The sequence below is a fragment of the Cajanus cajan genome, chromosome 9, assembly GCF_000230855.2.
Source record: "Cajanus cajan strain Asha chromosome 9, NIPB_CcT2T_4, whole genome shotgun sequence".
NCBI lineage: Eukaryota > Viridiplantae > Streptophyta > Magnoliopsida > Fabales > Fabaceae > Cajanus > Cajanus cajan.
The window spans coordinates 46,890,206-46,960,754 of NC_138525.1; the positions used below are offsets into that span (position 1 = coordinate 46,890,206).

The window sequence follows — 70,549 nt, forward strand, 5'->3', positions numbered from 1 at the left end:
GTCTGTCCCTACTTCTTCCATATTTTTTGGTTGTTCTTATAATTGCTCAAATCAAAGTGTGGCCTAAGTTTGACCTAGCCTATCTTCCTAGAAGCTAGTTCTACAAGGGTCATCAAAAGAAGCCTAAGGAAAGGAGGAGAAAGGAAGCTAGAGGTGGCTTTCGGATTTGGCTACTTAAACACAAATACTAAACACTCTTGGCTGGAAATTTGTGATGGCTGGACTGGACCAAACCGTGAAGATTGGTGCAGATTCAAATTGAATTGTATTTGTAATTGTTTAAAAAATATATATATATAAGTTTTAGTGACGGATTTTAGTGACTAATTTTCCTTACTAGTTTGAAAATTTGTTTTCAAATTTAGTCACTAATCCATCACTAATTCTTGGTGGCTGTTTTCATACATTACTTTAAGCCACTTGTTCTTTGCTTTTTGGTTTGATTCATACTTTGTATTTGGGCCATTTCAAGGAGTGTCTTGGAAGTGTCTTTGGTACACAACCATCTCTCCTTAGGTTTACCATTTTTCGTTAGTACTTGGTGGGAGTGGTCCTTGATTGATCTTTGGTATCTTTCAAGCTCTCACCCTAGGACACGTTTAGGTAGTTTTAATTTTTGCTTAATACTTGTCTTTACTTGCTTTCATACGACTAGTATATCATAGTTCATAAAACATCAAAAATAATTTTCATTGAAAAGAATTTGGTAGAGATTAACTACAAAGGGGATTAGTAATTTTTACTTGAAGAGTCTTGGTTTTTAAGTGGCTCCTAGTAGCTCACCTCCCTCCAAAGATGACTTCGAAAAGAAAAATACTTTTCCTTCCAAAAATCTAGACAAGGGTAAAGAAAAAGAAAAAGACAAAAAAATCAACACCTCACACACTAGCACTAAGTCTAGTGATATTAAGTGCTTTAAGTGTCTTGGGAGAGGCCACATTGCTTCTCAATGCCCTAACAAAAAAGTGATGATTTTAAGGGGGCAAGACATTTATAGTAGCCATGATGAAGCTACTACTTCTTCATCTTCAAGTGAGGATGAAGAAGAAGCAAGTGAGGGAGAGTCATGTGAGGTCACTTACCCTTATAATGGGGAACTTCTTATGATGAGAAGGGTCCTCAATAATCAACCTAGTGATACACAATCCCAAAGAGAGAACATCTTTCATACAAGATGTAACATTTCAAACAAAGCTTGTTCTCTCATAGTGGATAGTGGATCTTGGTGCAATTGTTGTAGCACTAGGATGGTTGAGAAGTTGGGTTTGACTACCACACCCCACCCAAAACCTTATCAACTTCATTGGCTTAATGATGATGGGGATATGGTGGTCAACCAACAAGTGGAAGTAGAGTTTTCTATAGGGAACTATCAAGATAAAGTTAAATGTGATGTAGTTCCTATGGAGGCTTGTCATATTTTATTAGGTAGGCCATGGCAATTTGATAAACAAACTCATCATGATGGCCTAACTAATAAAATAACTTTCACACATAAGGGTAAAAAGTTTGTGCTTCATCCTTTATCACCTTCACAAGTGATAGAAGATTAAGTACAAATGAAGGCCAAACGTGAGCAAGAAAAAGGAAAACAAAAAAAACTTGAAAAAAAAAAATTCTAAACACTGATGATAAAGAGGATTCTAGAGAGATTAATGTTCCCTCTCTAGAGATAGTTCAAGAAGAGAGTTTTCAATCAAAACCTTTACACAAAACTTCTCTCTTTATTGAACCATCTTCTCATATCCTCATGTGTAGAGGAACATTAACTTGCACTGCCACATCTCCTTTGGAAACTTCTCTACCTTTTGAGGTAAAAAATCTTTTAGAGGAATTTGATGATATATTTCCTAGGGAAGGCCCAATTGGACTTCCTCCTTTTAGGGGAATAGAGCATCAAATAGATCTTGTGCCTGGGGCTAGTCTTCCAAATAGGCCAGCCTATAGGACTAACCCACAAGAAACCAAAGAGATAGAGAAGCAAGTACAAGAGTTGTTGGAGAAGGGTTGGATTCAAAAGAGTCTAAGCCCTTGTGCTGTACCAGTCATCTTGGTGCCAAAAAAAATGGAAAATGGAGGATGTGTTGTGACTGTAGAGCCATCAATAACATCACCATAAAATATAGGCACCCAATTCCTAGGCTTGATGACATGCTTGATGAATTACATGGGTCATCCATATTTTCCAAAGTAGATCTTAAGAGTGGATATCACCAAATTCGAATCAAGGAAGGTGATGAGTGGAAAACCGCTTTTAAGACTAAGTTTGGACTATATGAATGGTTAGTAATGCCTTTTGGGCTTACTAATGCACCTAGCACTTTCATGAGGCTGATGAATCATGCCCTTAGGGATTGCATTGGTAGGTTTGTAGTTGTTTATTTTGATGATATTTTAATCTATAGCAAAAGTCTAAGTGATCATGTGGATCACCTAAGACAAGTCTTTCTTGTCCTTAGGGACAATCAATTGTTTTCCAATGTGGAAAAGTGCACTTTTTGTGTGGATAATGTTATTTTTTTAGGATTTGTGGTAAGCAAAAATGGGGTTCATGTGGACCCCGAGAAAATCAAAGCCATCCAAGAATGGCCTATTCCTACTAATGTTAGTGAAGTTAGGAGCTTCCATGGTTTGGCAAGCTTTTATAGACGTTTTGTTCCTAACTTCTCTACATTAGCTTCACCTCTCAATGAGTTGGTGAAGAAGGATGTGGCCTTTGAATGGAAGGAAAAACATAATTTAGCCTTTCAAGAACTAAAGCATAAACTCACTCAAGCACCTGTTCTAGCTTTACCTGATTTTTCTAAAACCTTTGAGCTAGAATGTGATGCTTCAGGACTTGGCATAGGAGCTGTGTTGTTACAAGGTGGCCACCCAATAGCTTATTTCAGTGAAAAACTTCATGGGGCTGCCTTGAACTACCCTACCTATGACAAGGAGTTATATGCCTTAGTTCGTGCCCTTAAAACTTGGGAACATTATCTTGTGACCAAGGAATTTGTCATCCATAGTGATCATGAATCACTTAAATATTTGAAGGGTCAACATAAATTAAATAAAAGGCATTCAAAATGGGTTGAGTACCTAGAGCAATTTCCTTATGTCATCAAATATAAAAAGGGCTCTACCAATGTAGTAGCTGATGCTTTGTCAAGAAGACATGTTTTATTGAATACCCTAGGTTCTTAAATATTAGGGTTTGATGACATCAAGGAGTTGTATGAGAAAGACCTTGATTTTGCTAACTTTGATCCTTTATGTATTCAAAAACCTTATCAAGGGTACTATATTTCTGAGGGGTATCTTTTTAAAGAAAACAAACTTTGTATACCTCAAGGATCTATTAGGAAACTCTTGGTTAAGGAGAGCCATGAGGGTGGGCTCATGGGGCATTTTGGAATTGAGAAAACTCTTTCACTTTTGAGAGAGAAATTCTTTTGGCCTCATATGAAGAGAGATGTCCAAAGGTTTTGTAGTAGTTGTATTGCTTGTTTACAAGCAAAGTCTACCACTAAACCTCATGGGCTATACACCCCCTTACCCATATCCTCTTCTCCTTGGGTAGACATTTCCATGGATTTTATCCTTGGATTGCCTAGAACCCAAAGAGGAAAGGATTCCATATTTGTGGTAGTGGACCGTTTTAGCAAAATGGTACACTTTATTCCATGCCACAAAGTGGATGATGCAAGTTACATTGCTAAATTATTCTTTCAGGAGATTGTGAGACTACATGGGTTACCTAAAACTATAGTTTCTGATAGAGATGTTAAGTTCTTAAGCCATTTTTGGAAAACTCTTTGGGCAAGGCTAGGAACTAAACTTCTATTTTCTACCACATGTCACCCCTAAACTGATGGGCAAACTGAGGTAGTAAATAGGTCTCTAGGGACTATGTTGAGGGCAATCCTCAAAGGCAATAAGAAGTCATGGGATGACTATCTCCCTCATGTGAAGTTTGCCTATAATAGGTGGTTCACAAGACCACTAACATGTCTCCTTTTGAGATTGTTTATGGCTTTAATCCTCTTACTCCCTTGGATTTATTACCTCTCCCTGATGTTGCTTCCTTTATTCATAAAGAAGGCACTTCAAGGGCTGAGTTTGTTAAGAAGTTACATGAGAGGGTTAGAGACCATATTCAATCCCAAACAGCAAAATACCAAAAATATAATAATAAGGGTAGGAAAGAAGTTATCATCAAGGAAGGTGACTGGGTTTGGCTACACCTTAGGAAGGATAGGTTTCCTTCCAAAAGAAAGTCAAAGCTTAGTCCCAGAGGGGATGGTCCTTTTCAAATCCTTAAGAAAATCAATAATAATGCCTATATCCTTGATCTCCCTTCTGAGTATGGTGTTAGTTCTAGTTTCAATGTTTCTGATCTATCTCTTTTTACAGGACTAGCTACTCAAGAGGAGGATGCTTTGGATTTGAGGACAAATCCTCTTTAAGAGGGAGGGGATGATGGAGGAAGCCCATGGGCTAAGGGCCCAACCACTAGGGCTATGGCAAGGATGATGCATGAAGAGTGGGCCCAAGCCCAAGGAAAGCCCATCACTTTATTTTGTTGGGCTTTGTCTCAAGCCCATTAGATTAGGGTTAGTGTAGGATTGGGCCTTAGTGCCTTGTATTTCTTTTGGGCCTTGTATTTCCGGCCATGTAGCATAGGAATTTCATTTCATGGTCATTAGAATTTAGGGTTAATTAAGGTTGCATGTGAATTATCATTAGCATGTAATTAACTTGGCATTTGAGAGGCATTTCGGCCATGTGCACACATGCACATGGTGTGACTTAAATGCAACTCAAATGAGAAGCTAAATTACATGCCAAATGAGTGCACATGGAGGGGGTGGCCGGTTGGCACCAAAATTTGAATTTTAGAATTCAAATTTTGGCGCCTAGAGTTAAGTTAACCATACCATGGTTCTACTTAACTCTAGGTAAACCCAACTTAAACCCTTAACCTAATTTCTCCTATAAATCTTCCTATGGCCGAGTATTGTACGACTTTTTGGATTAATTGAATGAGTTTTCAATACTTGAAACCTCTCCCTCCGAAAGTCACTTTGGCTACCTTCTCTACCCTCCTTGAGTGCTTCTCTTTGTAGAGCTAGGTTGCCTTACTTCTTTGGAATTTAGCTTGTGAGCAAGCTACGGCCACCTTGAGTCTTCTTGGAGATTCCATCCTTGACGCTCCTTCCAAGGATCCGTGGAGACTTGAAGTTTCTTCCTATGTGCATCCAAGTGGAAGCACATCAAAGGTTCTTCAAGGGTAACGTTTTTGGTCTCTCATAAGTTCGGTCATGTGTAATGTGTCTTCTTGTTTGTCTTAAAATTTGTGCTTGATATACACATTCTCTTGGTCTATATGTCTTGTGTTGATCATTGATTCATTCTCTAAATTTTCTTATGAATCATCCTTGTGCCTAGGATTCCTTGTGTAGGATTCACCCATTTTTGGTTTAAGTGTGGGTGGCTGGAAAATTTTGGTGCATGCTAAGAAAATGATGATCATATAATTTTCTTTTTTTTTATCTATTAAGTTTTGTCATAAGAGTATGATTCTTCCTAATTTTTCTTGAAAGAAAATGTCAAGTACACATGCCTAAACACTTTCATGATCAAAATATGATATGCATCCCTTATTTGTTAAAATGGCCGTGGGGTTTAGAGTGCTTTAGAGATTCAATCATGCATGCTAATTAGTCCTAGCATGTTCCTTGATAATTAACCATTCATATGTGATTTATATCCTTGCACATATTGCTAAATTCGGCCATCTTGCTTTCCTTTACTATTTGCACTTAATATGAACATGTTTTGCTTGATAATTTGAGGTTGAAAAGTGTTTATATGTGCTTATTTTACTGCTGGATTTTATTGCACATAAAGATTAATGAAACATAAATTATTAGCTCATTAAGCCATCACTAGTTGCTAAAAGGATACTCCAAATTTTTGCTAATCAAAATCAACAAACACAAGTGTAAAACCCAAGCAAGAAAGTAACATTAATTCAAAAAAAAAAAAAAAAGAAATGGCTGGACCTTGACATTAAAAACCGTGCCAAAAACAAGTTTAAAAGAAAAAAAAGTTCAAACAAACAAAAGGGAACCTTTGCTAGACTTGTGGACTTTTGGGACTAATTTTCCTACCTTAGCACTTGGAGTCATTCTTTGAACTTTTGGACCTTGGACCTTGTTTTAATGACTTAATGGAACTTTAAAATTTAAACATGTTAAGTGCAAAATTTTATCAAACACTTTTCATTCTATTCTAGTGCCATTCTAAGAATTTACTCTTTCGTGTGCTTGCCTTTTATTAATGTGCCTTAATTTCAGTTTTTGAGTTTTCTTTCTACTCTTAAGTTTGTCTCATAAATTCCATTTGAGTTTAGCCTTTTCTTAATTGTGCCTTTTTAGTTTTTCTTTCTTGGCCTCTTGTACTCTTGGGTTGTGTTTTCTTCTTGACCTAGGTGAGGAAAACTTCTAAAACACCACACACTTTCTTGGTGGATTGAGTGGAGGGGTTGTCCGATTAGAGTTCAAGGAACTTTGGAGGATCACACCAAATCAAAGAGTGCAAACACCTTTGAAAGGCTAACATTGGGTGCTCATTGTGAAGGGGTGGAGAATTGAAGACTTGAAGGCTTCCTTTTTACTTATTTCTTTCTTGTTAAATTTTTGGCCTTTTTTTTTTGGCCTTGGTTTCATTCATTTTTGGTTTGTAATTGGCCATTTTAAACCTCTTCAATTTGGTGGTAATTTCTTGTAGTTTGAAGGTGATTTGAAAACCTTCACCTAGGACTTCGACTAGTATATGTTTTAAGTGCTTTCCTTTTGCATGATTTAAAGCTTTTAGTAGTATATTTGTTTAGGTCTTTTACTTCAATTTTTTTTTGTTTTAGAAGGCTTCAATTTGCCTACTAGGGGGCCGTGCACACACACACCTAACTTTAGTACAAAAAATTGTTTTGTAAGAAAAGTGTGAAAGGGCTTAGTGATTCCTACTTGATAAGGCTTGGTTTTTAAGTGATTCCTTGTAGTCCACCTCCCTTTGATAGTTCAATTTGTACACTTAGGCCTTTTCATACCAATTTTACACCTTTAAAAACTCTTTGTGAAAACCTTTTATCACTCACTCTTTGTGAAAACCTTTTCAAACCACTTTGAAAACAAATTTGTGAAAACCTTTTCTTGATCAAAGATGAGTGATCATTCTAGTGTACATGGTCATAACTCATATAGTACTAGGTCTAGTGTTAGGGATGAACTTAGGCAACTAAAAGAGTACCTAAGAAAAAAAAAAGGAAAATATAAAAAGAGAGGAAGAATTGAGAAGAAAAGAAAGAGAAAATGAAAAAAATAATGAAGAGATAAAAAGGTTGCTTGCTAGGCTAGTTGTGGGAGGAGAGGCTAGTGGTTCAAAACCAAGAGTCACTTCTCCTCAATCTTCAAGAGGAAAGGGGCATATGATACATTCAAGTGTTCATGAGGAGGAAGGGCATCATACCCAACCTCCAAGTGATATCCTTTATAGTAGTCATCACAATGATGATTACTATCAAAGACCCCCAAGGCAACATAGACATAGGGAGTCTTCCAATAGGGAACCCCACATCACTCTTCCCCCATTCCATGGCAAAGACAATGTTGAAACTTATTTGGATTGGGAAATGAAAGTAGAACAATTATTTTCTTGCCATGGAGTGAGTGAAGAGAGAAAGGTTTCTTTGGAAACCCTTAGCTTCCAAGGGCATGCCATGTATTGGTGGACCTCCTTAGAAAAAGAAAGGAGAATAAACCATGAGCCCCCAATCCAATATTGGAATGAGCTCCGTAGTTCCTTGAGAAGGAGGCATATTCCTCCATACTATGACCGAGAGCTTATAGATAAGCTTCAAAGATTGAAACAAGGGTCCTCTAGTGTGGAAGAATATAGGCAATCTATGGAGTTACTAATGATGAGGGTTGGGATTAGGGAGGAAGAGAGGACCGCAATCTCAAGATTTCAAAGTGGTTTAAACCTTGAAATAAGAGACAAAGTTGAACTTTTACCTTATAGAGATTTAAATGAACTTGTTCAACTTTGTTCAAGGGTGGAGCATCAACTTAAATGAAAAACTTTTCGAAAAGACTCCACTCCATCTTATTCCAAGAGTTTCAAGAAGGAGGGCCACTCTTCCCTACCTTATCCCAAAGACGAAAAAGAAAAAAAAGAAGAAAAAGAAAATTCATCTTTTAAAGCACCTTCCAAAGAGTCTAAGTCAAGTGAAATCAAGTGCTTTAAGTGTCTTGGAAGAGGACATATTGCTTCTCAATGTCCTACAAAGAAAACCATGGTTTTAAAGGCCCAAGATCACTATAGTAGCCTTGATGAAGCTACTTCATCTTCCTCTAGTAGTGAAGAAGAAGCCATAGAATCCGAGGAAGAGATTTTACCTTGTGAAGGAGACTTACTTTTGGTAAGAAGGCTTCTTAACAATCACTCTAGTGACATTGAACAATCTCAAAGAGAGAACTTGTTTCAAACAAAATGCAAGATTTTAGAAAATACTTGTTCTCTCATTGTAGATAGTAGATCAACTTCCAATTGTTGTAGCACTAGATTGATTGATAAGTTAGCTTTGACTACAAAACCTCATCCTAAACCTTATAGAATGCAATGGATCAATGAGGAGAGAGGTATTGTAGTTAACCAACAAGCAAGCATACCAATCACCATTGGCAATTATAAAGAAGAAGTTTTGTGTGACATAGTGCCATTGGAGGTTAGTCATGTCTTGCTTGGGAGGCCATGGCAATTTGACAAACAAGCAATCCATGATGGCCTCACAAACAAAATCAGTTTCCAACACTTAGGTAAGAAGTTTGTGTGGTGTCCTCTATCACCCTCTCAAGTGAATGAGGACCAACTCAAACTAAAAGCTAAGAAATATGAAGAAGAGAAAAGCAAAAATAAAAAGAAAAAGAAAAGAAAAGAAAAGAATTTTCCCTTTGAAGAGAAAGAAGGGCTAGGTTCAAGAGAACCTTAACCCTTGTGCCATCCTAAATCTTTTGGTGCTAAAGAAAGATGGCAATGGAGGATGAGCACCTTTTTTTTTAAAGCCATCATTGAATAAAAGGCACCCAATCCCTAAAATAGATGATTTGGTGAATGAATTGCATGGGGTCAATAATTTTTTTAAATAGTGACGCCTCTTTGGCTCTCTCCTTTCCCTAGCACTTTCATTCAACAAATTATGTACTTAAGGATTGCATAGCTAAGTTTTAGTATTTTACTTCCCTAATTCTGGTTTCACATCTTTTTGAAGGATCAATGGAATGGAAGAGCTTAAAGATTTGAAGTCAAATCCTTCTCAAGAAGGAGGGGATGATGGAGGACCATCCTTGGTACTTAATGTGAGACCCATCACATGGTTCATGGCTAGGAGATTGGAGAGATACCATGTATGGATCCATCTCCTAGGCCCAATTTGAGTAGTATAGAATTTTATTACTTTATTCCAATTTTACCCTTGTACTTTGGGGTGTCTTAGTCATAGGATTTATTTTCTTTTGTATTTCCCATTTTACCCTTGTATTATGGGGTGCTTTAGATCATAGGTTTTTAATTTTGGGCTAAGGTATTTAATTAGGGAGCTAGACGCATTTTTGGTGGTGTTTGGACATGTTTTTGGACTTAGAAAAGCTTAGGCCCAAGTGGAGGGCAAAGGTTGCATGGTCTTATCATGCACCTAGATGTAGCCTAACTAAACACAAAGATTCCATCCTTGGACACCAAGTTGCATCTAGGGTTAATTTGGGTTTCATTTAGGGTGCATTTGGCACCCTAAATGCAACCCTAGATGCCTCATACTCCTATAAATACCCTAGGCACCACACCTTGTAAATACTTTGGAAACTGAATATAAAGAGAGCATTTTGCCTTTATATCATCCTTAGTCACCTTGGCTATTTTCGGCCACCTCCCATCCTATCTCCACCTTGAGAGCTAAACCCTAGAAGTGGCCTTCATCTACCTTGAAGTGAGCCAAACCCTAGAGTGCCTTCTCAAACCTTTCATCAAACACTTCACCCACACTCTCCATTTTCGTCCATTCTACCATATTCCTCCTCTAAACAAAATGCCTCCCTTGAAGGACTTGATCCAAGGAGTCAAGGTGTCTTCACATTGATCAACCAAACCATCAATGCTAGTAAGGATGCCATCACAACCCAACACTCGTTTACCCCAAAGAGTAAAGATACCAGTAAACACCATCTACCCGAAGAAAACCACGTGGAGACATCTAATGTCAAAACAAGAGAGAAGACCAGGATCTCCACCTCACTACCACAAGAGAAGCAATTAGAGCAAATGGCATGGAGCATTTACTCAAAGACTAAAGATCAGGTGTACAGTTTGTCAGGCCAGTTACCCAATAGAGTACACAACCAACACTTAATTGCTCTAAAGAGCATGGATACAAGCAAATCCACCTATCCAAAGGAAGCAACGTAGAAGCGCTAGCATAAAGAGATGAAGAGAAGACTCGGACAAAATGTCTACGTCTTTACTTGCCTTTGGAATAGCAACACATAACTATTCCAAAGGACAAGTAAAGAGGGACATCTGTAGACACCTAATTTTTTCCGGGGCATACAAATAAGAAATGGACTTTCGTTATCAAAGAAAAGGAGCTCCCAAGTATGGAAACAACAAGACATGACATCAGGAGGCCTAAAGCCCAACAAAAGTTAATTTAGTAGCCCAGAACGGGCTAATCCCAAGCCAGATGGCCCGTTCCCAAACTAAAACGAGTTGTTCCCAAGCTGGAATGGCCTGTTCTCACACTAGAACGAGTCGTTCCATACGACTAAAAAGATGTCTAAAACCTTAGTCTGGAACGGGCCATTCTAGCCCAGGTAGTTATGTGTAAAACTCAACTCTGGAACGAGCCGTTCTGATTTAAGAACGGGCTGTTCCATATACGAAATTAACACATAACGAAGGGGTCCAGAACGGGTCGTCCCAGATCTGGAATGGATGTTCTGGCCACTTCTGATGTCTATAAATAGTAGACTTAGGCACTGTTATCGGGGCAAAAAAAAAAAGAAAATTTCATCCAAAACTCTTTAGAGCTCGAAAATTCTCTCTCTCTCTCCCCCTCCTATTGTATTTCTTGAAATTTGTGAGGCATTTGTGTAGTGTGAAAGGTAGCCAAAAAGAACATAATAGATCTCCATATTTGAAGATTCAGTAAAGCTTATTTAAAAGGTATTTCAGTTAATTCTCTTCTCTTTTCTCTATTCCCTCATTTTAAATATTTTTATAATAAAAGCAACCATGCAGACATTTTAAGATCAACCGTGTAATTGAAATTTCAAGCATGTTAATAACCATTAATAAATGGATTAAATATTTAACTTATTAATTCTTACTGTTCTAACTTCATCATAAGGGTACCCATTAAGGGCGTTGTAGGGGTGCTTAATACCTTCCCTACATGTAACCGACCCTTGAACCAAATTCTGGTTATTAAGGCCATTATTGGACTTTTAAAAACCTTTTATTTTTCCAGTGTTTTGAGTAAAACATTGGTGGTAACTCCATGAACCTATTTTCTAAACCATTAATTAGGGATTAGTCTGGTCTCCGGGCATTCCTTAATTGATAAGATTTTCAAAAGGATGTCTAAACCATAGGTCGCAAGATCAAAAATTTTTGGGTTGCGACATGGGCCAACTAGGCCAGCCCACTCTCTTAACCCAGTGCACTTGATTAGTCATTATTTTCCCTTATTTTCTTACCTTTCTGTACTTATTTTAATCTCTAATTTGTGCTTAATTGTTGATATTCTGCACTGTTTTCTATTTGGGCTTTAATTGGACTGGTAATTCATATTTTAACTAATTTTAATTTTCTGAATCTAATTATTCCAATTTTTATTTTCAGGGCACTTTAATAATTATCTGGGCTTGGAATTAATTTCTGGACTTTAAGAGGAGCTGCCACGTCAGCACCACATCAGCGCCACATCAACATTTTGTTTTATTTTATTTTTTGTTTATTTTTTATTTTCGGGTCAAACGTGACTTGGGGGCTCATGTTGACTCTTCTAGGGTTTTTTAGGGTCTTAGGGCAGCCACTAAGAAAAGCATCTGATGTGACCACGTTACCTGGTTTCCTTCTCTTTGGTTTCTTACATTTTTCTCTCTTCTATCTGCAGTTTATGTTTTTTTTCTCCTCTCCTCTTATATGCATTTTACATTTTGTATCTGAACCCTTGCATTGAGAATACAGATTATCCATTTCGTTTTCCTCTCCTTTCCTTGCATTTTTGTTTCTGTATCTGCTTTTGTTTTAATGGAAGGCTAAAACCCCTGGGTTGGGCCCTTGGCAGATTGTAACCCTCTGATGGAGGTTCTCTGTGCGTTGTATTTCTGCTCCGCTTGATTCTCCCTTGTGAGGTCTCTGTTCTGAGGCGTTCAACATCTGAGTCATGCTTAATGACTTTGGGTTGTTTGCGTTCAGTATCTCAGGTTGCTTAATCCTGAGGAAGGAGGTGACAAGGTTCACGTTTTCTTAATTCGTGTAGTGAGGTCTCAGGTTAATCTTTGCTTAGTTGGTTAATCTGGACTGAACAAGGATTAAGTTCAGACAGATTATCTGTCGTGAACCGAGGATATCAGAGGTGCATTATGTTCAAGGATCTGACCTATTTTAATTTCTACAATTAATTCATATCTCTGCTCTATGTTTTATTTAATTTCGATAATTTGCTCAAAACCCCCCAACCACGTGTTCGATCCTTTGACAGAAAGAATTGGTCCTTGGGAGACAACCTAGGAGTCACTTCCTAGTAATGCACTTTAATTGCAATTATTTGACCGAGTACGACTTTGATCAAATTTGGCGCCGTTGTCGGGGACCATCGGTTTCTGTAAAAGGCTGTGTGGCTATGTGTTATTTGTTTTTCTTGTGTTCTATTGTGTGTTTTCTGTTTTAGAGTCTTTGTTAATTTTTGTGTGTTTTGAGTATATCAATTTCAGTGTATTAGTTGATGCTTGCATTTTCGTGTCATACTGCATGTTATGTTGTGTAATTGTGTTTGTTATTAGTCCCTTCAGGTCTAGCAAGTTTTTCAGTTGAAGAATTCATGTTATTGAGTCTGATGCAATTAGAGAACCAATGCAACAGTAAACCAATGCAACAGTAACTCGAGTTTGTTTTTTTTGGTGCATTTGCTGTCATATGTTTGTCATAACTAATCTTTATTGCATTCCATAGCTCATTGACCAATTATATTGATATCATTTGGTGTGATAAATCATTATTGTGTTGTGTTGAGTTTCAATTCTTGCAAGGTCCATAAGTGTAGAATCAGAAAAATCAGCTGAAAAGAATTTCTGGTGCATTTTTTGGTGCGTTTTGTTGCGTTTTTGGTGCATATTTTTGGTGCGTGTTTGGTGCATGCTCTGTTTCGGTGTAGGCATACTCTATTTTGGCTGTATACTACTCCTCTGTTCGGGTGCCAAAAATGTGGGAAAGTGGTGTGGAAGTGTTACAAATGTGGTGCAAAATCTGGTGCAATTTTGGTGCGTGTGAGTAGTGCTGAATAGTAGCTCAATTTTCCAATTAATTGTGATTTTTGTTTTTGATAGCTACACTTGTTATTTTTGCCTCAAATTTTGTGTGGTAACCTCTTTCAACCTATATTTTGTGTAAAAAATAGCTAGGGCACCCAGTTTGGTCAAGATTTGGAGATACAAAATTTTTGAAAATAGTTTTCAGCAAAACTTCAAAGGGCCATAACTTTGGCTCTGGTTATTGGAATTAGGCAAACTTTTTTTCATTTTGTGTAGAAAAAAAGATCTATCGAACCCAAAATGCTAGGCTGTCTGGCCCCAGCTAGATTTTCAAAAAAAGGCCGTTTACTATTTTTTTTTCTTCTAATTTTGAAGTTTTATTTCCCTATTTTTCCAAACTTTTTTTAGGTTGTTCATATAGCTAGGCTTTGAATTTTTCTCTCAAATTTTTTGTGGTAGTTTCTAATGATTTTAGGATGATATTGGTGCATTAGTTTTGATGTTTTCTGAGTTTTCGTGGAAATTCCCATTTTAAACCCTATTGTTCACGTGTCTTGATGCATATGTTTCATGTAGCGCATGACTAGGAGCAACCCTGATTTTTTGCACCACTTTGATCCTGAGATTGATAGGACATTCCATAGACTAATTAGAGAGCATATGATTCCATCTTTAGATAGTGATAGCCATAGTGATAGTCATAGTGTAACTGTTGCATCTGAGCTTGATTCAACTCAAATAGAAAACATGGGTGAACAACCTTATAATGGACCTCGTGAGAGGACTCTTAGGGAGATGGCTGCACCTGATTTCACATATGAGAGTCCATGCATTCAATATCCTGAAGAGGATGTTCCTTTTGTGCTTAAAACTGGACTAATCCATTTTTTGCCCAAGTTTCATGGTCATACAGGTGAGGATCCACATAAACATCTGAAGGAGTTCCATATTGTTTGTTCTACCATGAAGCCTCCTAATGTTCAAGAGGACCACATTTACCTGAAGGCATTTCCACACTCATTGGAGGGACTTGCTAAAGATTGGCTATATTATTTGGCTTCCAGGTCCATCACTAGCTGGGATGATCTGAAAAGAATGTTTCTGAAGAAATTCTTCCCTGCCTCGAAGACCACTGCAATCAGAAAAGATATATCAGGGATCAGGCAACTTGGTGGAGAGAGCTTGTATAAGTACTGGGAGAGATTCAAGAAATTATGTGCAAGTTGTCCTCACCACCAGATTTCTGAGTAATTGTTGCTACAATATTTCTATGAGGGGCTGAATAACATGGAGAGGAGTATGATAGATGCTGCAAGTGGTGGAGCACTTGGTGACATGACCCCAGCTGAAGCCATGCACTTGATAGAAAAAATGGCCTCCAACTATTAACAATTTAGTACCAGAAACGACATTGCAATTGTCATCAAAGGAGTTCATGATGTGGCCACTGATGCAGATAAAAAGCTGGAGAGTTAACTTGATGCATTGGTCAACCTGGTGACTCAACTTGCTGCAAATAAAAAATATGCATCTGTAGCAAGGGTCTGCAACCTTTGTTCTTCAATTGATCATCATATAAATGTTTGCCCTTCTCAGCAACAGTCAGGAGTAAATGAGCATCCAGAGGCACATGCTGTAAATATTTATAACAGACCTCATGTCCAACAACAACAACAACAACAGCAGAGTTATGACCTCTCCAGTAATAGCTACAATTCAGGTTGGAGATATCATCCCAATCTCAAATGGTCTAACTAGCAGCAGTAGCAACAACATCCATCCCCTCCCTTCCAGAACAATGCTGGTCCTAGCAAATATGTGCCTCCCCCTATCCAACCGCAGCAGTAGAGACAACATGAAGCTCCTGCACCACCAGCTCCTCAAGCTTCTACATCTGAACCTTCATTGGAGGAGTTAGTGAGGCAGATGACTCTTCAAAATATGCAATTCCAGCAAGAGACCAGAGTTTCCATTCAGAGCTTCACCAATCAGATGGGGCAGATGGCTACTCAACTCAATCAGGCGCAGTCTTAAAATTCAGATAAGTTGTCTTCATAGACTGTGCAAAATCTAAAAAATATGAGTGCCATCATATTGAAGTCGGGGAAACAGATTGGCATACCCACTGCAATACCTTCCCCTCCATCTGCACCTGTGCCAGTACCAATTCCAGCATCTGCACCTGAGCAAAATGATGAACCAATTGGTGCCCGAAGTTTTCATGCACGTGGTCCTTATTCCAGCACTAATTCTAATTTGCAGCAGCCTCCTATCCCTCTTCCATTTCCACCAAAATTAATTCCAAGAAAAAAGATGGAAGAGGTGGATAAGGAATATTGGAGACCTTCAGGAAAGTAGAGGTGAACATACCTCTACTTGATGCCATAAAGCAAATCTCGAGATATGCAAAATTCTTGAAGGAGTTGTGCACTCATAAGAGGAAAATGAAGTGAAATGAGAAAATCAGCATGGGCAGAAATGTGTCTGCTTTGATAGGTAAATCTGTTCCGCACATTCCTGAAAAATATAAGGACCCAGGTACTTTCTGCATACCTTGTATTATTGGGAATAGAAAATTTGAAATTGCCATGCTTAATTTAGGTGCTTCTATAAATGTCATGCCTCTGTCCATTTTTAAATATCTGTCTCTTGGTCCTATGCAACCTACAGGTGTGGTGATACAGTTGGCAAATAGAAGTGTTGCCCACCCTACAGGTTTCATTGAGGATGTCTTAGTTCGAGTTGGTGTACTGATTTTTCCTGCTGATTTCTATGTGCTTGATATGAGGAGGGATTCTCCCATGGTTCCGCCCCAATCATTTTGGGTAGACCAATTTTTAAAACAGCCTGAACTAAGATTGATGTGTATGCTGGTACATTGTCCATGGAATTTGGTGATAGTATTGTCCATTTTAATATTCTTGATGCCAGGAGACATCCATCTGAAGACCATTCTATTTTTCGTGCTGAGATACTTGATGATGTTGTTGATGAGTATGCTTCTGATTTTCATTCTTTGCATGACAAGAAACATTATTTTCTATCTGATCTATATACTTCTCTTGCATGCACTGAATCTGATTATGTTTCTGAGTTTGATTTTGAATCTATTTCTGTATCCGATTTTGATTCCTGTTCCAAAAATAAATGTGATTTTGTATCTAATTTTGTATCTGATGTTTTGGGTGCTATACCTCTGGATATTATTTCTTTAGAGTCAGAATGCACTAACCATGTTTCAGGAAGTACACATGAACCTGACTTGCAGATTGAGGTACATGCTGTGGAACCCTTAGTTCCTTCTACTGTTTAGCCAAAACCCATTCCAGAATTAAAGCCTCTGCCAGAAAACCTCAAGTATGCTTACTTGGAGGATGATGAGAAGTTTCTAGTGATCATTTCCACTTCCCTTGATGTCGTTCAAGAGGAGAAATTGTTGCACGTTCTGAAAAAGCATAAGAAAGTCATTGGTTGGACCCTGGCAGACATTCCTGGTATCAGCCCATCCACATGCATGCACATGATATTATTGGAGGATGGATCTAAACCAGTTAGACAGACCCAGAGGCGACTCAACCCTATCATTTTGGATGCAGTGAAGAAGGAGGTGACCAAGCTTCTTCAAGCTGAGATCATTTATCCTATATCAAATAGTCAGTGGGTGAGTCCAGTCCAGGTGGTCCCCTAGAAGACAGGCCTCACTATTGTGAAAAATGAGAGGGATGAGCTCATTCCCACTAGAGTGAAAAATAGTTGGAGGGTTTGCATTGACTACCGAAGCCTGAATCAAGCAACCAGGAAAGATCATTTTCTACTACCTTTCATTGCCTAGATGCTTGAGCATCTGGCAGGTAAATCTCACTACTGCTTGTTGAGCTTAGGAGAGCTTGAATCTTAAGGGAGTTTTGATGATCACAACAAGTATACAGCAAAAACTTGGAGCACAAAAACAAAGTTAAAGAAGAGTCAAGAAAATGCTATGAAATAGAGCTATGTAATAGAACTTAGGAAATAAATTGTTTTGAATGTGTTTTTACATTGTGTGTGCTAAGTATGCTTTGTGCATAAGCAAATCTTATCTAAACCAAGTAAAGAATATATGATGATGAGTTAAAACATTGAAAAGTTATTTTGAGACTTAAAATGAAGTTTTAAGTACTAACTCAAAATAATCGATTATTGTTAAATATAATCGATTATTTCAGCAAATAGGCTGAGTTGCATGCCTTGCTGTAATAATCGATTATTTGCCAAAATAATCGATTATCCCAGGAACAACTCTCTGGAATAATCGATTATCCAGCTAAATAATCGATTATATTGTTCTTGGTTGATTTCCATAAAATCTGAAGAACAAAATAATCGATTATTCTTTAAAATAATCGATTATCTGTATCTGAAACTTTTATAAATAGTTTGAACTTTGAGAAACTTCAGACATGAGTTAGAACTGATAATCAATTTGTGAAAAACGTTTTTGTGAGTCTTTGTGATATCTTGGAGAGTTTTCTTTGTGAAATCCAAGAGAGAAAACGTTTGTGAAAAGCTTTGTTAGAAGATCATCATCATCATATTCTTGAAAGGGGAAGATAAAGATTTGTTCAAGAATTCCAGGTGAATTCGTTCCTTTTATTATGTGTGAATCTTTGTGGAAAATCTTGAGAAGGGTTTCTCAAGTGGTAAGGTTTCTTGTAGTGGGTTCTACAAGGGGTGCTTTCTTGGGGTCAAGAAAGTGGTTATCTTTTAGTATTGAAGTATATGCATGTGTGTGTGCTTGTAAACCTTCTTGCTTAAAGATGGTGGAACAAATCTTAATTAGGTGGTGATTAAGGACTGGATGTAGGTCACAAGTGGAGTGGCTGAACCAGTATAAAAGACTTGTGTAATCTTCTTCTACCTTATCTTTTACTTTGTGTAATTTCTTGGTTAAACTTTAAAGAAGATAAAACTTGATTAACAAGTGTATGTGAATCTTGATGGTTTAAATCTGTAATTGAACATTATTGTTGAACCTCATTATGTTGTAATCAAGTGAGCATATTGCATTCATATTTTCATAACAAGTCTTTAGAAGAGCTTCATTTGGAAATTCTGTCATAGAAAAGTTTTGATTGAAATTAAGATCCAAAATACTCTGATAAATTTTTAAAGGGTCATTGAATCCAATTCACCCCCCTCTTGGATTGTGCCATTATTTTCTAACAATTGGTATCTAAAGTAAGGTTCTTGAGAGTTATTCAAGATTTCAAAAATGGCCAACAACAATTTACCCTATGTAGACCCCTAAAATTGTCCGGGTCGGAAATAAGACTCAAAGACTCTCGAAGACCGAAGGAAAGTCAGCCGGAAGGACTCCTGGAAGACCCTAGGATGATTCTTTGTAGGTCTAGAAGTCTTAGAGTAGCTTAGAATAAGGGTGTGCGAGGATTGGAGCTCAATACACCCTCCTAGAGGTTCAGTACGGCCGTACTGAGCCATTTGAACTGCAATACGGCCGTAGTGAACTCAATACGGCCGTACTGAAGTTTTTGAACTTCAGTACGGCCGTACCAAATTCAATACAGCCGTACTGTAGTTCAAAAAAACTCAGTACGGGCCGTAGTGAAATCAATACGGCCGTACTGAAGTTTTTGAACTTCAGTACGGCCGTACCAAATTCAATACGGCCGTACTGTAGTTCAAAAACCCAGTACGGGCCGTATTGACCTCCCAGGCCGTATTGCGCCTCAATCCTATAAATAGGACGTCATTTGCACATCCTCCCACACTTTTTCCACACGTTTGGACCCTCTTGCTGAGGATTCTTGGGTTTTTGAGCTATTCTCTGCCCTAGGAACCTCTCTGAGAGCCAACCCGACTAAGTTCTTGAGTCATGAGCCTTGAAGCTTGAGACTCGAACAAGTCGAAGGGAAATCTCTTTGATTTCCATAGTTAATATTTGTTCTAGGGAAAGGAGCGAGCGAGCGTGTAGTGGGAGGGAGCGCCAAAAAGCCTCCTAACTCTTTTTGAATATATAAAAGCACGCTTCAAAGGTTTCTTTCCAAGTCCTTTCTTTTACCGCTTTCATTTATCGCTTTTTGATTGTTGCATTGCACGCTTTCAACATGTAGATAGTTTACTTATAATCGTTCTAATAAATAGGGGTAGTTTAGTAATTTTACGCTATTATTCATGAAATAATCCGTCATAGGGAACCCGAAAGGGGCGTTGTGGGGTGCTAACACCTTCCTCGCACGTAACCGACTCCCTTACCCAACTCTGGTTGTAATGGCCGAAGTTGATTTATGAAAATCAATTGCCTTATATCTTTTTCCAATGTTTTGAGTAAAACATTGGTGGCGACTCCAAGAACCCTTCTTTTTGTGAAAACCACTAATCCATGGAGGGTCCCGCTTGGGATTAACATGGATTGGTGAATCATTTAAACAAAATTGTTAGCTCGATGAGGTCTCAGTTTGAGAATAAGTCGTTCTAACAATCCATCATTTTTCAAACTTAAAAAGAGTCCAACCATCGTCGCGAATGCCAAGGTCCGTTTCGGCGGGTGGCGACACCCTATGGTGAGGGTGTGTCTATTCATAGACCTCCTGTTTTCAATGGTGAAAACTATGTCTATTGGAAAATTAGGATGAGAATTTTCATTGAAGCTATTGATATTGCTGTATGGGATGCTATAGAAAATGGACCCTATATCCCTATGAAAAAAGATGATGATGGTGAGCTTAAGGAAAAACATTGGAGTGAATGGAGTGATGAGGAAAAGAAAAGAGCCCAACATGATAAGAGAGCCAAAAACATTATAACATCTGCATTGTCTATTGATGAATTTTTTAGAATTTCACAATGCATGTCTGCTAAAGAAATGTGGGATACCTTGCAAGTCACTCATGAAGGAACAAGTGATGTAAAGAGATCAAGAAAGCATACTCTCATAAGAGAATATGAGTTGTTTAGAATGAAAAATGGTGAATCTATTTCTGATTTTCAAAGGAGATTTACACACTTGATAAATCACCTTGTTGACCTTGGCAGGAAATTTGAGAAGGAAGAGCTGAATTTAAAAGTGCTGCAATGCTTGGACAGATCATGGCAAGCAAAGGTGACAGCCATTGAAGAATCAAAGGATTTGACCTCCTTGACATTGGCTACTCTCTTTGGGAAGTTGAGGGAGCATGAGCAAAAGCTGCACATATTTGATGAACATGAGAAGCAAGATAAGAAAGGCAAGGGAGTGTCATTAAAAGCCTTGAAATCTGCCAAAGGAAAGGAGGTGAATGAAGAAACAAGCACCGATGAGTCCGAAACTGAGAACTTCAACTTGCTGGTGAAGAAGTTCAGAAAGTTCATGAGAAGAAAGAAAAATTCCCCCTATAAATTCAATAAAAAGACAAACAAGAAAGAGGAAGGAAGCACATCCTCCTTTAATTGCTTTGAATGTGGAAAACCGGGACACATGAAAGCTGAGTGTCCAAATATCTTGAAGAAGCAACAAGAGGAGAAGAAGTTTAAGAAAAAGGGAAAAGGAAAAAGAGCCTATATTGCTTGGGAAGACAATGACTCAAGCACAACAAGTGAAGAATCTGAAAGTGAGGAGAACAACCCGTGTTTGATGGCTGGAACTGACTGTCGCCACCCGCCGAAACGGACCTTGGCATTCGCGACGATGGTTGGACTCTTTTTATAAGGTTTGAAAAATGATGGATTGTTAGAACGACTTATTCTCAAACTGAGACCTCATCGAACTAACAATTTTATTAAATGATTCACCAATCCATGTTAATCCCAAGCGGGACCCTCCATGGATTAGTGGTTTTCGCAAAAAGAAGGGTTCTTGGAGTCGCCACCAATGTTTTACTCAAAACATTGGAAAAAGGGATAAGGCAATTGATTTTCGCAAATCAACCTTGGCCATTACAACCAGAGTTGGGTAAGGGAGTCGGTTACGTGCGGGGAAGGTGTTAGCACCCCACAACGCCCCTTTCGGGTTCCCTATGACGGATTATTTCATGAATAACAGTGTAAAATTACTAAATTACCCCTATTTATTAGAAACGACTATAAACGAGATATCTACATGATGAAAAATGGCAATGCAACAATCAGAAAGCAATAAAAGGAAGGATTTGAAAAAGAAACCTTTGAAGCGTGCTTTTATATATTCAAACAGACGTTAGGAGGCTTTTTGGCGCTCCTTCCCACTACACGCTCGCTCGTTCCTTCCCTAAAGATTAATTTTTACTATGGAAATCAAAAAGATTTCCCTTCGACTAGTTCGAATCCTCAAGCTAAATGCTCAGAACTCAAGAACTTTGTCGGATCGGCTCTCGGAGAGACTTCTAGGGCAGAACACTGCTCAAAAACCCCAGAATACTCAGCAAGAGGGTCCAAAAGTATGGAAAAAGTCTCCAAATTTCTGGAATGACGTCCAAATGACGTCCTATATATAGGAGTGAGGCGCAGTACGGCCTCTGACATCAATACGGCCCGTACTGATGTTTTGAACTACAGTACGGCCGTATTGAATTCAGTACGGCCGTACTGAAGTTCAAAAACTTCAGTACGGCCGTATTGGTTTCAGTACGGCCGTATTGTAGTTCAAATTGTTCAGTACGGCCGTACTGAACTTCTAGGAGGCCGTGTTGAGCTCCAATCCTCCCACATCCTTATTTTAAGCTACTCTAAGACTTCTAAACCTATGAAGAATCATCCTAGGGTCTTCCAAGGTCTTCCAGGAGTCCTTTCGGCTGACTTTCCTTCGGTCTTCGAGAGTCTTCAAGTCTTATTACCGACCCGGACAATTTTAGGGGTCTACAGCTGCCCCCCCTTTACTTAGTCAAACGGCTTTTTGGTGTACCGGTTGACAAGTAAAGGAGTTGACCCAATTGTCCGGGGAATAAGCCATCCTTCCGACTTGTAGTGTCTTCCGGTGGAAAATTGTTGAGTAGCCTCTCCAGGTTGAGTATTAGTCGTCGCCTCTCCAGGCTCGTGCATACCTCGGTGTTTCTGACAACCTCGGTAGCTGAGTACCGCCTCTCCAGGCTCTGCCTCCATGTTTCTGACGACGTTAGTAGTTGCACACCTCCGTGTTTCTGACGACGTTGGTGGCTGAGTACCACCTCTCCAGGCTCTGCCTCTGTGTTTCTGACAACATTGGCAGTTGCATACCTCCGTTGTTTCTGACGACGGGGTAGCTGAGTACCGCCTCTCCAGGCTCTGTCTCAGTGTTTCTGACAACCTTGACAGTTGCATACCTCCGTTGTTTCTGACGACGGGGTAGCTGAGTACCGCCTCTCCAGGCTCTGCCTCGGTGTTTCTGACAACCTTGGCAGCTGAGTTTGCCCTCTTCAGGGTCTGCGGTTTGCCCTCCCCAGGGTTGCATACCTCCGTGTTTCTGACGACGGGGTAGCTGAGTACCGCCTCTCAAGGCTCTGTCTCGGTGTTTCTGACAACCTTGACAGCTGAGTTTGCCCTCTCCAGGGTCTGCGGTTTGCTCTCCCCAGGGTTGCATACCTCCGTGCTTCTGGTCACTTTGGTAGCGTGAGTTTGCCCTCTCCAGGGTCTGCGGTTTGCCCTCCCCAGGGTCTGCCTCCGTGTTTCTGACGACGTTGGCAGTGTGAGTTTGCCCTCTCCAGGGATTTGTGATGATTTTGTCTCCACAGTCCACGATGCTGCTTCGATGATTGTTTTTTATTTTTGTGCCACTGAGGGCTGGATAACGCAGGGATCCGTCTAGGGGATGTACAGTTACTCATAGGTTCTTGTGTCCCAACTTTCCATTGCGTAGTTGGTGCCCACTGGGGAATTTTTGATTCCTTGGGGGTGCAGACACAAAGATGCTCTTTCTGATGTGAGCTGTGCCTTATGGTTGGCTTACGTCCTTTCGACGGTGGTGGAGTATCCCGGTTATCCTTATTCGGGTGACTCTTTTTTTATTTTCTGGTTTTGTTGCCTCTGCGTAGGCTGTTATCCGCTGGGGGATTCTATTGTGATGATTTTGTCTCCACAGTCCACGATGCTGCTTCGACGGTTGTTTTTGATTTTGATGCCGCTGAGGGCTGGATAACGCAGGGATCCGTCTAGGGGATGTGCAGTTACTCATAGGTTCTTGTGTCCCAACTCTCTATTGCGTAGTTGGTGCCCACTGGGGAAATTCTGATTCCTTGGGGATGCAGACACAAAGATGCTCTTTCTGAGGTGAGCGATGCCTTATGATTGGCTGACGTCCTTTCGACGTTGGTGGAGTATCCCGGTTATCCTTATTCGGGTGACTCTTTTTGATTTTCTTGTTTTATTGCCTCTGCGTAGGCTGTTATCCGCTGGGGGATTCTGTTGTGATGATCTTGATTGGCCTCTTCTGTTAGGCGGATTATCTTGACGTTCGGTGATTGGCTGAATGCCGAATTCCGCTTGGGGAATGATTATTGATCTTTTTTGGATTTTCTCTTTTTGAAGGAGTGCCTCTGAGTAGGCGAATTATCTTGATGTTTGGTGTTCGGCTGAGTGCCGGATTCCGCTTGGGGAATGGTTATTGATCTTTTCGGATTTTCTTTTTTTTGAAGGAGTGCCTCTGAGTAGGCGAATTATCTTGATGTTTGGTGTTCGGCTGAGTGCCGGATTCCGCTTGGGGAATGGTTGTTGATGTTTTTGATTTTTTTCTTTTTTTTGAAGGAGTGCCTCTGAGTAGGCGAATGGGGATTGAAGATCTTATGTATCCCAGAGTATTATTTAGAAAGCCTCTTCAGGCTTAGCTTCACTCATCGCTCGAGTTGGAAAGCTATCTTCCACTGAGGAAGTCTGAGTCCTTTGACTTGGATATTTCGTTTGGATGATCATTGCTTCCATTGGGGGATCTTACTGATCTTGCTTTGATAGCTCTTACTGGGGATTTGGTCCAAGAGTGTGAGCTGAGAAGTCTCTGGGGAGTATTATTTCAGCAAGCCTCTCCAAGCTCAGTTATTCTGTACGATTTATTGATTTTCTGTTCAGCCCAAGAGTGCAAGCTGAGGTGTTTCTTGGGGAGTATTATTTCGGCAAGCTTCTCCAGGCTCAGTTATTCTGTACGATTGGGGAGTATTATTTCGGCAAGCCTCTTCAGGCTCAGTTATTCTGTATGATGAGGGAGTATTATTTCGACAAGCCTCTCCAGGCTCAGTTATTCTGTATGATGAAGGAGTATTATTTCGGCAAGCCTCTCCAGGCTCAGTTATTCTGTACGATGGGGGAGTATTATTTTGGCAAGCCTCTCCAGGCTCAGTTATTCTGTATGATGAGGGAGTATTATTTCGGCAAGCCTCTCCAGGCTCAGTTATTCTGTATGATGCGGTTGATTTTCTGAATCTTTTCCTTTTTTGTCGTTTTTTGGCTTTTTCTGTTGACTGCTGTCATACACAAGCAATTTTTTTTCTATTTTTCTATTTTATGCGATTGCCTCATGATAAGGTCTTTAAATGTGCAACTAAAGGCCAATACGGCTGTATCCATTTTAGTACGCCTGTATTGAGTTAAAAATTTGTTCATAACCCTAATTTTAGTACGGGCGTACTGAACATGGTACGGGCGCATTGTTTTTTCTGAAGTTTGATTTTTTTTTATTTTTGGTTTTTTCAATAAACAGAGAATAAGTGATCTTCCAGTACACCTATCATCTGTATGCATGTATGCGGTATGATGCACCTAATTCTATTTGATTTATTTTTTCAAAAGAATTAACCGATGCGTTTCTTTGCTTGGATTTTTCCATTCCTCTAGACGGGCTGTGCGCTGCCGATTTCTGTAACCGAGGAATGATGCGTGTTATATCGAGATTGGTGTCATCAACCAAGTGATCCTTCCCTTCCTTTAGAAGACATGTCAACCCTCCTATTGACCACTATATCTCCATGTTTCCACTAGATTATTCTAAAATCGTTTGGGACAAGAGAAAAGAAAGGAAAGATATTCTTTTTGTTCAAAAGTTTGTGTTTTAGAGGGGATTATTATTATTTTGAAAATGGTTTTTGTAAGAATGGCTGGCCAAGGTAGGCTCATGTGTTTAGGCTTGTTTGATTAAACACTTATGAAGTTAAGAAAGTCTTGTTATTTGACGTTGTGATTTGACAACTTAGATAGCTTTCCTTGAACCTTTCTTTTTGAATTCGGTTCATGGTACCATCATGGGTTTCTTTTGCTTTTTTGATTGTCCTTATTTTTGCCTAAAACACCCCTTTGTGGCGTCTTAGCGGACCTTTGTTTTTGTTTATTTTTGCAACCCTAATTTTTGCCTAGGTCACCCTTTTGTGGGATTCCTAGCGGGTTCTTTGCTCTTATTTTTGCGCAGCCCCCCTTTTGGGTTTCCTGCCGAGCTTTTTGTTTTTATGATTTTTGTTTTTAAAGGATTTCTTTTTTATCCATGATGGCACTTGTCGAGGCCAAGGAATGGTGCTCCAAGTTGTCATACACACTTCCACATAAAAATGATGCGGGTTTATTGTTATTAAGACAATTTTAACCTCATTCATGCTTATTCAAACAGGGTTAAAATAATGTGGTCTAGAAATTTATTGCAAGCAAGAAAAGAAGCAATAAGAAATAATAAAGAATGATTTTATTATAATTCTAGCGGAAACATGTGCCCTATCGAGGCTCGGGGGTCGGGCTGTCCCCGAGGAGTAATCTCTAACAGTCATCAGGTCTATACATCCCTATCGGAAGGAGAAGAGCACTTGATGATGACGACCGGCCTTGACGCTTGTGAACCGGCTTTCCTAAAGATCTGGCTTAAAGAATGTCGAGAAGGATCTTGGTTCCTCTTCGTCCTTTGATCTTTATTAGGGTTGTATCCTAACCCTTGTTTCCCCGGATTATCCTTAATAATGGGTAGCTCGGGAATTCCTTGGGAATCCTTGCCAAGTCCTTGTCCGGGCAAGTATCCATTCTTGGTGAGCATATGGGCTACCTTCTTCATTTCTCGGGGAAACGTTTCAACATTGGCAATCTCCAATGCTTGGAAGGCGATTTCTAGAGCTTCCTCTGCTGCATCCACATAAGGTATGGCAGATGGCTTGCTGATGAGTATGTCATCTTCAGCTTGTACAGTCACCAGCTTGTCACCCACTATGAATTTGACTTTCTGGTGGAGCGTAGAGGGAACAACTTTCGCATCATGAATCCAAGGTCGGCCGAGGAGACAGCTGTATGCGGGAGTAATATCCATCACTTGAAATTCGACATTGAAGATGGTGGGTCCAATTTGGATTGGAAGATTGATTTCTCCCACCACTTCTCTTTTAGAACCGTTGAAAGCTCGGACGATCATATTGCTCGGGCGCATTTGGATTCCCTTGATTGCCATTTGATCAAACGTTCTTTTTGGCATCACATTCAAGGAAGATCCGTTATCCACCAAGACTTTAGCGATGTGGTATTCCTTGCACTTTACAGAGATGTGCAAGGGCTTATTGTGGTTTGGTCCCTCAGCGGGGATTTCTTCATCGGTGAAAGTGAGGTGATCATTAGCCGTGATGTGACTAACAATCCCCTCAAATTTGTCTTGGGAGATAGTGTGCGACACGTATGCCTCGTTCAAGACTTTCAACAGAGCTTGCCGATGCGGTTCGGAGCATAGGATCAACGACAACAGAGTAATCTTTGCTGGCGTCTTATGAAGTTGATCCATGATGGAGTACTCGCTCTGTCGGATATACTTTAACAGCTCATCAGTCTCCTCCTCGGATTCTTTATTTTCCTCGGTTTTTTCTTTTTCTTTTTCTTTTCCTTTATTCTTGGGAGCTTTATCATGAAGATCTTCGGGAGTGTAGATCCTGCCACTCCTAGTCATGCCCCCAAGTCCAGCGATGTTAGAGATATCGCTGTCGGCAGAAGAATGGATGTCGTATATCCATGGCACAGCCTTATTTGATTCGTAGGGAAAAGGCCTTGGAGTAGTGATCCTTAACGGTGTTGGACCTTCCCCTTTGTTTGTCTTGATTACCAACAACGGAGTTGATGTGCGCTCACTTGGCGCGGTTGTTGGCTTACACTTAATAACAAATGGCGTGCGATCCATTCTGAACATACGCATCGATTAATCCTTTCTTTTTATTAATGTTTATTAATGAATTACTAGGAGGGATGTATGAAATGCAAACCTAGATCCCTCCATGATCTTTGATAAGAATGCATGATATGAGATGATGACATTGAATATGCATGCATTGTGTTTATTCAACTAAGCATTATCATGTTTTCGGGATGCTCCTAAGATGATGCATGATATTGCTTGGTTTGGATAAATATTTTTTTTTTTGGACATTTTTTTTTTGTATTTTTTGGGTGAAAAGGGAAACTACCTATATGAATGTGATGAAGGTAGATGTTAACACCATGTAATGGAAGATTCTTATTCCTATTTATTCTTATTTTAAAAAGGAATGTTGTATGTTTAAAGAATGCAATGTATGCTCAAACAATGTCACATAAACAATGCACAAACAATTCACTCATCCACGAACAGTCACGAGCGAATCACGAGGTAGGGGTATCCTGCAGAAAAGTGCATATTCAAGGAGGTTCTAACTGTTCTCACTGGTCTGAGGCCCCCAAGGTGCCCCCATTATAGGGACCCAATTCCTCTCGTCGTAAGTCGATGGAAAGTTCCAACGCACTGTCGGACTTGAGTTCATGGTTTTCACCTTGAGTGATGCTTTCCGACAACGGTCTACGGGCACTTATAGACCCATTCGACAACCGGTCGTACTAACATCCACTCCCTATGGCTTTCCACTCATGCCCCCGGGTATAGAGGGAACTGTTGTGTGCAAAGGTTTGTGTGCAGTTTTTATTTCAAACAATTGCAAAAATTTAAACATACAACAGTTATTAAAGCCAGCTAGATAAAACATATTATCATACAAGCGAGGGGTAATGAAGTAATTTTAAACTATTATTTTAGAAATAATCCATCACTAAATGGGACTGACTCTCGAGGCTTCCCCAGTGGAGTCGCCATCTGTCGCCACCCGCCGAAACGGACCTTGGCATTCGCGACGATGGTTGGACTCTTTTTATAAGGTTTGAAAAATGATGGATTGTTAGAACGACTTATTCTCAAACTGAGACCTCATCGAACTAACAATTTTATTAAATGATTCACCAATCCATGTTAATCCCAAGCGGGACCCTCCATGGATTAGTGGTTTTCGCAAAAAGAAGGGTTCTTGGAGTCGCCACCAATGTTTTACTCAAAACATTGGAAAAAGGGATAAGGCAATTGATTTTCGCAAATCAACCTTGGCCATTACAACCAGAGTTGGGTAAGGGAGTCGGTTACGTGCGGGGAAGGTGTTAGCACCCCACAACGCCCCTTTCGGGTTCCCTATGACGAATTATTTCATGAATAACAGTGTAAAATTACTAAATTGCCCCTATTTATTAGAAATGACTATAAACGAGATATCTACATGATGAAAAATGGCAATGCAACAATCAGAAAGCAATAAAAGGAAGGATTTGAAAAAGAAACTTTTGAAGCGTGCTTTTATATATTCAAACAGACGTTAGGAGGCTTTTTGGCGCTCCTTCCCACTACACGCTCGCTCGTTCCTTCCCTAAAGATTAATTTTTACTATGGAAATCAAAAAGATTTCCCTTCGACTAGTTCGAATCCTCAAGCTAAATGCTCAGAACTCAAGAACTTTGTCGGATCGGCTCTCGGAGAGACTTCTAGGGCAGAACACTGCTCAAAAACCCCAGAATACTCAGCAAGAGGGTTCAAAAGTATGGAAAAAGTCTCCAAATGTCTGGAATGACGTCCAAATGACGTCCTATATATAGGAGTGAGGCGCAGTATGGCCTCTGACATCAATACGGCCCGTACTGAAGTTTTGAGCTACAGTACGGCCGTATTGAATTCAGTACGGCCGTACTGAAGTTCAAAAACTTCAGTACGGCCGTATTGGTTTCAGTACGGCCGTATTGTAGTTCAAATTGTTCAGTACGGCCGTACTGAACTTCTAGGAGGCCGTATTAAGCTCCAATCCTCCCACATCCTTATTTTAAGCTACTCTAAGACTTCTAAACCTATGACGAATCATCCTAGGGTCTTCCAGGGTCTTACAGGAGTCCTTTCGGCTGACTTTCCTTCGGTCTTCGAGAGTCTTCGAGTCTTATTTCCGACCCGGACAATTTTAGGGGTCTACACTGACCATGACACAATTGTAAGTGACTCTGACCTTGAATCCAATCCGGATTATGATCAGCTCCAAGAAGCTTTTATACAAATTCATGAAGAAGCTGTCAAATTAGGTGCCTTAAATTCAAAGTTGAAAAACAAGCTGAAATGGTATGAAAATGCTTTAATTGAAGCTGAACAAGAGCTTGAAGATTTGAAGCATGAGCATGAAAATCTTCAAACTATGTTTAACTTTAGTGAAGCTCACTCCTCAAAAGATGTTTGTGAACATTACAAAATTTTTGAAAAAGAAAATGCTGATTTAAAATCTACACTTGCAAGGTTCACTAACGGAAATGAAAACTTGAACATTCTTTTGGGAAAACAAAGAAACACTTTTGATAGGAGTGGACTTGGTTTTAACCAAAGTATGAGCATGCCATTTAAGTCAAAGAAAGAAGCTTTTGTGAAAAATCAAAATTTTAGAAAATTCAAAAGCAACTTTTCTAGACAAACAACTTGTTTTTATTGCTGCAAAAGAGGTCGTACAATTAGGAACTGCTATTCTAGGAAATATGGAGTTCCAAATGGAGAAATGATTTGGGTTGAGAAGAGTCAAAGGCTGAGAACTAACCTACACGGACCCTCCACATGGGTACCTAAATTTTTCCTCTGAATTTTTGTTGTAGGAATGCTTGAGGGCCAAAAATCTACTTTGGTATCTTCATAGTGGCTGCTCAAGGCAATGACTGGGGATCCTTCAAAATTCACAAATCTGAAATTGAAGAATGAAGGGTATGTTACCTATGGTGACAACAATAAGGGAAAAATTCTTGGCCATGGCAATGTTGGTAATCCCTGTTGAGCTTAGGGGAGCTGAAGACTTTAAGAGTTTTGATGATCACAACAACTTGGAGACAACAAGTGTACAACAACGACATTGAACACAAAAAAAAAGTCAAGGAAGAGTCAAGAAAAATACCTTGAAGTATAGCTATGTAATAGAGCTTAGGAAGCAAATTGTTATAAATGAATTGTTATATTTGTGTCTGTGTGTGCTTTGTGCATTGAGCAAATCTTGTCTAGAATCAAGTAGGGAGTAGATGATGATGAGTTAAACATTGGAAAATTATTTTGAGACTTAAAATGAAGTTTTAAGAACTGACTCAAAATAATCGATTATTGTTAAATATAATCGATTATTTCAGCAAGTGGGCTAAGTGGAATGCCTTGCTGTAATAATCGATTATTTGCCAAAATAATCGATTATTTCAGGAACAACTCTCTGGAATAATCGATTATCCAGCTAAATAATCGATTAAATTGTTCTTGATTGATTTCCAGAAATCTGAAGAACAAAATAATCGATTATTCTTTAAAATAATCGATTATCTGGGTTTGAATTTTTATAAATAGTTTGAACTCTTTTGAAACTTCATAACATTGAGTAAAAACTGATAATCAACTGGTAAAAACGTTTTAGAGAGTTTGTGTGACATCTTGGAGAGTTTTCTTTGTGAAATCCAAAAGAAAAACGTTTGTGAAAAGCTTGTGAGGAAATCATCATCATCATCATACTCTTGAAAGAGGAAGACAAAGATTTGTTCAAGAATTCCAGGTGAATTCGTTTCATTTTATTCTTTGTGAATCTTTGTGAAAAATCTTGAGAAGGGTTTCTCAAGTGGTGAAGTTTCTTGTAGTGGGTTTTACAAGGGTTACTTTCTTGGGGTAAAGAAAGTGGTTATCTTTTTGTAGTGAAGTATATGCATGTGTGTGTGCTTGTAAACCTTCTTGCTGAAAGATAGTGGATCAAATCTTAATCAGGTGGTGATTAAGGACTGGATGTAGGTCACATGTGGAGTGGCTGAACCAGTATAAAAGACTTGTGCAATCTTCTTCAACCTTATCTCTTATTTTGTAATTTCTTGGTTGTGCTTTAAAGAAGATAAAACTTGATTAACATGTGTATGTGAATTTTGATGGGTTAAATCTATAATTGGATATTATATTTGAACCTCATTGTCTTGTAATCAAGTTGCACATTGCATTCATATCATTGTAACAAGTCTTTAAGAGTGCTTCATTTGAAAATTCTGTCATAGAAAAGTTTTGATTGAATTTAAGATCCAAAAACTCTGCTAAATTTTTTAAAGGGTTATTAAATCCAATTCACCCCCCCTCTTGGATTGGGCCATTCTTTTCTAACAATCCCTCCTCTCAAACATTGATTGAAAATGTTTTGCTTGTTGATGGGTTGAAACATAATTTGTTGAGTATTAGTCAATTGAGTGATAAAGGCTTTAAAATTGAATTTGATGATACATGTTGCTTGATATGTGATAAAAAGAGTAAAGAAATCAGATTCATTGGTAAAAGAATTGACAATATATACATGCTTGACTTAGAACACTCTATAACAATGTCAAACACTAAGTGTCTAATAACTCAAGAAGAAAACATATGGCTTTGGCATAGGAGAGCTGCACATATTCATATGGACCATTTGAATAAATTGAGTAGGAAAGAATTAGTGGTTGGTCTACCTAAACTCAAGTTTGGAAAGGACAAACTTTGTGATGCTTGTCAAAAGGGCAAGCAAGTAAAGGCTAGCATTAAAAGCAAAAATCAGATTTCCACATCTAGACCTTTGCAATTAATTCACATGGATTTGTTTGGTCCTTCAAGAACCATGAGCTTAGGCGGAAATTATTATGGCTTAGTAATTGTTGATGACTATTCTAGATACACATGGGTTATGTTTCTTGCAAATAAAAATGATGCTTTTAATGCCTTTAGAAAATTTGCCAAACTTGTTCAAAATGAGAAGTGCTCAAATATCACCTCTATAAGAAGTGATCATGGAGGTGAGTTTCAAAACTTGATGTTTCAGAAATTCTGTGAGGAACATGGTATAAACCATAATTTCTCAGCACCTAGGACTCCTCAACAAAATGGGGTTGTTGAGAGGAAAAATAGGTCCTTAGAAGAACTTGCTAGAACAATGTTGAATGAAACAAACTTGCCAAAATATTTTTGGGCTGATGCTATTAACACAACTTGTCATGTGTTAAATAAAGTTCTGATCCGGCCTATATTAAAGAGAACACCCTATGAAATATACAAAGGAAAGAAGCCTAACATTTCATATTTTAGAGTGTTTGGGTGTAAATGCTATGTGCTGAACAATGGAAAAGAGCAACTTGGAAAGTTTGATGCAAAGGCTGACGAAGCAATCTTTCTAGGATACTCTACAAATAGTAAGGCTTATAGAATTTATAATAAGAAAACTCTAGTTGTAGAAGAATCTGTCCATGTGGTATTTGATGAGTCAAATAAGCAAGAGTCTAGGCAAACTGAAATTGAAGATTTAAATGAGTTGCTTGATCAATCCCTATTGGAGAATGAACCTAATGAAGTGCCTAAGGAGAGTGAATTACTTGAGAAAGCAAAGGAAACATGTGAACAATTGCCCAAGGAATGGAAAACCACAAGAGACTTATCAATGGACAACATAATTGGAAGCATTGGTAAGGGTGTTTCAACTAGGAGTGCAATTAAAAATATTTGCAACACCATGGAATTTGTGTCACAAGTTGAACCTAAGAACATTGATGAAGCACTTAAAGATGAGCATTGGTTAATGGCCATGCAAGAGGAACTAAATCAGTTTGAAAGAAATGAAGTGTGGGATTTAGTGCCATTACCAAAAGATCATCCAATTATTGGAACCAAGTGGGTTTTCAGAAATAAGCTTGATGAATCTGGAATAATTCTAAGAAATAAGGCAAGACTAGTGGCTAAGGGGTATAATCAAGAAGAGGGAATTGACTATGATGAGACTTTTGCCCCTGTAGCAAGGATAGAAGCCATTAGATTACTTCTTGCTTATTCCTCTATAAAGAATTTCAAGCTTTATCAAATGGATGTGAAAAGTGCTTTCCTCAATGGGTTTATACAAGAGGAAGTGTATGTGGAACTGCCACCTGGCTTTGTGGACTTTAAGAATCCTAATCATGTGTAAAAGCTCAAAAAGGCACTCTATGGCTTGAAGCAAGCTCCTAGATCTTGGTATGATAGGCTGAGCAAATTTCTAATTGAGAGTGATTATGAAAGAGGAAAGGTGGATAATACATTGTTTGTCAAGAAATTTAAAAATGATACAATGTATGTACAAATATATGTGGATGACATTGTGTTTGGATCTACAAATACCTCTCTATGTAAAGAATTTGCTAAAATCATGCAAGGAGAATTTGAAATGTCAATGATGGGAGAGCTTACATTCTTTTTAGGATTGCAAATTAAACAAATGCATGATGGAATATTCATAAGTCAAAGCAAGTATTGCAATGAACTTCTGAAAAAGTTTGGTATGGAAGGGTGTAAGGAGGCTGCCACACCAATATCAAACAATTGCAATCTTGACTTAGATGAGAAAGGAATTGCTGTTGATAGTTCAAAGTATAGAGGCATTATAGGATCACTCTTGTACTTGACAGCAAGTAGGCCTGACATAATGTTTGTTGTGTGCTTATGTGCAAGATTCCAAGCTAATCCTAAAGAATCTCATATGAAGAGTGTGAAGAGAATTCTCAAATATTTGAAAGGTACAACCAATGTGGGGTTATGGTATCCAAAGGGAGTCTCACTAAGTCTGATACGCTACTCAGATTCAGACTATGCTGGGTGTAGACTAGATAGGAAGAGCACAAGTGGAACTTGTCACTTGCTAGGTAGTGCACTTGTTTCATGGCATAGCAAAAAGCAAGCTTGTGTTGCTTTGAGTACAGCTGAGGCTGAATATATAGCTGCTGGAAGTTGTTGTGCTCAAATTCTTTGGATGAAACAACAATTAAGAGATTATGGAGTTGAGTTGAACAAAATTCCTTTGAGGTGTGACAATACTAATGCAATAAATTTGACCAAGAATCCAGTGTTGCACTCTAGAACAAAACATATTGAAATAAGACACCACTTTTTGAGAGATCATGTTCAAAGGAATGATTGTGTTGTAGAGTTTGTGGAAACAAGCAAGCAATTAGCTGATATTTTTACAAAACCTCTACCAAGAGAAAGATTCAATCATTTGAGAATTGAATTGGGAATAATCAATGAATCATGTTTGAATTGATTATGCTTTGAGAGTGGAAATTAGAGATGGTTGGAAGAAAGTATCAGTGACAAATAAGACTTGGTAAAATTTGACAAATGTTGAAATTTCTGAGAAGCAAAACTTCTCTGGAATAATCGATTATCTTAAGATATAATTGATTATCTTAAGTAATCCCATGGACATAATTGATTATTTGGGGTTATAATCGATTATCTGGAACATGAAGAATTCCAAGAGTCTCTGAAATAATCGATTATTTGGGCAATAATCGATTATCTGGTAAGAAGGAACTCAAGAGTCACTGTAATAATCGATTATCTTGGGTAATAATCGATTATCTGGAAGTTGGAATCTGAGAAGTCACTGGAATAATCGATTATTCTGTAAATAATCGATTATCTGGGTTGTATTACGAGAAACTACCCTCTGTAATAATCGATTATCCTTAAAATAATCGATTATCCATATCAGATTGCGTTTTTAAGTGATTTTACTGATGCAAATAATCGATTATTTGCATAAATAATCGATTATCTGGGCGGTATTTTTAAAATTTTCCTGAAACGGTTATCTCCGCGCCAACTTTTAAAACCACCCATTACCCTTATACCTAGAGTGTGCTAGGGCATAAAATACTTCTCTCAACTGATTCTTGCTCATTCTCTCATTTTCTCTCAACCCTCAAAACCCTAACCCTCTCAAATCCTCTCAAAATCTCTCTTCTTCTTCATTTTCTTCAAGACCCATTCATGGCTTCTTCATCCAAAAGACCTAAGAAGCTTGAAGTGAGGGGGAGCAAGCGTCCTCTACCCTCTGGGCAGCTGATAACTAAATGGTTTGCTGATGAGAAAGCTCAAGAGTATTACTTTGAGTGGTATGCCGGACGGAGAATCATTCCTCCGAAGACTCTTAAGCTTGAATGGTTTAAGAACGAGGGTTTCAGTTTTCCAACCCTTTTGGAGCACCAGGAGCTGAAGGGGATTTTGGAAATGGAAGGTCCCTACTATCCTGAGTTAATCAGGTTATTTCTCTGTTTCGCCTCAAGCAATGAAGGAATCATGCAATCGGTGGTGAAAGGGAAGCTGATTCGGTTGGACGGGCCAACTTTGAAAGCGGCTGCGGGTCTGAGTGGTACTGGAAAGGAGAAATCCAAACCCTTCAATTTTGGGGATTTTGAAGAACTGACTACATTCCGGGACTGTCAAAGGAACCCATTGAACACCAATTATGAGAAATTCTTGACGGGAGGTATGAAAAAGAACTCTCGTTTAATTTCTTTTATTATTGCTTGGATGTTGAAACCCAAGTTGCACAACCATGCTCAAATGTCAAGAGATGACATTCTGTTGATGCATGTGATTAAAAAGAAAATTAAAATCGATTGGGTATCGGTTGTCAATGATTGTATATGGAAAGCAAGGCGAAAGGAAGATGGTCCGATCCCGTATGCTTTGTTATTGCCCAACATTTTTGAGGTTGCTGGTGTTGATCTGTCTGGGGAAAGAAAAATAATTTTGCATGCTTCGAACAAGATAGAGAAGTCTTCATTGCATCACATGGGGATGCTTAAGCAAGAAGACAAGTGGGTGTTTAAAGGCGATGTACCCCCAACTCCGGAGCAGGCAACTGATGAAGACGGTATTCAGTCTCAAGATGATGATCAGCCACCACAGGTGGAAGCTGAGTCTGGAAGGGAGTCTGAATCAGAACTGAAGCCGTTTTCACCTTTTGAGCAGTTGATGATCAACAAAATTGATGTCGTGATGGAAATCTCGAGAAGACATGAGTCTTTGTTTTCCGATATTCTTGACAGATTTGATGATCTAGACTATGAAGTGAGGCTGATCAAGACTCAACCAGGGATACCGGAGGATGAGGATTGATCCGTATTCTGTTTCTTTGATTAGTTTTTAATTAGGATTTTAAATTCTGGTCTTGAACAATTAATTTCAATTTGGTTGTAAGTTTTTTTCGGTTCTGAACAATTTACATTCTGATGAAATTTGGACTTTATTTTGCTGATTTGTTGGTCTGAATGTGGTATCATTTTCTGGTTTGCTTGACTGATGCAAAAGTGCTCTGTTTTGTGAGCATGTGAGTTGCTGTTTTGGTTTTGATTGGAATACTCTGTTTTTAATATTGTGGACATGTTTTTCTTGACTTGATTTGGTCTGAAATGTGGCTAAATGGTGCACATATGATTGGTTTGGTTTGCTGAATCAAAGTTTTATTTTGGTTATTGCTGGACATACTCTATACATGGCTTATATTTGAAAAACTTGGCTTACTTTGTTTTTGATAATGCCAAAGGGGGAGAAATTGTATGGTGTGTGTATAGTTGTTGTTTTTGCACGTATTGTGCTTGTGTGTGTGTATTGTGCAGGTTGGAATGAATTGAAGGCACAATGGCTGACAATTTTTGAAGCACAATAACATTGGGTTGATACAATATGAATCATGGGTTGTCATCATCAAAAAGGGGGAGATTGTTGAGCTTAGAAGAGCTTGAATCTTAAAGGAGTTTTGATGATCACAACAAGTATACAACAACAACTTGGAGCACAAAAACAAAGTTAAAGAAGAGTTAAGAAAATGCTATGAAATGGAGCTATGTAATAGAACTTAGGAAATAAATTGTTTTGAATGTGTTTTTACATTGTGTGTGCTAAGTATGCTTTGTGCATAAGCAAATCTTATCTAAACCAAGTAAAGAATATATGATGATGAGTTAAAACATTGAAAAGTTATTTTGAGACTTAAAATGAAGTTTTAAGTACTAACTCAAAATAATCGATTATTGTTAAATATAATCGATTATTTCAGCAAATAGGCTGAGTTGCATGCCTTGCTGTAATAATCGATTATTTGCCAAAATAATCGATTATCCTAGGAACAACTCTCTGGAATAATCGATTATCCAGCTAAATAATCGATTATATTGTTCTTGGTTGATTTCCAGAAAATCTGAAGAACAAAATAATCGATTATTCTTTAAAATAATCGATTATCTGTGTCTGAAACTTTTATAAATAGTTTGAACTTTGAGAAACTTCAAACATGAGTTAGAACTGATAATCAATTTGTGAAAAACGTGATAGACTATGGCCAAGGCCAAGGAATCCAAGAGGTGATATCATAAAAGAACCAAGAGGAATGGGATGATCTTCAAGACCTTTTCATATGTTTTGTACATAGTTTCTTTTGTATAGGTTATTTTTGCCTTTGTATTTGTAAGGCACTTTATTTCCCTTTTTAGTAGCTATTGTATATTGATTCTAGGGTAGGTTACTTGGACACTTTGACTCCATTTAACCTAACCTAGAAATACTATCTTTTCTTAGTTTTCTAGTAGGAGTGGCATTAGCAAATTAGAGAGTGTCCTTAGTAAGCTAGAGAGTGCTCCTAGCAATTTAGCCAAAGGTGGTCCTAGGCTAAATTTTTCATATTGGACTCATTTTACTCCTAATTTTTCATAGATTTGATTTAGTCTTAACCTCAATAGCATTCACGGTCCTAAGCATGGAGCAAGTGAAGGAATCATCAATCTCCTCACCTAGTTCCATCAAAACGTTTTTGTGAGTCTTTGTGACATCTTGGAGAGTTTTCTTTGTGAAATCCAAGAGAGAAAACGTTTGTGAAAAGCTTTGTTAGAAGATCATCATCATCATATTCTTGAAAGGGGAAGATAAAGATTTGTTCAAGAATTCCAGGTGAATTCATTCCTTTTATTCTTTGTGAATCTTTGTGGAAAATCTTGAGAAGGGTTTATCAAGTGGTAAGGTTTCTTGTAGTGGGTTCTTGTCGCCACCGGCCCAAACGGGCCTCGGCGGTCGCGAAGACGGTCGAGCTCGCTTTTATTTTAGTTTTGAAAATGTATTGGATTATTAGAACGACTTGTTCTCAAACTGAGACCTTGTCGATCTTATCCAATTTATTTATTAAATGTCTCACCAATCCATATTAATCCCAAGCGGGACCCTCCATGGATTAGTGGTTTTCGCAAAAGGAGGGTTCGTGGAGTCGCCACCAATGTTTTACTCAAAACATTGGAAAAAGGGATACGGCAATTGATTTTATAAATCAACTTTGGCCATTAAAACCAGAGTCGGGTAAGGGAGTCGGTTACGCGTGGGGAAGGTGTTAGCACCCCACAGCGCCCCTTTCGGGTTCCCTATGACAGATTATTTTCTAAAATAACAGTGTAAAATTACTAAATTACCCCTATTTATTCTAAGCAATTATAAATTAACTATCTACATGATGACAGTTTAAATATGCACACAGAAAGCAGTAAAAGGATGGATTTAAGAAGAAACCTCTTGAAGCGTGCTTTTTATATATTGAGTAAAACTGGGAAGCTTTTTGGCGTTCCCTCGCTCTACAAGCTCGCTCGCTCCTTCCTAAAAACTTTTAACTATGGAAATCCGGAGGATTTCCCTTCGACTAGGTTCGATCCTCAAGCAAAATGGCTCGGGGCTCAAGAACTTTGTCGGATCAACTCTCCGAGTGATTTCTAGGGCAGAACACTGCTCAAAAACCCCAGAATACTCAAGGAGAGGGTTGAAATTATCTAAAAAGTGTCGAATGACGTCCAAATGACGCCATATTTATAGGGAACAGGCCCAATACGGGCTACGGAATCAATACGGCCGTATTGAATTTTTTGAACTTCAATACGGCCGTATTGAGTTCAATACGGCCGTATTGAAATTCAGAAATTTCAATACGGCCGTATTGAGTTCACTGCGGCTGTATTGAAGCTTCAATACGGCCGTATTGATTTCAGTACGGCCGTATTGAAGTTTCAGAAACTTCAATACGGCCGTATTGAGTTCACTGCGGCCGTATTGAAGCTCCAATACGGCCGTATTAAGTTCAGTACGGCCGTATTGGGCTTCATTCCCTCCACTTCCTTTTTTTTTGCTATTCTAAGACCTCTAGACCTACAGAGAACCCTCCTAGGGCCTTCCAGGAGTCCTTCTGGCTGATCTTCCTTCAGTCTTCGAGAGTCTTCAAGCTTTATTTCCGACCCGGACAATTTTAGGGGTCTACAGCTGCCCCCCCTTTACTTAGTCAAACGGTCTTTTGGTGTACCGGTTGACAAGTAAAGGAGTTGACCCAATTGTTCGGGTGATGTGCCAACCTTCTGACTGGTAGTGTCTTCCGGTGGAAAATTGCTGAGTAGCCTCTCCAGGTTTTGTGCATACCTCGGTGCTCTGGACATCTGGGTAGCTGAGTATCGCCTCTCCAGGCTTGTGCATACCTCGGTGCTCTGGGCATCTGGGTAGCTGAGTACCGCCTCTCCAGGCTTTGTGCATACCTCGGTGCTCTGGACATCTGGGTAGCTGAGTATTGCCTCTCCAGGCTTTGTGCATACCTCGGTGCTCTGGACATCTGGGTAGCTAAGTATTGCCTTTTAGGCTTTGAGATGATTTTGTCTCCACAGTCCACGATGCTGCTTCGACGGTTTGATTTTGATTTTGGTGCCACTGAGGGCTGGATAACGCAGGGATCCGTCTAGGGGATGTGCAGTCATTCATAGGTTTTTGTGCCCCAACTTGCATTGCATTGTTGGTACCCATGGGGAATTTCTGACTCCTTGGGGTGTAGACACAGATGCTCTTTCTCTCTGAGTTGAGCGATGCCTTATGTTTGGCTGACGTCCTTTGACGTTGGTGGAGTATCCCGGTTTATCCTTATTCGGGTATCTCCTTTTGATTTTTGGATTTTGTTGCCTCTGTGTAGGCTATTATCCGCCAGGGGATTTTGTCATTGGTTGTGATTGGCCTCTTCTGTTAGGCAGATCATCTTGATGTTCAATGATAGGCTGAGAGCCGGATTCCGCTTGGGGAATGATTATTGATCTTTTCGATTTTTCTCTTTTTTTAAAGAGAGCCTCTGAGTAGGCGAATTATCTTGATGTTTGATGATTGGCTGAATGCCGAATTCCGCTTGGGGAATGATTATTGATCTTTTTGATTTTTTTCTCTTTTTGAAGGAGTGCCTCTTGAGTAGGCGACTGGGGATTTAGGGATCTTATGTATCCCAGAGTATTATTTAGGAAGCCTCTACAGGCTTAGCCTCGCTCAGCGCTTTGAGTCGGAGAGCTATCTTCCACTGAGGAAGTGTTAAGTCCTTTGACTTGTATATAATGTTTGGATGATCACACTTCCATTGGGGATTGCGTCGATTTTGCTTTGATAGCTCTCGCTGGGGATTTTTCCGTGAGCTTGAGCTGAGGTTCCCTCTGGGGAGTATTATTTCTACGAGCCTCTCCAGGCTCAGTTATTCTGCATACTGTGGAGGATATGGAGTATTATTTTGGTAAGCCTCTCCAGGCTTAGTTATTCTGTACAAACTGTTTGTTGGATTTTCTATATCCTTGCCTTTTTTCATTTTCGGCTTTTTCTGTATTTTGCCTTTTCTTCTGATTTGGCTTTTTCTGTACAGAAATTAAAAGTGCTAAAGAAATTAAATTCAGTTATTATGAGAGAGTATTATTTCGGCAAGCCTCTCCAGGCTCAGTTATTTTGTAGGAGTATTATTTCGGCAAGCCTCTCCAGGCTCAATTATTCTGAAGGAGTATTATTTCGACAAGCCTCTCCAGGCTCAATTATTCTGTGGGAGTATTGTTTCGGCAAGCCTCTCCAGGCTCAGTTATTCTGAGAGTATTCTTTCGGCAAGCCTCTCCAGGCTCAGTTATTCTGAGAGTATTCTTTCGGCAAGCCTCTCCAGGCTCAGTTATTCTGTATGATGCTGTTGATTTTCTGAATCTTTGCATTTTGCTTGCTGCTGTCATACACAAGCAATTTTCTATTTTTCTATTTTATGCGGTTGCCTCATGATAAGGTCTTTGAATGTGCAACTAATGTGTGTGTGATGCACAAATGCAATACAATTTTTTTTATTTTTTTTTTATTTTTTTTTTTGTTCATTTTTTTAGAAAAGTGAGTGGCTCTCCCTATCCTCTTCTTCTTGGAGGACTTTCTGTCATTGACGCGAGGGAGTATTTTTGTGAGCCTTTATGCAGGAGATTATGGATTTTACAGGAACCCCTCCAATTTTCTTTTATTGACCGATTATTAATGGAATTTCGTACAATTTTTATGAAAAACCAATTCAGAGGCATAATCACATGGTCAAGAAAGAAAAGAAACAAATGGATATTTTTATTGATATTCACAAGTGTTTTTACAGAAAGATATACAGAAGGAAATTTCTGAAGAATGGCTGGCCAAGGTAGGCTATACATTTTTGGCTTAAACAATTATATCTGTAATTGTCGTTCTTCCCGTTCCCCTAATCGTTTCGGGTGAGATGCCTGAGCCAGGAGTGTAGATACTGCAAGACGCTTGCTTCTAGAAGATTATCACTTGAACCGCCTTTCGGTTTTCGGTTCAAGTGATCGTTGCTTGCTTTGTTTTTATATCTTATTCTTTTGCCCCTAACTTTTGCTTAGGACGTATCCTAACGGGGTAAATTTGCCTTTGTTTTGCCTAGTACCCTTGTACTGGCAGGCTTTTTATTTTGCCCTAACTTTTGCCTAGGACGCCCTTTTTGGGTTTTCATCCTAGCGGGCCTATGCAAGCAACGTCTTCAAGCATAGTACTTCTTTACCACGTCAGCGTTGACTGGGTATAGAAGTTCTTCTCCATCCATGTCTGTGAGGATCAATGCTCCTCCTGAGAAGGCTCGTTTTACCACGTATGGTCCTCCGTGATTTGGGGCACACTTTACGATTTTGTCCTTTTGAGTTGGTAACAATTTCTTAATTACCAACTTTCCCTCATGGTAGACTCGAGGGTGGACTTTCTTGTCAAAAGCCTTTTTGATCTTCCTCTGATAGGCTTGACCATGGCATATGGCGTTCAGCCATTTTTCTTCAATGAGGTTCAACTGGTCATACCGGCTTTGAACCCATTCTTCTTCGGAAAGTTTTGCTTCCATGATTACCCTTAGAGAAGGTATCTTGACTTCGACGGGTAGAACTGCCTCCATCCCATAGACGAGGGAGAATGGAGTAGCTCCTGTAGATGTGTGTACTGAAGTCCTATAACCATGAAGAGCGAAGGGTAACATCTCGTGCCAGTCTTTAAATGAGGCAACCATCATTTGCCCTATTTTCTTAATGTTCTTATTGGTTGCCTCGACTGCCCCATTCATCTTTGGCCGATATGGGGAAGAGTTGTGGTGTTGGATCCACCATTTTGTTGTTCAGATTAGATCCATTATCAGTGATGATTTACTTCTCCATGCTTCCACTAGATTATTCTAAAATCTTTTGGGACAAGAGAGAAGAGAGAGGAAAGATATTTTTGTTCTGAAGTTTGTGTTTTAGAGAGGATTTATTTTTCAAAAATGGTTTTTGTAAGAATGGATGGCCAAGGTAGGCTTATGTGTTTAGGCTTGTTTGATTAAACACTTATGAAGTTAAAAAGTCGTGTTGTGATTTGACAACTTGGATAGCTTCCCTTGAACCTTTCTTTTTGAATTCGGTTCATGGTACCATCATGGATTTATTTTGTTTTTTTGATTGTCCTTATTTTTGCCTAAAACACCCTTTTGTGGCGTTTTAGCGGACCTTTGTTTTTGTTTATTTTTGTAACCCTAACTTTTGCCTAGGTCACCCTTTCGTGGGATTCCTAGCGGGTCTTTTGCTCTTATTTTTGCGCAGTTCCCTTTTTGGGTTTCCTGCCGAGCTTCTTTTATTTTGAAAGATTTCTTTTTACCCATGATGGCACTTGTCGAGGCCAAGGGAAGGTGCTCCAAGTTGTCACACACACCTCCACATAAAAATGATGTGGGTTTATTATTATTAAGATGATTTTAACCTCATTCATGTTTATTCAAACAGGGTTAAAAATAATGTGGTTTAGAATTTTATTATAAGCAAGAAAAGAAGCAATGAAGAATGATTTTATTATAATCATAGCGGAAACATGTGTCCTTATTTCATCACTGGTATGGGTCCTAATGTTGACCTCTTTTATCTCTCGGCCATGCCCCAAATTTATAGTCTCCAATTTCTCTTGACGAGCTTCTTGATCTAGCAATCTTTGCAGATCCGGAGAAATGGTTTCCTCATCACTGTCCAACTCAACCCTTTCACCTTCGGATCCCGGTCAGAGCGAACAATTACAGACATAATTATTTTATTGGTTCTGTTTAGGTTTAGAATTATTAATGTTAATGAGGAAAGAGAGAAAAGAACAAAAAAGAGAATAATGTGAAAAATGCCTCTTTATTGATATGTATTAAAACTGTACAAAAACCCTTATTTACATGAAAAGGTTCTCATGATCTCGGGTACTGATCATGAGTCCCTAAAAGAGAAATATGAAGGGGCCCTATCGTGGCTTGTTCTTCTCTCTACTCCTGCTTTGGCAGAGGATTCTTGCTCACGTCGGGCGCTGTCGAATCGAAGGTGACCCACCCGGCATCAATAAGGTCTTGGACCTTATATTTGAGAACTCTACAGTCCTCCGTTGAATGCCCCGATGCCCCCGAGTGGTATAGACATTTATCTTGTGGTTTGTACCACTCGGGGTAAGGTGGATCCTTATCCTTTAGTGGAACGTAAGCTAGAAGATGAGCTTCTACTAGCTTCGGCAGGAGGTCGCTATATGTGGTCGGAAGTTTATCAAACTTCCTCACAGACTTGTATTGCGACTTTCCCGACTTCGAAGTGGAAGAAGATGGAGAAATGGTTACAGCGTTGACTCCTCCCTCTTTCTTCTTCCCGAAGATCTTCTTAGCCTCGAATGATTGGGAAGACTTAGCTAGCTTCCCACTTTTCAATCCTTGTTCCACCCTTTCCCCAATGGTGATGATGTCCGAGAAGAGTGTTGTCGTGTTCCCTATCATTTTGTCATGATAGGGACCGGTCAACGAATTTATGAACAAGGACACCATCTCCTTATCCGACAGCGGGGGCTCTATCTGTGCCGCCAACTCCCTCCATCGTTGGGCGTACGCCTTGAAAGATTCATCATTATTCTTGCTCAAGGCTTGAAGATCAGACCTATCGGGTGTTAGGTCGATGTTGTATTTATAGCGCTTGAGAAAGGCGTCGGCCAACTGCCTCCATGTACATACTTGATTTCCATCTAGCTGCATATACCAGTTGAGCGCGGTATCAGCCAAGCTCTCTTGGAAGCAGTGGATCAAGAGCTTTTCGTTTGTGGCAAATGCAGCCGTCTTTCGGCAGTACATGGTGAGATGACTCTTGGGGCAAGTCGATCCCACGTATCTCGGGAAATCTGGCACTTTAAATTTGGGAGGGAATTGAATATCCCTCACTAAGCACATGTCGGCGGCATCTTTGATGTCAAAATCATGCCCCTCCATAGCCCTTAGCCGATCCTCTAGGGCGTGGAATTGTTCTTTTGAAACTTCGGGCTCTTTAATCATGATTCCAGCCCCAATAGGTATGGCATGTGGAGGATCTTCTTCATGCTCTTCCTCCTCTCCCTCATGATGGGACCCATGGTCACTGTGATGAGATCCATGAATGTTATGGTGACGCATGAGTTCCAACATTTGCGCCATCTGCTCTTTGAGCTGTGAAAGCTCGGTCGTGAGCTTCTTGTTTTGTTCCTCTAGCGCTTCCATTTTCTTGATTTTCTTTGCGCGTGTGAGGACAGAGAGATGACCAGCCACTTTCTAAAAATGAATATTTAATCTAATTAGTTTATTCATGAATACGCTCTTGACATGAGCTTGATAACCCTCCATTTTTAAGGCGCTGCCTTTTTAAAACAGAGTGTTACCACCCTCCTTGACTTATGATCTCTCCTCAACGGAGAAACTCGATAATTATGGGTCTCTTTTACTCATGTCAAGAGGTATTGGTGAACCTAGAATGCATGATTTATGAGGATGCATGATATCTTTATTGGTAATGATGCACATGTTCCTCACTTTTATTATATTTTCACACATGGTCTTTCCTCTTATGTCATGGTTTTTTCATGCATGGGGATTATTCTTTAGACCTTATCACGAGGTTATTTATTAATGCACAAACAATTTCACATAAGCATTTACACAAACAATTCACTCATCCACGAACAGTCACGAGCGAATCACGAGGTAGGGGTCTCCTGCAGAAAAGTGCATATTCAAGGAGGATCTAACTGTTCTCACTTGGTCAAAGGCCCCCAAGGTGCCCCCATTATAGGGACCCAATTCCTCTCGTCGTAAGTCGATGGAAAGCTCCAACGCACTGTCGGACTCAAGTTCATGGTTATCACCTTGAGTGATGTTTTTCCGACAACGGTCTCGTAGGCTCCTATAGACCCATTCAACCGGCCGTACTAACATCCACTCCCTATGGATTACCACTCATGCCCCCGGGTATAGAGGGAACTGTTGTGTGCAAAGGTTTGTGTGCAATTTTTATTTCAAACAATTGCGGAAATTTAAACAAACAACAGTTATTTAAAGCCAAATATATAAAGCATGTTATCATACAAGCAAGGGGTAATGAAGTAATTTTAACTATTATTTGTTAAAAATAATCTGTCACTAAATGGGACTGACTCTCGAAGCTTCCCCAGTGGAGTCGCCATCTGTCGCCACCGGCCCAAACGGGCCTCGGCGGTCGCGAAGACGGTCGAGCTCGCTTTTATTTTAGTTTTGAAAATGTATTGGATTATTAGAACGACTTGTTCTCAAACTGAGACCTTGTCGATCTTATCCAATTTATTTATTAAATGTCTCACCAATCCATATTAATCCCAAGCGGGACCCTCCATGGATTAGTGGTTTTCGCAAAAGGAGGGTTCGTGGAGTCGCCACCAATGTTTTACTCAAAACATTGGAAAAAGGGATAAGGCAATTGATTTTATAAATCAACTTTGGCCATTACAACCAGAGTCGGGTAAGGGAGTCGGTTACGCGTGGGGAAGGTGTTAGCACCCCACAGCGCCCCTTTCGGGTTCCCTATGACAGATTATTTTCTAAAATAACAGTGTAAAATTACTAAATTACCCCTATTTATTCTAAGCAATTATAAATTAACTATCTACATGATGACAGTTTAAATATGCACACAGAAAGCAGTAAAAGGATGGATTTAAGAAGAAACCTCTTGAAGCGTGCTTTTTATATATTGAGTAAAACTGGGAAGCTTTTTGGCGTTCCCTCGCTCTACAAGCTCGCTCGCTCCTTCCTAAAAACTTTTAACTATGGAAATCCGGAGGATTTCCCTTCGACTAGGTTCGATCCTCAAGCAAAATGGCTCGGGGCTCAAGAACTTTGTCGGATCAACTCTCCGAGTGATTTCTAGGGCAGAACACTGCTCAAAAACCCCAGAATACTCAAGGAGAGGGTTGAAATTATCTAAAAAGTGTCGAATGACGTCCAAATGACGCCATATTTATAGGGAACAGGCCCAATACGGGCTACGGAATCAATACGGCCGTATTGAATTTTTTGAACTTCAATACGGCCGTATTGAGTTCAATACGGCCGTATTGAAATTCAGAAATTTCAATACGGCCGTATTGAGTTCACTGCGGCTGTATTGAAGCTTCAATACGGCCGTATTGATTTCAGTACGGCCGTATTGAAGTTTCAGAAACTTCAATACGGCCGTATTGAGTTCACTACGGCCGTATTGAAGCTCCAATACGGCCGTATTAAGTTCAGTACGGCCGTATTGGGCTTCATTCCCTCCACTTCCTTTTTTTTTGCTATTCTAAGACCTCTAGACCTACAGAGAACCCTCCTAGGGCCTTCCAGGAGTCCTTCTGGCTGATCTTCCTTCAGTCTTCGAGAGTCTTCAAGCTTTATTTCCGACCCGGACAATTTTAGGGGTCTACAGTTCTACAAGGGGTGCTTTCTTGGGGTCAAGAAAGTGGTTATCTTTTAGTATTGAAGTATATGCATGTGTGTGTGCTTGTAAACCTTCTTGCTTAAAGATGGTGGAACAAATCTTAATCAGGTGGTGATTAAGGACTGGATGTAGGTCACAAGTGGAGTGGCTGAACCAGTATAAAAGACTTGTGCAATTTTCTTCTACCTTATCTTTTACTTTGTGTAATTTCTTGGTTAAACTTTAAAGAAGATAAAACTTGATTAACAAGTGTATGTGAATCTTGATGGTTTAAATCTGTAATTGAACATTATTTTTGAACCTCATTATGTTGTAATCAAGTGAGCATATTGCATTCATATTTTCATAACAAGTCTTTAGAAGAGCTTCATTTGGAAATTCTGTCATAGAAAAGTTTTGATTGAAATTAAGATCCAAAATACTTTGATAAATTTTTAAAGGGTCATTGAATCCAATTCACCCCCCCTCTTGGATTGTGCCATTCTTTTCTAACACTGCTTTCCTTGATGGTTTTTCTGGTTATTTTCAAATCCATATTGCTCCTGAGGATCTAGAGAAAACCACATTCACCTGCCCCTTTGGCACTTTTGCTTATAGGAGGATGCCCTTTGGCCTATGCAATGCCCCTGGTACCTTCCAGCGGTGCATGCTTAGTATCTTTTCTGATTTTCTTGAAAACTGCATAGAGGTGTTTATGGATGATTTCACTATATATGGATCCTCTTTTGACACATGCTTAGACAATTTGGATAGAGTGCTTGATAGATGCATTGAAACTAATCTTGTTCTAAATTTTGAAAAATGTCACTTAATGGTAGAACAGGGTATAGTTTTAGGGCATATTATTTCTAGTAAGGGCATAAAAGTAGATCATGCGAAAGTCTGTTATTTCATAGTTGCCTTACCCCTCTTACGTGCGAGAGGTTCGATCTTTTCTTGGCCATGAAAGTTTCTACAGGCACTTCGTCAAAGAATTCAGCAAGAAGGCCCTTCCACTATCCAATCTACTATAGAAAGAGGTTGATTTTGTTTTTGATGACAGTTGTAAACAGGCTTTTGACTGCCTCAAGGAAGCACTCACCACCACTCCAATCATTCAAGCACCTGATTGGACAGTCCCATTCGAGCTGATGTGTGATGCATCTAATTATGCATTGGGAGCTGTCCTGGCACAGAGAGTTGACAAGTTGCCCCGAGTGATATATTATGCTTCTAGGACTTTGGACGCTGCCCAAGCAAACTACACTACCATAGAGAAAGAGCTTCTTGCCATTATTTTTGCTTTTGATAAATTTAGATCTTATTTGCTTGGTTCTCTTGTTATTGTCTATACTGACCATGCAACTCTGAAGTACCTGCTAAAAAAGGCTGAGTCAAAGCCTAGATTGATCAGGTGGATGCTCTGGCTCCAGGATTTTGATTTGGATATCCGGGACAGGAGTGGAGCTTAGAATTTAGTGGCAGACCATCTCAGCAAAATTGAAAGAGCTGAGGATAGTGCTGACGTCTTGCCCATCCAGGATAATTTTCCTGATGAAAATTTGTTGATTGTTTCTTCTGTTTCTATTTCTTCTACCACCCCTTGGTTTGTAAACATTGTTAATTTTTTAGTTGCTTATGTTTTTCCTCCCTTAGCATCACGAGCTCAAATTGATAAAATTAAGAGTGATGCTAAGCACTATATTTGGGATGACCCCTATTTGTGGAAGTTGTGCAGTGACCAGGTGATTAGGAGATGCATACCAGATCATGAGATCGATTCGGTCCTACAGTTTTGTCACTCTTCCGCACCAGGTGGCCATCTAGGCATTTAGAGGACAACTTGCAAGGTGCTCGATTGTGCTTTCTACTAGCCCACCATCTTCAGAGATGCGTGGAAGATTTGTAGCACTTGTGAGCAGTGTCAACGAGCAGAAGGATCCCTTACATGGAGACAGCAGATGCCTCAGCAGCCCATTCTATTCTGTGAGGTGTTTGATGTCTGGGGTATTGATTTCATGGGTCCCTTTCCTGTTTCTTTTGGTTTTTCCTACATTCTTTTAGCTGTTGATTATGTTTCAAAATGGGTGGAAGCCAAACCCACCAGAACTAATGATGCTCGGGTTGTTGTGGATTTTGTTAAATCTCACCTATTCTGCAGGTTTGGAGTACCTAGAGCTATTGTTAGTGATCAAGGCACCCATTTTTGTAACAGATCTATTTAGGCTTTGCTCAAGAAGTATGGGGTAGTGAACAAAATTTCTACACTCTACCACCCCCAAACCAATGGGCAAGCTGAAATTTCGAACAGGGAGATCAAGAGAATCTTAGAGAAGATTGTCCAGCTCAACAGAAAACATTGGAGTAACAGGTTGGATGATGCTCTTTGGGCACATAGGACTGCCTACAAAGAACGCATAGGGATGTCTCCTTATCGGGTTGTCTTTGGCAAGGCATGTCATTTACCTGTTGAGATTGAGCATCGGGCCTACTGGGCTGTGAAGACCTACAACTTTTCCATTGATCAGGCTGGTGAGGTAAGGAGGTTACAACTAAATGAGCTTGATGAGATCCGCTTGGAAGCCTACGAGAATTCAAAATTCTAAAAGGAGAAAACCAAGAAGTTCCTTGATAGCTTGATAACTAGGAAGGACTTCGTGGTTGGCCAGAAAGTTCTCTTGTACAATTCTCGGCTCAGACTCATGGGTGGTAAGTTACGATCAAAGTGGATTGGACCTTTTGCTGTTACTAATGTTTATCCTTATGGTACAGTTGAGATCAAAAGTGAATCCACAGATAAGAGCTTTAAAGTCAATGGGCACCGGCTAAAGCCATTCCTCAGCAATCCATCTTTATTGGATGTTGTTATAGAGGAGATGTCACTACTTATCCCTGCTTCTCTCCCATTGCCATAACTTTGGCTCTGGTTATCAGAATTAGGCAAACTTTTTTTCATTTTGTGTAGAAAAAAAAAAAAGATCTATTAAACCCACACTGCTAGGCTGTCTAGCCCCAGCTAGATTTACAAAAAAAGGTCGTTTACTATTTTTTTTCTAATTTTGAAGTTTTATTTCCCTATTTTTCCAAACTTTTATTAGGTTGTTCATGTAGCTAGGCTTTGAATTTTTCTCTCAAATTTTTTGTGGTAGTTTCTAATGATTTTAGGATGATAATGGTGCATTAGTTTTGATGTTTTCTGAGTTTTCATGCAAATTCCCATTTTAAACCCTATTGTTCACGTGTCTTGATGCATGTGTTTCATGTAGTGCATGACTAGGAGCAACCCTGATTTTTTGCACCACTTTGATCCTGAGATTGATAGGACATTCCATAGATTAATTAGAGAGCATATCATTCCATCTTTAGATAGTGATAGTCATAGTCATGGTGATAGCCATAATGATAGTCATAGTGTAACTCTTGCATCTGAGGTTGATTCAATTCAAACAGAAAACATGGGTGAACAACCTTATAATGGACCTCGTGAGAGGACTCTTAGGGAGATGGGTGCACCTAATTTCACATATGAGAGTCTATGCATTCAATATCCTGAAGAGGATGTTCCTTTTGTGCTTAAAACTGGACTAATCCAATTGTTGCCCAAGTTTCATGGTCATGCAGGTGAGGATCCACATAAACATCTGAAGGAGTTCCATATTGTTTGTTCTACCATGAAGCCTCCTGATGTTCAAGAGGACCACATTTACCTGAAGGCATTTCCACACTCATTGGAGGGATTTGCTAAAGATTGGCTATATTATTTGGCTCCCAGGTTCATCACTAGCTAGGATGATCTAAAAAGAATGTTTCTGAAGAAATTCTTCCCTGCCTCGAGGACCACTGCAATCAGAAAACATATATCAGGGATCAGGCAACTTGGTGGAGAGAGCTTGTATGAGTACTGGGAGAGATTCAAGAAATTATGTACAAGCTGTCCTCACCACCAGATTTTTGAGCAGTTGTTGCTGCAATATTTCTATGAGGGGCTAAATAACATGGAGATGAGTATGATAGATGCTGCAAGTGGTGGAGCACTTGGTGTCATGACCCCAGCTAAAGCCATGCACTTGATAAAAAAAATGGCCTCCAACTCTCAACAATTTAGTACCAGAAACGACAATGAAATTGTCATCAGAGGAGTTCATGATGTGGCCACTGATGCAGATAAAAAGCTAGAGAGTAAACTTGATGCATTGGTCAACCTCGTGACTGAACTTGCTGCAAATAAAAAATATGCATTTGTAGCAAGGGTCTGCGGGCTTTCTTCTTCAATTGATCACCACACAAATGTATGCCCTTCTCTGCAACAGTCAAGAGTAAATGAGCATCAAGAGCCACATGCTGCAAATAGTTATAATAGACCTCCTGTCCAACAACAACAACAGCAGCAGAGTTATGACCTCTCCAGTAATAGGTACAATCCAGGTTGGAGATATCATCCCAATCTCAGATGGTCTAACTAGCAGCAGTAACAACAACAGCCATCCCCTCCCTTCCAAAACAATGTTGGTCCTAGCAGATATGTGCCTCCCCCTATCCAACAGTAGTAGTAGAGACAACATGAAGCTCCTGCACAACCAGCTCCTCAAGCTTCTACTTCTGAACCTTCATTGGAGGAGTTAGTGAGCCAGATGACTTCAAAATATGCAATTCCAGCAAGAGACCAGAGCTTCCATTCAGAGCTTGACCAATCAAATGGGGCAGATGGCTACTCAACTCAATCAGGCACAGTCTCAAAATTCAGATAGGTTACCTTCATAGACTATGCAAAATCTAAAAAATATGAGTGCCATCACATTGAAGTCGAGGAAACAGATTGACATACCCACTACAGTACCTTCACCCCTCCATCTGCACCTATGTCAGTACCAATTCCAGCATCTGCACCTAAGCAAAATGATGAACCATTTGGTGCCCGAAGTTTTCATGCAGGTGGACCTTCTTCCAGCACTAATTCTGATTTGCAGCAGCCTCCCATCCCTCTTCCATTTCCACCAAAATTGATTCCAAGAAAAAGATGGAAGAGGTGGATAAGGAAATATTGGAGACCTTTAGGAAAGTAGAGGTGAACATACCTCTGCTTGATGCCATAAAGCAAATCCCAAGATATGCAAAATTCTTGAAGGAGTTGTGCACTCATAAGAGGAAAATGAAGGGAAATGAGAGAATCAGCATGGGCAGAAATGTGTCTGCTTTGATAGGTAAATTTGTTCCGCTCATTCCTGAAAAATGTAAGGACCTGGGTACTTTCTGCATACCTTGTATTATTGGGAATAGAAAATTTGAAAATTCCATGCTTGATTTGGGTGCTTCTATAAATGTCATGCCTCTGTCTATTTTTAAATCTCTGTCTCTTGGTCCTATGCAACCTACAGGTGTGGTGATACAGTTTCCAAATAGAAGTGTTGCCCACCTTACAAGTTTCATTAAGGATGTCTTAGTTCGAGTCGGTGAACTGATTTTTCCTATTGATTTCTATGTGCTTGATATAGAGGAGGGATTCTCCCATGGTTCCACCCCAATCATTTTGGGTAGACCATTTTTGAAAATAGCACAAACTAAGATTGATCTGTATATTGGTACATTGTCCATGGAATTTGGTGATAGTATTGTCCATTTTAATACTCTTGATGCCATGAGACATCCATCTGAAGACCATTCTATTTTTCGTGCTGAGATACTTGATGATGTTGTTGACGAGTATGCTTCTGATTTTCATTCTTTGCATGATAAGAAACATTGTTTTCAATCTGATCTTTATACTTCTCTTGCATGCACTGAATCTGATTATTTCTGAGTTTGATTTTGAATCTGTTTCTGTATCCGATTTTGATTCCTGTTCCAAAAATAAATTTGATTTTGTACCTAATTTTGTATCTGATGTTTTGGGTGTTGTACCTCTGGATATTATTTCTTTAGAGTCAGAATGCACTAACCATGTTTTAGGATGTACACATGAATCTGACTTGCAGATTGAGGTACATGCTGTGGAACCCGTAGTTCCTTCTATTGTTTAGCCTGCACCCATTCCAGAATTAAAGCCTTTGCCAGAAAACCTCAAGTATGCTTACTTGGAGGATGATGAGAAGTTTCCAGTGATCATTTCCACGTCCCTTGATGCTGTTCAAGAGCAGAAATTTTTGCACGTTCTGAAAAAGCATAAGAAAGCCATCGGTTGGACCCTGGCAGACATTCCTGGTATCAGCCCATCCACATGCATGGACAGGATATTATTGGAGGATGGATCTAAACCAGTCAGACAGCCCTATAGGCGACTCAACCCTATCATTTTGGATGTAGTGAAGAAGGAGGTGACCAAGCTTCTTCAAGCTGAGATCATTTATCCTATATCAAATAGTCAGTGGGTGAGTCCGGTCCAGGTGGTCCCTAAGAAGACAGGCATCACTATTGTGAAAAATGAGAGGGACGAGCTCATTCTCACTAGAGTGCAAAATAGTTGGAGGGTCTGCATTGACTATCGAAGGCTGAATCAAGCAACCAGGATAGATCATTTTTCGCTACCTTTCATTGACCAGATGCTTGAGCGTCTGGCAGGTAAATCTCACTACTGCTTTCTTGATGGTTTTTCTGGTTATTTTCAAATCCATATTGCTCTTGAGGATCCAAAGAAAACCACATTCACCTGCCCTTTGGCACTTTTGCCTATAGGAAGATGCCCTTTGGCCTATGCAATGCCCTTGGTACCTTCCGGTGGTGCATGCTTAGTATCTTTTTTGATTTTCTTGAAAACTGCATAGAGGTGTTTATGGATGATTTCACTGTATATGGATCCTCTTTTGACACATGCTTAGATAATTTGGATAGAGTTCTTAATAGATGCATTTAAACTCATCTTGTTCTAAATTTTGAAAAATGTCACTTCATGGTAGAACAAGGTATAGTTTTAGGGCATATTATTTCTAGTAAGGGCATAGAAGTAGATCCTGCGAAATTCTTTGTCATTTCATAGTTGCCTTACCCCTCTTGCGTGCGAGAGGTTCGATCTTTTCTTTGCCATGCAGGTTTCTACAGGCACTTCGTCAAAGAATTCAGCAAGAAGGCCCTTCCGCTATCCAATCTACTACAAAAAGAGGTTGATTTTGTTTTTGATGACAGGTGTAAATAGGCTTTTGACAGCATCAAGGAAGCACTCACCACCACTCCAATCATTCAGGCACCTGATTGGACAGTCCCATTCGAGCTGATGTGTGATGCACCCAATTATGCATTGGGAGCTGTCCTAGCACAGAGAGTTGACAAGTTGCCTCGAGTGATATATTATGCTTTTAGGACTTTGGACGCTGCCCAAGCAAACTACACTACCATAGAGAAAGAGCTTCTTGCCATTATTTTAGCTCTTGATAAATTTAGATCTTATTTGCTTGGTTTTCTTGTTATTGTCTATACTGACCATGCAGCTCTAAAGTACCTGCTAAAAAAGGCTGAGTCAAAGCCTAGATTGATCAGGTGGATGCTCTGGCTCTAGGAGTTTGATTTGGATATTCGGGACAGGAGTGGAGCTCAAAATTTAGTGGTAGACCATCTCAGCAGAATTGAAAGAGCTGAGGATAGTGCTGACATCTTGCCCATCCAGGATAATTTTCCTGATGAATATTTGTTGATTATTTCTTCTGTTTCTATTTCTTCTAACACCCCTTGGTTTGCAAACATTGTTAATTTTTTTAGTTTTTTTTGTTTTTCCTCCCTTAACATCACGAGCTCAAATTGATAAAATTAAGAGTGATGCTACACATTATATTTGGGATGACCCCTATTTGTGGAAGTTGTGCAGTGACCAGGTGATTAGGAGATGCATACCAGATCTTGAGATCGATTCAGTCCTATAGTTTTGTCACTCTTCTGCACCAGGTGGCCATCTAGGCATTCAGAGGACAGATCGCAAGGTGCTCGATTATGGTTTCTACTGGCCCACCATTTTCACAGATGCGTGGAAGATTTGTAGCACTTATGAGCAGTGTCAGCAAGCAGAAGGATCCCTCACATGGAGACAGCAGATGCCTCAGTAGCCCATGCTATTCTGTGAGGTGTTTAATGTCTGGGGTATTGATTTCATGGGTCTCTTTCTTGTTTATTTTGGTTTTTCCTACATTCTTTTAGTAGTTGATTATGTTTCAAAATGGGTGGAAGCCAAACCCACCAGAACTAATAATGCTCGGGTTGTTGTGGATTTTGTTAGATCTCACTTATTTTGCAGGTTTGGAGTACCTAGAGCTATTGTTAGTGATCAAGGCACCCATTTTTGTAACAGATATATGCAGGCTTTGGTCAAGAAGTATGGGGTAGTGCACAAATTTTCTACACCCTACCACCCCCAAACCAATGGGCAAGCTGAAATTTCAAACAGGGGGATCAAGAGAATCTTAGAGAAGATTGTCCAGCCCAACAGAGAAGATTGGAGTAACAGGTTGGATGATGCTCTTTGGGCACATAGGACTGCGTACAAAGCACCCATAGGGATGTCTCCTTATCGGGTTGTCTTTGGCAAGGCATGTCATTTACCTATTGAGATTGAGCATCAGGCCTACTGGGCTGTGAAGACCTACAACTTCTCCATTGATCAGGCTGGTGAGGAAAGTAGGTTACAACTAAATGAGCTTGATGAGATCCGCTTGGAAGCCTATGAGAATTCAAAATTCTACAAGGTGAAAACCAAGAAGTTCCATGATAGCTTGATAACTAGAAAGGACTTCGTGGTTGGCCAGAAAGTTCTCTTGTACAATTCTCGGCTCGGACTCATGGGTGGTAAGTTATGATCAAAGTAGATTGGACCTTTTGTTGTTACTAATGTTTATCCTTATGGTACAGTTGAGATCAAAAGTGAATCCACAGATAAGAGCTTTAAAGTCAATGGGCACCGAGTAAAGCCATTCCTCAGCAATACATCTTTATTAGATGTTGTTGTAGAGGAGATGTCTCTACTTGACCCTGCTTCTCTCCCATTGCCATGACTTAGGGAGTTTTCTTTCCCCTTCTCCTTCTTTACTTTTATTACACATGTCCAATTTTGTTGATTGTTCTAATTGCTATGATCTTTTATTTGTGCCACATTGGGACAATGTGTAGTTTAATTGTAGGGGGGACTGTTTTGGTTATATGCTTTTAGGGTTTATTTTTTATTTTTGGTTTAGGTTTTATGTTTAGTTGTTATGTACAGTTTTGCACATACTCTCTTTGATTTCTGGGTTTTGATAGTTTGTAGGCACTTGCTTCACTCTTGGATATGAGTTACTTGATATTATATGGATTGAAATCCCTGTCTTTCTTGCTTGGCAAGTTAATTATGAGGTTTGAGAGGTTGAATTGATTGTGACAGATTTACCCTGTGAGAGGTTTTGACCCTTTCTCTGTTCTTTCTTGTGTGTTTTGCCTCTTGATTGCTTGCACAATATTCTTGGCTTGACTTTGTTTGATATTTCTTGGTCCGCATGCATGTTTGAAAAGGATTAAGGCATTTTGATTCTCATAAGCCTCTAGCCAAATAAGCCTACCTTGAATTAACTCCTCTGATAACCCCTGCTGAGCCTATTTCCCCTTCTTTGTTTGAAGCTCATCACATGCCTTAAGCAAAAAACCATGATTACCTTAACCTTAGGGATTTTGGGAGCTTTGGAATTGTTTTGGTAATAAGTTCTTGAATAAGTGTGGGAGTGTGTCTATGTTTCATTGGATGATGTATATTGGCTAGTTGATTCCTTATGTTGTACATTTTACTTCTCTGAATGTTATCTTATCTCATTTCAAATTTTCGTGTGTACTATTCACTACATACTGTTTAAAAAAAATTCAAAAAAAATGAAAAAGAGAAGTTGTTTGAGGCAAGGGAAAGAGGATTGATTATTATAGAGGTCATTAGAGGTTTCTGGGTTTGTTTCTTGTGCGTATTCTTGACTTATTCCCCATTGCTCCTCTGGTTCCTCTGGTTTGTAGTTACTTATCCCATATATTATCCTCTACCCTGTCCTTGGCCTCATTACAACCCTAAAAAGACCTTTTGATCCTTATGTGCTTGTGTGTTGGGTGTTGATTTTAGAGGCTTGCCAAGTCTATCTGTTCCTTATTTTTCATGAGTGCTTTGAGAGTATACAGTTGCCTAGACACTTGAGAGATACAGTGATACAATGCATCTTGTGAGGTTCTGTTGCTTTTGATTCACCTTTTGAGCTGATTGATTGTCCTGCCATGTTTTGAAATGCTTGGATGATTTCCATAAGTATCTGGTTTCTCTGACTCTTTGTGTGTTGGATGTTGTCTACTCCTTTTCTTTTCCCAGGATTCATTGAGGATTGTCTAAATCTGTTTGTTTTCTTGTGTGTATTCTTGTTTTTGTTTCTTCCTGTTGTGTCACTCTCTTTGATGTCTCTGGAATTGTTCCTTGCTCTGCTTTTTGATTTTTCCCAGGAGTGCAAAAGGCTAAGTGTGGGGGAATTTGATGAGTCATTATTTTCCCTTATTTTCTTACCTTTCTGTACTTATTTTAATCTCTTATTTGTGCTTAATTGTTGATATTCTGCACTATTTTCTATTTGGGCTTTAATTGGACCGGTAATTCATATTTTAACTAATTTGAATTTTCTGAATCTAATTATTCCAATTTTTATTTTCAGGGCAGCTTAATAATTATCTAGGCTTGGAATTAATTTCTGGACTTCAAGAGGAGCTGCCACGTCATCTGCCATGTCAGCACCACATCAGCTCCATATTAGCATTTTGTTTTATTTTATTTTTCATTTATTTTATGTATTTTCGGGTCAAACCTGACTTGGGGGCCCATGTTGACTCTTCTAGGGCCGGTTTTTTAGGGTCCTAGGGCAGCCACTAAGAAAAGCATCTGATGTGACCACGTTACATGGCTTCCTTGTCTTTGGTTTCTTACGTTTTCCTCTCTTATATCTACAGTTTACGTTTTTTTTTCTCCCTCCTCTTATATGCATTTTACATTTTGTATCTGAACCCTTGCATTGAGAATACAGATTATCCATTTCGTTTTGCTCTCCTCTCCTTGCATTTTTGTTTCTGTATCTTCTTTTGTTTTAATGGAAGGCTAAAACCCCTAGGTTGGGCCCTTGGCAGATTATAACCCTCTGATGGAGGTTCTCTGTGCATTGCATTTCTGCTCCGCTTGATTCTCCTTTGTGAGGTCTCTATTCTGAGGCGTTCAACATCTAAGTCATGCTTAATGACTCTGGGTTGTTTGCGTTCAGTATCTCAGGTTGCTTAATCCTGAGGAAGAAGGTGACAAGGTTCATGTTTGCTTAATTCTTGTAGTGAGGTCTCAGGTTAATCTTCGCTTAGTTGGTTAATCTGGACTGAACAAGGATTAAGTTCGGACAGATTATCTATCGTGAACCGAGGATATCAGAGGTGCATTATGTTCAAGGGTCTGACCTATTTTAATTACTACAATTAATTCATATCTCTACTCTGTGTTTTATTTAATTTTGATAATCTGCTCAAAACCCCCCCAACCACGTGTTCGATCCTTTGACAGAAAGAACTGGTCCTTGGGAGACGACCTAGGAGTCACTTCCTAGTACTGCACTTTAATTGCAATTATTTGACCGAGTACGGCTTCGATCAGCACTCAAACTCGTAGGGGGACAAGATGCACACTAGGCATCAATTTTAGGCAGACTTTGAGGGGACAGGAGATACACAGATGCCACCACCTTTTGGTTCAAAAACGAGATAGAGAAGAACTCCATTTTTGTATTGCATTTGTGCTTTCTTTTGCTATAGCTTATTCTCTGTAGTTCTTCTTCTTCTTCTTTTCATTTCTCTTCTTTTTTACTTCCTCTATGGAAGGCTAGACTGTAATAATCTCTAACTCGGTTAAATGCATTCATTGAGGTTTATTCATTCCCGGTGTTCTTACATTTTAATCCTTATGAATCTGTTGTGTTGGTCTTGTTTCCATGCTTGGTGGTTTCGTTTTCAACTTAACTGATTCACCTTGTTTACTCATGGTTTTCTTAATCCCATGAATAGAGATGCGTGTTAATTCTTCATTTGTATGTATGTGTTCAATGATGGTAATGACGCTTAGTGGTTACTCGAATTTGAATAGAGGGTTAAATCAGTAAGATAATATTTTGAACCAAGGATATGATGCTACAACTGAGTTGGAGAGTTACTATTCATGTGTGTTAAACTACTGTTTCATTGATTTGAATCTAAACCCCCTCCCTTTGTGTGTGTGTCTTTGGTTGTATTACACAAACCTCGGATTGGCTTGTTGCTCCTTGAGAGACGACCTAGGAGTCGCTTCCTAGTACTACAAATTTCATATTCTATTTGATTGGGTACGGCACTGATCATCGTCCCACAGCTTGCTCGGATGCCCGCGATCTGAAAGATTTCGTATAAAGCACGAGTAATCGTCTCTCCCTTTCTATGTTTCGTTGTTTGATCATACCCCAAGCCTCGTCACCCTGGATTGCTTATGTAGTTTGGGAATTCTTTTATTCCTTGAGAGTTCTTACAAAGCCCCTATCCTGGTCAATAGCCATTTTTAAACAAGATTCATGCTGTCGATTCCTTGTTTGGAATTTTTCTACATGAGCAATTTCCAATGCTTGGAAAGTTGTCTCTAATGCTTCTTCGGCTGCATCTACACACAAAATAGTTAGTGGCTTGCTGATAATCATATCCTCCTTTGCTCAAACGACTACCAACTTATTATTCACTACGAACTTGACCTTTTGATGAAGCGTGGAAGGTACTGCCCTTGCTTGGTGTATCCATGGCCTCCCGAGGAGACAGTTGTAACCAGGAGCGATGTCCATTACTTGGAATTCCACATTGAAAATGGTAGGTCCCAATTAGATGGGTAGGATGACCTCTCCCATTACTTCCCTTCAAGATCCATTGAAAGCTCGAATGATCATTTTGCTTGGTTGCATCTGAGCTTCCTTGACCATTAGCTTGTGAAAAGTACTCTTAGGCAACACGTTCAATGAAGACCCATTATCTACCAAGAACTTGGAGGTGAGAAACTCCTTACACTTTACAGATATATGTAAGCGTTTATTGTGGTCCAATCGACCATTAGGTATCTCGTCATCAGTGAAGGTTAGGTGATCGTTAGTTGTGATGTGACTTACGATTCCTTCAAACTTGTCTTGGGATATATGGTGTGCAACATAGGCTTCGTTCAAGACTTTCAACAAAGCCTTTCGATGTGGTTCAGATCTCAGGATCAGCGAGAGCATAGTGATCTTTACGGGGATATGGTTAAGCTGATCAATTATGGAATATTCGCTTTGTCAAAAAAACTTGAGGGATTCATCTTCCTTGTCTAACTCTATTCTTCTTTCTTCTTTGTCCTTTCCTTTTGGGGACTTATTTTCTAAGTCTTTGGGGCGATCTCTCTGAGCAGCTCAAACCCTCTTTCTTCTTTTTGTCAAAAGTCAGAAATGGTCGTAGCTTGCTCTTGCATGATCTCCGACCAAGATTGAGCCTGAGTCTGGGCCTTGAACAACTCTTTCTATGCTTGTTCTCTCAGAAATGTCTCTTCCTAGAGTTTGGCTTCGAGTTGTGCAGCACTTGGCGAGGCTTCCAGCTCACTTTCTCCAAAGTACAGTGGCTTATTCCAAGCCTCTTTTATGAAGTCACTCTGTGATTGCTGCCTTAAGGTGTAGAGGAAGAAAATTCCTCCGAAATCTTCTTGACTTGGTAGAGTTTGTGTCCTTCCAAGGTGCCTTAATACCAACTTTGGGGAATAGGCTATACATCTTCATAATCCCATTAAAGGTAGATTAGAAAATCTGTCATATTGTATCAACACGTGACTCGACCGAAACCAAGGACACATCCATGTGAGAGTGTATTCGGTACAGTCCTCCATTTCGACTTTCCATGCCATGGCGTATTTCCTTGGTGCGGGAATTTTATGGAAACTCCTTAATGAATCGGGTAGCTTTCCCATATGATTCTTGGCAAAGAAATGAGTTTATGCCCACATGTAAAGGAGTGGATTACAACATCTCATATGGTTTCCCGATTTCTAGTGGCAGAAGTCGATCAGAATTAGGGTATCGTCGAGGATGGTAGGTACAGGATTATTTGAGTGAGCTTCCCAAGTAAAGAAAATGTCGATTGCAGCATGGTCTATCACCTTCTCATGAAAGGGGAATATGATTATTCCAAACAAGATTAAGGCTAAGGTCTTGTTGAAAGTCATCCAGTTCCCTTGGTGAATTAGAAGGGAGAGATGTTCTTCCAAATGGAAAGCTTCCATATTTTGATGGCCCCATTGCCTTCCAGAACAAACAGGTGGGGGGTAGTCCAATCAATTCAACTACCTTATCTGAGGATATACATCCTTCTTGGACAAATAAGACACCTCTTGACTTGGACCACTTAATCATTGGGTCATATTCCTCAAGGGTGGGCACTATATCGAAATGTGGGAAATGGAAGCAACGAAGCTCTGGTTCCAAGAAGTGTATAAAAGCTCTTATGAAGGTAAGGTCGACGGATACTTTCAAGAAGTCAAAGATTATGCCATGCTTCTTTCAAATTCTGCTTTGGCTTCTTTCGGCATCAAGGCGCATAAGTCATTTACTCTTAACATTGCGAAGTTCGGAATGTTCACTTTCCTCAACAGTCCATGCATGTTATTTCCTATGCCTTCCATATCTAAAGAGGAGGTTTATCATTCTAAAAGAAATGCATGATGAATTTTGCTTGCCTACATTTTACCATGTTTTCTTTTTCTAAGGACAATGATGCATAAAGTAGAGCATATGGTAGTTTTTTTTTGTTTTTTTATTGCCTCCTTAATCCTCATTCATTTGGAAATGAAACAACAAATGCAACAAACATATGCTCAAACAAACAAATCCATGGACGACATAAATCCATGGTCTAGGGCCCTTGTCAAAGAAAAGTGTTTTGTATAGGACAGTTCTAATCTCACTAGTCTTTAAGGCTCCCAAGGTGCCCCCATTATAGGGACCTAGTATCTATGTCGTCGTCACATGGCAAACTCTAAGGTTTGTCGCAATATTTTGAGCTAGACTAACTAGTTATCACCTCGAGTGTGATTTTTGACAAGGCTCGCAAGCTCGAAGGCCAAACTTGGGTCAGTCGTACGTCAAACACTCCCAATGTTTGTACACTCATGCCCCCGAGTGTAGGGGGACCATTGTGTGCTATGGTTTGTGTGCAGTTGTTATTTCAAAAATGTGCCGAATTTAGACAAGCAAGCAAATACTAAAGCCATACTGTAACACCCCAGTTTTCAATAAAGTTATTATTATTATTATAATAATAATTATTATTATTATATGGTATTTGGTCATAATTATTTTAATAATTATAAAAGAATATTATTTTGTACGTTTTAAATAATTATTGTTTTGGACAATTATTTTGTACGTTTTAAATAATTATTGTTTTGGACAATTATTTTGTACGTATTAAATAAGTATTTTTTATTAGCATATTTAAATAAATATTTATATGTTTTAAGAGAAGGTTGATTTTATATGATATTTTGTTATTGAAATTATATTATTATATTTTGGGTCAGGAATATATTATTATTATAGAGGAAAAATATTTTATAATATACATGTATTTATTTTATTTAATTATTTTGAGGAAAAAGAGAAGTGGGTTAGAAGAGAAGGAAAATGGGTTGGGTTGACCCAGCCCAATGGATTAATTTTAAGGACTCAGGTAGCGTTAACCCTATCTACCTCATTTGCGTTCTGAAGGGTTGGAAAAAAAAGGAGAAACAAAGAGCTCTAAGGAAGAGTACTCATGAACGACTTTAGATCACACCTTTGTCTTCTGCTCATCCAGGTAAGGGGGGAGTGAGAAACCTCACTCTGGGTGTGGGATTGTATGCTGGGTAGTGGGATTGGCCCCCAATCCTGTGTTTGCTGTATTTTTATGTATGCTCATGTATGAGGGGTTTCTCCCAATTGTATCTGTTTTGCTTATTATTTTTCTTATATGCAATTAATTGTATGACTTGAGATCTCTATGGGTTCCTATGGGAAACCCTTTGAGAAAACGGGCAAAATATGAATGTTTTCTATTTTGCCTTCTGATTACTTTGTTGTGTTCCTTGTTGGATGTGATGCATGAGTATATGGTTAATTTTGAAAATAAATATGTTTTAATATGATCTAGAGTGCTCTGTGGGTTCCTGCAGGAAACCCTATGAGAAATAGGCAAAATATGAAATATTTTCTGTTTTGATTTCTGATTTTTCTGTTATATTCCTTGTTTGATGAGATGTAAAAATATGTATTTAATTTTATAAATAAATAAGTTTTGATATAAATTAAAGTGCTCTGTGAAGGCTTGGTGAATATGATGAGATAATGTGATAATGTGAAATGTGATTGAGACATGAGATATGAAATGTGATAATGAAATATGATGAGATAATGTGATGATGTGATATGACCATGGGAAATGATAATGTGATATGAGAATGCATATAGTCTTGATTGACATGCATCATTTGCATAAGTGTTTTAAGGGTACGATATGGAATACACCGCCAGAGAAGGCCCCCTAGTGTAAAAGCTTTGGGGATTAGTCCTTGAGATAGCTCGGTTTGGAAGTCCCAGTCTCGCCCATTGTGTGCATGGGATGTATCTTGCGCAGCTTAGCTATCCCGACGAGACTCTGGTAGTATATCCTTCTAGTGAGAGTGCGCAGAGGGTGTGACCCGACATGTACTCCTAGACTACTCTTCGTGTATTTCTAGCGGCAATATGCCATGTGATGTTTTACTGGCGCCACATGCATGATAATGTGAAGTCCGTGTCCATGCATGTGCATCCTTATTATTAAATGATGATAAATTACTATTTGTATGACTTGGATGATTGAATAAACTATTGTTGTTGATTGATCTATGAGGTAACTGTATTGTTTGTGTTTGGCTATCCAGTGTGCGTTCCTACACCGTGAGCCAGAGTGAGATGTTTCTCACTCCCTTCTTTTGTGTTGTTTCTCTTGTTTGATATACAGGTGATCATCAGCGTGAGGGTGAGGATGTTGGTGATGAAGCTTAGGCTTCTATGTTGGGTTTTGCTCTGATAGGATATGTGACATCGGGACATAAATAGAATTAGTTTAAAGATGTTCTTATTAAAGTATTTTGGAAAATTCAATTTTATTTCTTTGTAATTTTACCGGCATGTTATTTGGATTATGTTTATGAATGTGAACTCTTTACCCTTACGTGGCTGGAAATTTGATTTTTAATGATGAAAATTTTTATATTTTTTATAATTACTGTATATGTATGTTGGGGTAGAGGGTGTCACATTAAGTGGTATCAGAGCAGGTCGATCCAATCGGCCGTGAGTTATGTACTTATCGTGATTCTGTTGTGTACTCTGATTGTGTCTTATTTGTTGTGTACTTTGATGATTTTTTGCTTTGATGATGATGATGTTCTTCTTGTTAAGTTATTTTGTAATTAGAGGAATGATAGTCATGATAGTGTTAGCTAATACCATTATGAACGCTCTTCTTCATTCTTATGATTGCTTATTTGTTTGATACTTCTTTCTTGCGGAAGAAGTAGTGGTTGAGTGATATCGCTTGTGTTGCAAGCATATGTGCGAGTAGTGTGGTAGACGAGATATTGTGCTAATATTATAGGAACTATTGAGGCCTTAGACTTGGGTAAGACATTGATTGTTTTTATTGTATTAAGAGTTTACGATTGGTGGAATTTTTTAAAGCTATAGTTGTAGCGATTGAATCTAAGGATGATGTATGTTGAGAATTGGAGTTTTGGTATTCTTAAGGAGTGATTGAAGTGTTGATGATTTATAGAGTTTGATGGTTGCATGTTGACCTTTTATGGTTTAGGTAGCATGTGAATTTTATTTTCTAAGCCTTTTATACTGAATATGTGAGTTGTTTTGGTTTAGGATTGTAGTGGAAAGCCTGAATATGAAGTTGAGGTGTGAGTTTGGAAGGGTTGAGGTATTTTAGTGGGCTTAGATATATTGATATACTATTACTGTTTGGTGTAGAGGATATTTTCGCTGCAGTCTTGTTGTTCCAGTATGAGTACCATATTGACATATTTAGATTTTATGGTCTTCACAAAAGTTGTAGCCTTGGACGTTATATTTCCAATGGAACTGGAATCAGGTAAAACGGAGGTCTAGAACTCTAGTTATAGCTACTTTGGTGATCAAAGGTCTAGCTATAAGCGCTGAGTATATCTGCTGCGGTTTTTGAGATTTTTAGCTAAGAAGATGATCTTTTTAGATATTATGTCTTCATAGGAGTTGTAGCTTATTCTCTTATCTTTCGTTTGAGATAGCTTTGAGATCATTTGGATGAGTATAACTCTCTGTGTCTTATTTTCTTTGATAGTCGTTGAAAGGAGAAGTAGGCTGTAATAATGTTTTTGGGTTAGTAGGCAATGCAAGGATAAGAATTGATTTTGTTAAGATGTTTTGAGGTGTTTTCATGTGGATTGAGAGGTTGTTTAAGATTGTATGATGCTATGTGGTAAGGGTTGTTCATGTACATGCTTATGGATGGTATATTTGAAGGTTTAAAGTAGGTATTCTAATATGATTTAATATGCATGTATGTTGATATGTGGATAGATGATCTTCGGGATCAATTGGTGAATGTCGTGTGGTTAGTGAGATTGATCTTAGGGTGTGATATGATCATATTGTAGTTGAGGGTGGAGATATATTCAAGACGGTTGTATGTTAAGTTATCTAAGTATTACTATTTTATTTTATCTTATTTTATTTTATTTTATTTTTTTTATTGTATGAGATAAGTTTTCTAGTTCCTGTAAATTCCAGTTGAGGTAAACATGGATCTGTCTCAGGTAGAAGTTGTGTTTAAGTGGGGAGATATCTAAGCCAGTTAGTGAAGATAAGAGTTTTATGAGGTTAGCTTATTATTATTGGAGATTTATTGAAGGAATTTCTAAGATAGCATTGCCCTTAACTACATTCACTAGGAGGAGTATTCTCTTTATGTGGGATAGTAAGTATGAGAGTAGTTTCAACTCTTAAGGCAAGATTGACTATTGTTAATATTATTGGATTTTAGTAAGCCTTTTGTGGTATATAGTAGTACATATAAGATGAATTTGGATGCATTATTGATGCAAGAAGGAAAGGTAGTAGCTTATGTTTCTAGGCAATTGAAAATTCATGAGAGGAACTACCTTATCTATGAGTTAGTGGTTATGATATTACATTAAGATTTGGAGACACTACCTATACGATTCTAAGCTTGAGGTATTTAGTGATTGTTAGAGTCTTAAATATCTTTTGACCAAAAGAGATAGTTGAAATTTCTTAAGGACTAGGATTTTAATCTCAGTTGCTATCTAGGTAAAGGCAATGTGGTGACAGATGCCTTGAGTAGGATGATCTTTCATCTATCATTTTGATGATTTAAAGGTTAAATTTGATTGAAGAGTTTAGAGATTTAAGCTTGATTTGTGAGCTTACCCTTAGAAGCATTGAATTGAGTATGTCGAAGGTGACTAGTGAATTAATGGATGAGATTAGAGGAGCCTAAGAGTTAGATCCTTTCTTAGTGAACCAAGTGGAGAGGATTGGTAAGGGTATAGATAGCCCTTTTCGAGTGAAAGTTGATGGTGTTTTGTGGTTTCAGGATAGAATCTATGTGTCTAATAATAAGGAAGATGATCTTAGAAAAAGGCAGTAAGAGTACTCTTAGTATTCAATTAGGAGCTATTAGATGGATTAGCACCTTAGGAGGATGTACGAGAGTGACGTAGCGGAAGCGTGGTGGTCTAAGGTGAAGAGAGGAGTAGAGGAAGTTGTGGACTCGTGTGTAGTATTCCAAAAGCCTAAGGTGGAACATTAGAAAGTCTAATGCAGGAGACATATCCATTTTTATTTAATTCAGGTAATTTCGAGGACGAAATTTTTAAAAGGAGGGGAGAATTGTAACACCCTAGTTTTCAATCAAGTTATTATTATTATTATTATAATAATAATAATTATTATTATATGGTATTTGGTCATAATTATTTTAATAATTATAGAAGAATATTATTTTGTACGTTTTAAATAATTATTGTTTTGGACAATTATTTTGTACGTTTTAAATAATTATTGTTTTGGACAATTATTTTGTACGTATTAAATAAGTATTTTTTATTAGCATATTTAAATAAATATTTATATGTTTTAAGAGAAGGTTGATTTTATATGATATTTTGTTATTGAAATTATATTATTATATTTTGGATCAGGAATATATTATTATTATAGAGGAAAAATATTTTATAATATACATGTATTTATTTTATTTAATTATTTTGAGGAAAAAGAGAAGTGGGTTAGAAGAGAAGGAAAATGGGTTGGGTTGACCCAGCCCAATGGATTAATTTTAAGGAGTCAGGTAGCGTTAACCCTATCTACCTCATTTGCGTTCTGATGGGTTGGAAAAAAAAAGGAGAAACAAAGAGCTCTAAGGAAGAGTACTCAGGCGACTTTAGATCACACCTTTGTCTTCTGCTCATCCAGGTAAGGGGGGAGTGAGAAACCTCGCTCTGGGTGTGGGATTGTATGCTGGGTAGTGGGATTGACCCCCAATCCTGTGTTTGCTGTATTTTTATGTATGCTCATGTATGAGGGGTTTCTCCCAATTGTATCTGTTTTGCTTATTATTTTTCTTATATGCAATTAATTGTATGACTTGAGATCTCTATGGGTTCCTATGGGAAACCCTTTGAGAAAACGGGCAAAATATGAATGTTTTCTATTTTGCCTTCTGATTACTTTGTTGTGTTCCTTGTTGGATGTGATGCATGAGTATATGGTTAATTTTGAAAATAAATATGTTTTAATATGATCTAGAGTGCTCTGTGGGTTCCTGCGGGAAACCCTATGAGAAATAGGCAAAATATGAAATATTTTCTGTTTTGATTTCTGATTTTTCTGTTATATTCCTTGTTTGATGAGATGTAAAAATATGTATTTAATTTTATAAATAAATAAGTTTTGATATAAATTAAAGTGCTCTGTGAAGGCTTGGTGAATATGATGAGATAATGTGATAATGTGAAATGTGATTGAGACATGAGATATGAAATGTGATAATGAAATATGATGAGATAATGTGATGATGTGATATGACCATGGGAAATGATAATGTGATACGAGAATGCATCTAGTCTTGATTGACATGCATCATTTGCATAAGTGTTTTAAGGGTACGATATGGAATACACCGCCAGAGAAGGCCCCCTAGTGTAAAAGCTTTGGGGATTAGTCCTTGGGGATAGCTCGGTTTGGAAGTCCCAGTCTCGGCCATTGTGTGCATGGGATGTATCTTGCGCGGCTTAGCTATCCCGACGAGACTCTGGTAGTATATCCTTTTAGTGAGAGTGCGCAGAGGGTGTGACCCGGCATGTACTCCTAGACTACTCTTCGTGTATTGCTAGCGGCAATATGCCATGTGATGTTTTACTGGCGCCACATGCATGATAATGTGAAGTCCGTGTCCATGCATGTGCATCCTTATTATTAAATGATGATAAATTACTATTTGTATGACTTGGATGATTGAATAAACTATTGTTGTTGATTGATCTATGAGGTAACTGTATTGTTTGTGTTTGGCTATCTAGTGTGCGTTCCTACACCGTGAGCCAGAGTGAGATGTTTCTCACTCCCTTCTTTTGTGTTGTTTCTCTTGTTTGATATACAGGTGATCATCAGCGTGAGGCTGAGGATGTTGGTGATGAAGCTTAGGCTTCTATGTTGGGTTTTGCTCTGATAGGATATGTGACATCGGGACATAAATAGAATTAGTTTAAAGATGTTCTTATTAAAGTATTTTGGAAAATTCAATTTTATTTCTTTGTAATTTTACCGGCATGTTATTTGGATTAAGTTTATGAATGTGAACTCTTTACCCTTACGTGGCTGGAAATTTGATTTTTAATGATGAAAATTTTTATATTTTTTATAATTACTGTATATGTATGTTGGGTAGAGGGTGTCACACATACAAGTACAACACACAATTAAAAGGGAAAAAAAATATTTAAACTATGATTCTTATCTTGTTAACTTCATCATTAATTTGGGCTTGACCCTTTTTAAACTTCCTAAGTGAAGTCACCATCTGTCGTAACCCAAAATTTTTTTATCTCACGACCAATGGTTTAGACTACCCTTTTTGAAAAATCTCATCAATTAGGGAATGTCCGAAAACTAGACTAATTCCTAATTAATGGTTTTAAAAATGAGTTCATGGAGTCGCCACCAATGTTTTACTCAAAACATTGGAAAAAAGAAAAGGTTTTCAAAAATCCAATAATGGCCTTGATAACCAGAATCAATTGATGAAGTTAACATGACAAGAATCAATTGATTAGATATTATATCCCCTTTTGTTAACAATTACTTACATTTGCGAAATTTAAATTTACACGGTTGCTCTTGAAATGTCTACATGATGATTATTGTTTTAGAGTAATATTTAGTAGAGTGAGATACATAAAGGAAAGAAGAATATTGATTGAAATACCTCGTAATTGAGCTTTTATTTAATCTTCAAACTTGAGACTTCTTAGGTGCTTTTTGGCCACCTATCGCACTACAATTTGCCTCACAAGATCTCTAGAAATACAATGAGAAAGAAAAGAAGAGATTTCAAGCTATATGAAGTTCTGGAGCAATTCTTCCGACCCTAGGAGTAGTGCCTGAGTCTACTATTTATAGACGTCAGACCTGAACAGAACAGCCTGTTCCCGATCAAAACGACCCGTTTTGGGTCACTCAGTTATGAGTTAATTTTGAACGTGGAACAGTCTGTTCTAATGGAAAAATGACCTGTTCCAAATTTGAATGTGTCTCATAGCGAAATGCATTGGAATG

The 70,549-nt window shown here is 38.8% G+C and overlaps 1 protein-coding gene and 2 non-coding genes across 3 annotated transcripts; 1 reads left to right on the forward strand and 2 right to left on the reverse strand.

The window, feature by feature from the left end:
- Positions 1-14,710: 14,710 nt before the first annotated feature.
- Positions 14,711-14,816, reverse strand: LOC114914946 (small nucleolar RNA R71). Its single transcript, XR_003802784.1, has one exon. It is a non-coding gene; the product is annotated as a small nucleolar RNA R71 (small nucleolar RNA).
- A 36,679-nt stretch (positions 14,817-51,495) lies between these two features.
- LOC114915595 (small nucleolar RNA R71) lies at positions 51,496-51,601 on the reverse strand. The gene has a single exon (XR_003803686.1). It is a non-coding gene; the product is annotated as a small nucleolar RNA R71 (small nucleolar RNA).
- A 1,067-nt stretch (positions 51,602-52,668) lies between these two features.
- LOC145952117 (uncharacterized) lies at positions 52,669-58,972 on the forward strand. The gene is made up of 10 exons (XM_083064343.1): positions 52,669-53,421; positions 53,669-54,352; positions 54,778-55,118; positions 55,164-55,310; positions 55,444-55,450; positions 55,596-55,696; positions 55,921-56,414; positions 56,478-56,530; positions 56,865-56,957; positions 58,874-58,972. The coding sequence occupies exons 1-10, from the start codon at positions 52,669-52,671 to the stop codon at positions 58,970-58,972; spliced, it is 2,772 nt and encodes a 923-aa protein (XP_082920469.1).
- The last annotated feature ends 11,577 nt before the right edge of the window (positions 58,973-70,549 follow it).

What these genes read in the sequence shown, in the direction of transcription:
- LOC145952117 (XM_083064343.1), top strand. Translation starts at nt 52,669, where the DNA reads ATGGAAGAGGTGGATAAGGAAATATTGGAGACCTTTAGGAAAGTAGAG. An exon ending in CTGATCTTTATACTTCTCTT is followed by an intron (nt 53,422 to 53,668) that starts GCATGCACTGAA and finishes TCTATTGTTTAG; the next exon opens with CCTGCACCCATTCCAGAATT. An exon ending in TCGGCTCGGACTCATGGGTG is followed by an intron (nt 56,415 to 56,477) that starts GTAAGTTATGAT and finishes CTTATGGTACAG; the next exon opens with TTGAGATCAAAAGTGAATCC.